Below are 70,936 nucleotides of genomic sequence, written 5' to 3'. Positions count from 1 at the left end.
TCACCAGCTAAAAGTCTTTTAGTACTGACAAAGACACTCCAACCAGTTGTCAAAAGATGCCTCTTCGGTTGACCTGCATGTTCATGTACAATAGAGTGATAAGTACAGAAAGCTTCTGATTGATCAGATACCAACACAGCATGTCAGTATAGAAAGTTTCATGAAAAAAAGTTGGAACGGTAATAGCTGCAAAGTGCTGAATATAAGCAATGGATCCATAAATAAATTCTGGCACTGAACCACAGCTGCATGACAGTTTATATTCATATGCAGTACCAAGTTCATGTACATGTACTTTTTGTGCTTAGCAATTTGCAGACCTCGATAGATATGTCGAAATTTCCAAGAAATATCGTGCAGATCCTTGGCAGTGAGTTCTCGCGCTGGTGGTTGCATCGCAAAGTCCTATCGAACATGTTACCCTGGTAAGGCAGGTATTTATTGCATCTGATAAATTCATAGCTCCATCAAAATTATTCCAATGTTATGATGAAACTGTGCATACTAGTGGTGGAAATATCTTCTCCGCTGCACGGCGTGGCACTGAGAATCCACCATGTGTACTTGTGTCACTTGCTGTCAGCGTCTTGCAAAAGAATTCCGTTGGTTGCTTATTTTGTTTCAGGCCCAGTTCAGATGCCAGCATTGCGTCTCGATCATACTACAAGCATTAAGAAAAAATGTTTCATTTTCAGGAAATATAAATGACAATAGGAACACGAATTCCGCTCACATACTTTGTTCACAGGCTGAAGCGTCATCTGGGCATAAACATCATCGGTTTCAGAATCCGCCTGAATAACGAGCATATTTTTGTACGCCCGTTAGTAAAACAGAAAAGGAAGAATGGATACAACAACAACTAGACTCAAGAGGGGAAAAGTAGCACCGACATACATGTAAGGTGAGACTTAGAAGCTTGCAGATCAACTTAGAAGGCAGAGATGGGTAATTGGGGATGGTGTCCAGTTCCTTATGCATTGAAGCAGCAACCTAGCAAAAATTAACCAGAGCAAGAAAGTTTTCAGAAACTACTCCGTGAATCAGCTCATTCCTGCAGTGAACTGATAAATCCTGCACCTGTTCGCTATGGCCCTGCGGAAAGTACACGACGAGGCTGCCCACGGGCGGCATGGACACCAGAGGCCCGGCGCAAGCATGCCACAGTTCCGAGTTGGTGGGTTTCTTTTCCCCTGCTTTGCAAATACACACACAAGAAAACCCCCAATCATTTCACTGTATCACACCACACGTCATGCGAAGAACATTCATTGGGGAGCCATGAACTAAATTTCGCTACAATTAGCTGCGACAAACCACTGGAACTAACTGCGAAAGCAAGACACGTCAACGCTAATGGCCATGAATCATGCCAAGTTGCTGATTTCAGCAATGCTTAAGCTGAAGGACCTGAATCCACGAGAAATTGGACTGTAAGCAAACATGGGCAAGGAAAATCCCACCTTCTGCCGGGCAGGGCGTGACGCCGCCCGATCCCTGGTCCTTCATCCCGCCGAGATCCCGATCCAGATCCCGCGTCCGGATACGGGAATATCCACCTCACCTTCTCTTCCCACCACCACCTTTTATGAACTTAGCTAGTTGCTACGAAGGCGACCCCCTTTCCGATTAAAGTGAGCGGCACGAGGCGAGCACCCGCGTAAAGCCGGCGAATGAATCTTCGCTGCCCACCACCACACCGTCTCCGCCGTGCCGAAGCGCCAGCTCATCCGCAGCACCTCCAAATCATCACACGAGCACCCAAGACCACGAGGCCTCCGCTTTGAGCACGGGCTCGTCCCGGCAGTTCCTCCGGGCTCCGCTCGCCGCGGGCTGAGGCGCGGAGGTGGTGGAACGCGGGTGGGACGGGGGGAGCTGCGGCGTTGGGAATGGGAAGCGAGGGGAGGGGAGGGGAGGGGGAGAGGAGGCGGAGGAGGGAGACAAGGGGGGTTTAAAAAATGGAGGCGGGGCCCTCGGGGCGCAGAGCCGGGTGGTGGGGCGGGCTAGCGCTGTGCCGCGCCCGGCGGGGTAAGAAAATGGCCGCACGGATGGCGGGTCTCGCTCGCGAGTGCGGGGCGGGGGACGGGACGGCTCGTGGGCGCTGGCATGCCGCTTGGAGACTGCTTTTTTTTTTTTTTTTTTTTGACCAATCTGAGCAATCCCATCTCATTTTTTTACCAATCTGAGCAATCCCATCTCAATCTAACGATCAACGTACATTTTTGCAATCCCATCACAATTTAACGATCCACATAATTTTTTATCTCTCATCTTCAACATATTATTCTTCTTAGTTGTCCTAATTATTTTTCCATCCTCACCTTTACACCACCCACCTCTTCCCGTCTCCGACGGCATCGACGCTTCCGGATCCGCCATCACCACCGGCCGCTGCACTAACAAATCAATTTTTAAACTCCTCGTCACCAACCTCGCACATCGCCTATAGCTCTAGTGGTGCCACCGCCACCTCACCGTAGCCCACCGTCGATCCGATCATCACCCTAGCCTCTATCTAACCTCTGGAGTCATCAGTAAACCTCGAACCCTAATTCCTCCCTTAAATATATCCGCGTTCACACGAGCCCCTGAAATCGAACGTGTGATTTTAGTGCTGAAGATTAGGAAGCATGTTAAAAAAAACTACCCATGTGCATGATGGTTTCCGCTTCCACCCTCGCAGAAGGAGGCGGGGCCGATGGCGCTTGGGCGAGCGTGGTGTCGGGATGCTGATGGGTTGGTTCGGGGTTGGGGTTGGGTGTTGCTGCGGCCATGCCTGACCCGTGCTGTGCGTCGAGAAGGGTGGATTGCGATGGGTGTTTGTTTTGTTGGTTCGCGCTAGTACGAGAGCGATGTGTGCATCTCGTGGTAACGTGCGGCGTGGCGGATGGTGATGGGGGATGGTTGCGCACGTGACAAACCACACCAGCGCACGGCGAAAGTGTGAAGTGGTTGAGCAGCGTGCTTTGGTGGTGCACGGAATGGACGCGGGTGTCGATCGGTCACAGGCGTCTCTCTTGTGTTCGTTTTCGTTTGTCTGGCTACATCTTTTTTATACGTAGATAATATAATATACAAGTTATTGTGTGAGTTAGTTATAGGTAATTTAAATAATATCTATTATTAAATGACGCGTGGAAAATTAAGACCATAAATAACAGACGGCATCCATACAACGAGAAAATTATTATCTATAAAATGATTATCTAACGTTTTAGATCATCTATTAATTAATAGAGAATATCTTTTTTTTCTTATTTTTTCATCACGTCATATAACATCTTAAATGAATTTTTTTTATACAGCTGATATCACTTTACATACTTAGACATGCAGCTGCCGAGCTGTTGGCAGGGTCAAGAAGGTGGACACCGGCACGTGGTAGGTGGTACCCGCGTGGCACATGAGGCCGTCATCTGACATCTGTGTATGGTCCATTTCTCTGTGCTCCATGCTTTGACCAACTGGTGGAGATCACAACTTATGTTGTTGCAAACTTGCAGTGGACGTACAACCTGCCGCTTAATTTAACCATACAGCTTATTACGGGGTGCTTCCTATTGTACAATGTCTTATGTATTAATTAAATAGCTAAGTATGATAAAAAATGATATGACAATGAATTAAATAAAGAAAAAGAATATGCTATTATCTTTTATCCGATATTAGCTTGGCTAAAAATCAAATATAAATATGCACTGGGATAGCTTATGTTTTATACGATGTACGGTGAGAGAAGAAAATGTGTATTATGTGAAACTATTTTAAATATAATGTATTGGGTAGTTTATGTCTGTTTTATGTGAAAACCTTTAGATATTAGCTGATGATGTCGTATTAGGAGTGGCCTAATCTGACTTGTTTGATGATTGATTCTTCCGTGACAGGCGCAGTAAAACTGGTGGAAACTTCAGGTACACCGTACACACGTGGTACAATAAAAGAGATCTCTTTCGGATCTGCCCCGCAAGATCAGGGCCACATGATGCAAATTAATCGATCTAAAAATATTCACCGACTCTCTTTACTTTAATTAATAATATTATTTTTTAAATTGGATATTTTTAAAACTAGTATTATTAATTAAACTAAATAATATCGGTGAATACACTTAGTTAATTAATAGGAAAGCTTGTATATCATTATTGGTGAAGTAGTTTGCAAACATACCAATCCCCCACACCGGATTACTATTTTACCACTTTCTAGTTCTTAGGTTTGCTTTGTTCTAACACTGCTCCGTCAGATTCAACACAGCCGGCTCATATCACATGTTGATCTCTTCTACCGTTAATTATTGTTACCATGTATTCTCTTCCAATCTCTCTTTTTCCCAGCGTGGACTCCGACGTCACCTCTCTAACACCGTTGCTCCTCCCCACCATCTCATCTCGAACCCACCAGATCATCAATCAACTTAATCTTCTCAGTTCATCGAAAGAAAACTTGCCCCAAGTTGTTCCCCCGCCGCGCCGTCCCACATCGGCTGGCGGTGACGACATCACTCCTAGGAGCATCGGCTTCCACCGGACTGATGCTCGTCGGATGGCTGCAGACCCCGCGAGAGTCCGTCAGGTTCATCGTCAAGCCCTGGCCCTCGTCCTCTGTTGTCGTACTTGTTGAAAGAAGTTGCTGCTCCCAGGAGTGACGTTGTTGCCGCCAGCCGACGTGGGACGACGCGGCGAGCTGGTTCGGTGGCACGGCGAGGGAGCAGCCAGGTGACATCCAAATCTATGGTCGGCTGCCGTAGTTGGTGGAAGGATACCGTGATGGTTGAGTTTGGGGTGACGGCATTGATAGGAGGAGCCATAAGTGATAGCTTGCTCCCTCGGCTACCTGCTGCTCCTTTCTCGCTAGGCTTGCTCACCTACCATTGCTTCTCCCGCCAGGCTCGCTTGTCTGTCCGCTCATGCTGGAGACAAAGAGAAGGGGAGGAAACAGGAGACGATGGAGTGGTAGACCGTAAAAAACAGAGTAGTAAGTAGCGGTAAAGTAGTAATCTAGATGGACTGAATGATATGTATGCAAAACACTTTATCAATAATAATATAAAGATAATTCTCTCTTAATTAATTTGCATCGCTCATCTCCCTCCCCGTACGGAGTGACAGCGTCGGAAACCCGGCCGCGCCGCTCCTCGTGGAGCCCTCCCCTCCTCCGTGGCTCTCGCCGCCCAAGTCAACGTACAGCGAGCGCCTACACGCCACACGCCACGCCACGCCACGTGAAACAGACAGCCAGCCCCCACCTGCCGGCTGCCGTCCCGTGCGCACCGGCGTTGCGTGGCGCTGCTGCCGCTGCGCCCGTGGTTGCGGGCGGCTCCCGCCTGGGCCGCGCGCGCGAGGTGGGACGGACCGTGTTGGGTCCTGGGGAGTTGGGAGCATCGGCTCCGGCGCGCCCGCCTCGGCTTGACGCGCTTCCCCCTCGTGCACGCGCGGGGCCGCGTGTAAGGCCAGGCAATTTTTGTTAGGCAAAATTTGCCAAAAAGACACATTAGAAGTGTGGATTTTGTAATATGATATGATTTTTTAATATATGCTGTCGGATACTAATAAAATATGTTTATTTACTGAAAAACATCTTAGCTAATAAAATAGTCATTTTCTACTTGTGAGGAGAGAGAAAATGTGTGAAAAGTCTACTTTACCCTTAGTTAAAGTAGGGCCCACAAGTTAGGTTTTCTTCCTCTCCTTTGCCGATGTAGGCCCACATGGCAGTGTTAGGAAGGGGGTGCCAAAAGATAAGGTCGGTGGCTTAGGTTCCTGTGGCTCACAGAGAAAGGAGAGAGAGACAAGAGAGAGAAGGTCGGAGGGGAGAAAGAGAGAGGGAGGGGAGGACGCGCTTGGGAGAGAGAGGAGCTGCTGGAGAGGCGTGAGCGAGTGGTACGGCACCAGCCGAGTGGGACCTAGCCCGACGACGGAGGAGGCGGGTCATGGCGGGGAGGTCGGGACGGTGCGGGTGAAGGGACACTCGGGTGTCGCTCAGCCCCGGCTAATGCCGCTCCTCATGCATGTGTGTTGCGGTCCACTCATCGCTTGGCTCAACCTCCATTGCACCCCGCCCGCTACAGCCCGGCCATCGCCCTCTTGCGCCTCCCTTGAGGCCCTCCTGAGCAGCAACAGAAGCCGCTACCCTCCCGCGCCTCCTCCGCGGCGTGGAGGGTCTCACCCAGGAGGACGACACTAGGGCACGATGGGGAGTCCATTTGGAGTGGAGGAGACGACGGGAGCATGGCCGACAACGGCCATGGCATATGGTGGTCGTTGAGCTCCGGTGGCGACGTGCTACGATAAGGGGAGGAGGGAAAGAAGGGGCGCTGGAGGCTCATCGTCTCGCGGGCGGCCTCGTGGCAGGGTTAGCCTGTACGGCACTGGAAGTTGCTAATGTTACTTTCAACTCTCTTGTCATTGCTGGTAGCTACTATTCCTCATCTGAAACAAAACTATATTTTTTTAGGGAAAAAAGATGTGCCAAATGCATTCTACTCGCCCTTCTCCGTTGAGACCTTCTTATATTCTGGTCGTCGTGCTCCTTGTCATCTTCGGAGTCAGGGATGATGAGGAGGACCTTCTTGTCCTCGTCGGTGTCACAAAGCTTTTTTATGGAGCTGTTTATGGTGTTGTTGAGCTTCCATAGTGTGAGAGATCATGCAAATAGAGAGAGTGATGTGGTAAACGCAGTGAAAGATGGCATGCTGCAAGTTACTGGAGGAAGTAAAACTTGAACAGCCATCGCTGCGCATGCATATGCACATGTGCACTCCTTAATTGTATGTATGCATTGAAAAGAAAAGAGAGGTATTATTATAGTAATGGGATGGACAATAGAGTCTAAAATATGTTAAAAAGTCTAAATCGTCAGTGTTTTAACATCTATCGAAGTGAAACCTAAACGTTAAGTTTTTAAGGCTGGAGGGAGTATATATACTTCTGTTCAATCTCAAAGCTGGGACGGTATCATGGTATTTTTAATTAATTTTCGCCTATTGATCTTACTACATAATTGAAGTCGTGATACTCTGCCCTAAAAAATCATGGTACTCGTTGACTTGATTTTCTTTCTCTCTTTTTTTTTTTCCCATTTTGACTTCGTTCTTGTTAACCTGAGGAGGAAGTATTGATTCATGAGAGCACCATGTTGGAGAAGATTAACCGGCAATAATTAAAATCTGTAAATCTTCAACAAGTTATGTTTTTGTGTTAAACTCCAAGCAACCATGAAGCATGTTACAAAGATCAATCATTGACCCCATAATTCGGCCATACATCATAGCTTAAAAATAGTAATATAATACTAGAATTAGCATCAAAAGATCATAAACCTATAGCTAGCTCCTTCCTCCAAGTTTCTTCTCACATGCGCAACTCAAGCAGTCTCAGCTAGCCTAGCTGGCCAACAAAAGAAGTAGAGTAGTAGTACACAACGTCGTCACATGTTTTGCTCCAATCATCATCGATCTACTCACTCAATGGAAGACCAATTCCGGGGTCTTCGGTGCCTCCTGACTCGTAACCCCTGTTCTTGGGGCAAAACCATGCACAATGCTGATAATGCACGCCAAATTAAGAGCAAACCCGACACATGATCATATTTATATCCACTTTTGTACTACACTTGTAGTGGAATCTGCGTACACACCCACAAAAGGGCCTTGTCCAAGGCCAGCTCGATAGTATAGTTCAGCCCCATCCAAAATTGCTAAAATTCAGCACAGTCCCAAGTCAATAGTCTAGGATTCCTGCCAACGTGCACGTCCGAGGATTTCGTACGTGTTTGCCAACGGCCATGCATGCGAATATACTACAGTAGTAGCACCGTGTCCGCGATGAACCCGAAGAAACGGGAGGCCATGTTCCGTTTCGGTGCAAATCATTGCCACCAGAACCGGAGGTGTTTCTACGAGCCGAGCTCTAGCGAGTCTGGATTGGTAAGCTAGAGTTTGATAAAAACTCAAGTTGAACTTGAACGAGGCTGAGTTGCTGATCAAACCTAGAGACAGACTCGAGCTCGGTTCAATTAAAGTTCAACTCAGCTCGAGCTTAGCTTAAGTAGGTTTGTTAATAGTTATAATTTATAATTTTTTTATTTCTAATCAAACATATAAATTACTAAATTATTGAATAGAATAAGAAGCTCACCAAGCTTGAGCTTGTTTAGACTCACGAGCTTTGAATCAGGCTTGAGCTCGGCTCAAATTTTAAATGAGTAGATCTCAAATCGAGTTTTTAACTAGTCGAATTCAAATAGCTCATAAGCCTCAAGCTTTATATATATTGTAGGGATCGATGACGTTCTAAGAGGTGAGAGTGAATTAAGACACTTAAAACTATTTTAGCTCTAAAAATAACACAATATAAATTTATATAAATTTTTATCTAAATATGCTCTAGGTTTATCTAGTATGTTTACTCTACCGATCAAAACGCTTGCAACCTATCTAAGAAGGTAAATTGCAAGTAAGCAAATGCGGAAACATAAATAAGTTGAAGAGAGTAAACTCGGCACAAGGGTTTTTTTTTTCCGTGGTATCGATGGTATGAATGTCATCCCTAGTCCACATTAGAGCTCCACAAAGAATATGTTTCCGGTCGGCACCCGATCATGGCTCTTGAGCCACCAAGTCACAGAGATAAGACCTCCACTCGGATGAGCCACCAAGCCACCAAGGCAAGGTCTCACCATTAGCCTCTCTTCCGGTTTTTCATCGTCGTGATCACTTCGGAGCTTGAGCCACCAAGGCAAGGGTTTCTACATCCCCGTACACGCTTCTCGTCGCTGCTTCACACCAAGTTAGAGGGGTCAACAAGCTTGAGCAACTCCGGCTCAAGTTGCCGGTGAGTCACCAAGACTTTAAGGCGTCGACGTACCAAGAGGTACAAGCTCGGATCACTCCTTAATCCACTTTCTAGGCAGTAATCAACTAGCAACACTCTCTAGGCCTATAAACACTAATCACTCTCTAAACTTGTACTTAATTGCCTTGGATGATCACTTTAAGCACTTTGGTGGCTTGGATGTATATATGAACTTCTCTAAATTCCAACAGCATGTCACACCATTAAATGACTGAGTGGAAGGGTATTTATAGCCTCAAACCCGCGCACTAGCCGTTAACCCAACGGCTCTGAAAAGCTGTTAACACCGGATGATCCGGTAAGAAAAATAGTACTAACACTGGATCATCCAGTGAGTACACTCTCACAAACTAGCCGTTTGAACCCCACTCGAGCCACTGTAAACACCGGATACTCCGGTGTATACTGCAACAACATCACTGGACATTACAGTAAGTATATCTTAGCCATCTGAGCCAATATCTTCTCTGTGTAAATTACTCTGGTGCCTTCTCCGGTGCTTATCAATCTATCACCGGATTATCCAGTGAGCAATCCTCAGCCATCCGAGCCAAATGTAACTCTCTCTAGAAAATGCTCCAGTGTACACATGATTTTATCATTGGACCATCCGATGGCTTGAGCTTCGTCCATCTCTTTGTATTGTTCATTGTCCGATGTATTTATCCGCTATACTCTTGCTTTATCACCGAACTATCCGATGCCTTCAAAATCTTCTGCCCAGAATCAAATACTCCAGTGTGTATTGCTTGTTGAACACCTGATCATTCGATCAGTTGATTTTCAACTTCAACTCTTGAAACTGCCTCTGCTGAAATTGCTTCGATTCTTCTATCAATTTGACACCGGACCATCCGCTGAGATAAAATTGCCTCTGTCTGTATGCACTGTTCATTATCCGATGTGTACAACACATTCAATACCGGACCATCCGATGAGAACAAAACTCCTAGACTTCTCCATTTCAACCAAATTTTGTCCCTACTTCGGTAACTTCTTCATTTATTGTATCTATGATATCTATTAACATATATTTTTGATAAATATATTATTTTTGTTGATTATATTATTATTAATCATTAAAATCATAAATATAAACTAGTAGGACCATTTTCCCTACAGACATCCCTAATTGCAGCATTGTTTCAGGGCAACAACGGCATGCATGGACCGTGCAAGCTGGTTTCGTTGCTAAAGGAAGATCGTGCGTAGAGGACAGGCTGGTCTAGCAGCGCTGGAGCAAGGACCCGGCAAGGCATGTGCGGCGGTGTCAGAGAGATCGCTGCTCGCCAATGGCGCGCCATGTGCTGTCCCTGTGCGTACAAATCGGCGAGTAGCCGCCGGCTGCTTTGGTTGGTCGCTCGGCTGCATGCTACTCACTTCCACGACCTTGTGCCGCCGGCCGGCCGGTGCAGCATCTGCATGCAAAAGCTAGCTAGCTCCAAGTAGCTTTGTAGTTAGGATTAGTTGCCATCCTGTGATGATCTGATCAATCTCGCGCATCTGGGATCTGTTTTCTCCGTATGAAGTAGCTTGTACGGATGTACGTGCGGGCATGTGCCGATCTACGTAAGTACGCCTTTTTGCCCTTCATGTTTGTGCTGACAAGGGCTGATACTTTGATGATTCAGCAGTGTTTTAGCTGCAGACCTGCAGATCTAGATGCACGGGTGCTCGGTTCAGCGTGCCAAAATTTCTTTTTTGAGAGGAACATGGTATTTCATTAAGAGGGAAATAGTTTACACTGCCACCGAGCCGTTGCAAGACTTCTCTTCAGACGGCTATACGGCAAAAAAAAAAAAAAAAAAAAAACTGACGACCACACTGACTGCAAGGGTGATCTACACTGACGACACGGAGCACACACCCATGCCGTTGTTGACCTTGATCGGATCGATCGACATGCACGATTCGATCGTCTGACAAGGTGAACAGTGCCACGTCATGTGAGAGCAATGTACGTGGGTCCGTGCGCGTCTCTAGCTACTCTCTACGGCATACACCACGAGCTGCTGGGCCTCGCGGCGCCATATCGAACGGTCGGATCGACACAACGGCACACACGATATGCAAGTTAGGTCTTATTTGTATTGTAACTATATTTACCACACTTAAATTTAGCTAAGTATAGTTTATCATAAAAAGTATAGTTAATAAATTCTTAGATACATGTGTGCAAAGTTAGTAAAAAAATTAAATATATGACATATGAGTTAGAGAGTTAATAAAGTATGACTTGTTACTGTTGTGATAGTCAATCAAACAATAATCTAATAATTTATGTCACGGCTTAAGTTTAAACGTGACAAAGTTAAGTTTAAACCAAATATGCCGTACATCTGCCGACCTATCTTGTCCTAAGCTTGATGCGGGGATCTTTTGTGCTAATGCTTTGGTTGGCATCTAGTAGCTACTACCTCTCTACCTCGGTTGGTCTTAAGCTAGGCCCTAGGCTTTTTGAGCGCGTCTTTGCTCAGGTTCTTCCAACTCATGCAGATTCGTTCACTATATACCTCTTCTAACTCATGCAGATTCGTGCATGCATGCATGCATGGGCTGTCGAGGAGAGCTGTGTATGCTCACATCACATGTCACATGCATCATGCACGCGCTAGCGTTTGTCGTAAGAACGCTGCTATGTATACGACGAAATCGTCCGACTGTGTTACGACTACAGTGCAAACGTACACTAGGATCGTACAGGAGTCGGACAGATACGTCGGATGTGAAACATTTTCCTTGTCGTAAAGGCTAAACTTAGCTAGCGAGCTAACTGCATTCGTCTGCTGAATCTGAACTCTGAAGTGTCTCAGCACGCAGAAGGAGCTCGGTGGCGTTGATTTCCTAGCTAGGGGGCGAGGTGCACCGAACTGACATGATCGTGAAAGCTCAAGGCTGTTTTTTAAGAAAAAAGATTTTTCTGAGTTTACATTGAAAACTAAACTAGACATCACAAAGTTTTTAATATTTGGTTGGACTATCAGCTTACCATGATCAACGATTTAAAAGAAGTTTATCTAGCTATAACTTTTTATAAGCTCAGACATACAAATCCATTTGAAAGACGAAGTACCAAGATACTCAGACCGACAAAAAAAAAACCTACAACTTAATGATGCCAATGAGTCTCTTGAGTAGGTAAAGCTCAAGTTGTTACTAGCCCCGGCCGGAGATCCAAAGTCTTGAGTTCCATGTAGCTTTCAGTACCAACCTGTAGCCTTTCGAGTTGGCATTGAGAGTTTCCAACTCAAATCGTGAGGTTTCAAAATAAAATCAAAGAAACTTTTTTAAACTGAAACTTCTTGGCAGCTTTCAAAGTAAAATTGATGTTTCTTTTACTCAAAACCTGGGGTTTTCAACTGATCAAGTTGAGAGCTTTAAATTCAAATATCAAAAAGAATATTCAACTACCCCCCCCCACCTAAAAAAACATTACTTCATAATCTCAAGCTGAAACTATAACTTTCAAAATGAAAAATTAAGCTTCCAATTGGAGATTATGAGGTTTTTTGCTTGCTGGTTCATGCCATTGTCACCCTATTAAAAGCATTTACTAACCATTTAGTGATACATATAGCTCGGAGAAAGACATCACAGTAGACATGACAGTGACACCCAACAATAGGGTAATGGTCCATGACCCATTTGAGAAAATTTCGTGTTTCTATCAAGTTTTATCTTGATTTAATCCATCCAAAAACCTTGCTAGAATATCTATAGTTTGATTTGAGAAAATTTTAAGTGATTTTGGTTTCATTTAGAGTAGCTTTTTGTCAACTCGACTAGGTTTTGCTCGATTTTGGTTGGTAAAGTCTGCTTTTTTTTAGGCATAATTTTTTATCCACATATCCGATTTACTCAATTCTTATTTGGTTAGTTTCGTATTTGAATCTAGTTTTAGTTATCCAAATTTGAGGGCAATTGGAACTACATATCTTTATTTACATTGTTTTTACTATAGGATGTACAATCTGTTTCGAGTGGAATACCATGTTTAAATCGATTTTCAATTTGGGTCAATTAATTCTTGAATTTGGTTTTCACAAACATTCACCCTCCCGAATTCCTAATTAGAGTGTAATCGATCATACAATTGGTATCAGAATCTTAATTCTTTTCTAATTAATCTTAATCGGCAATTAGAAATATAACCTTAGATAGGTATTCCATAAAACCTTGTGTTTTTGATGGAATTGATTTTTAGTTCTGGAATACGAAGATGGAGACCTACATTTAAGCACAGGGCTTTGCAATTTGAGAAAAAGTCTACAAGCCATACATGGCTCCAGAGAACAATGAGGTGACGATGTAGAACATGCGGCCGTCGAGGCTAACAACAAGGCAATGAACCAGATCATCCAAGGATGAGGAAGGAGTGACTTTGATCGAGTTGTACATCTCAAATCTGCGCATGAGGTATGGAAAATACTTTGTGATTACTATGAGGTCTCAACTACTATAAAAGAGGTACGCCCAAATTTATTTCAGAAAGATCGTATGCATTTTAAGATGAAGTCTGGTGAGTCATTAGATTATTTTTTTGCTCAGTTTAATAATTTTTTAGCAATTTGCGTGTTTTAATGTTACATATACTTATGCTGAGAATGCACGTCAATTACTAGGATCTTTAGATATGTTAGTGTAAGAGATAAAAGTTACATCTATTAGAGAATCTACTGTTATGAATACACTTACATTAGATGTTCTTTATTCTAAATTAAAAACTCATGAGCTAGATGTCTTTGCTGGGGAGAATGTTAACAAATCAATTGCTTTGGTCTCTCAACCCAGTATGTCTCATATTGAATCTTCCTTATCAAGCTTTTCATTATCTTCTATATCTTCACTAATCGATGATCAGCTTGAGTTAATTCCTGAAGAAGATTTAACACTATTCTCTCCTCGTTTATCTAAAGCATTGCAAAATGTGTGTATGAGAAAGAGAGGAAGTTGAGGTCCTCAAAGATGCTATGAATGTGGTGATCTCAACCATATTCATTCCAATTATCCTAAGATTGCAGAAAAAATATCAAAAGATGAGAAGGAGAAAAAGAAGCGCTCATTCAATGACAAGAAGAAAAAGAGCTTTCTCGACCGTAAGGTTGTGCATCGAGTTCTTTCAGCACTCGAACAGGTTAACTTGAGTGATGTTGATTCGGAGAGCAGCGAGGATGCACAACATTCAAGAGCAAGACATTGCATGATTTGACTAGGTTGTGTCTCATGGTAATCAACAAAGAAAGCTTAATCGAGAATGAACCTGACAGCGACAACAACGAGGTATCGCCTACTTATGATGATCTATCTAATGCTATTGTTTGTCTTGGTACACTCTTAGAGAAACGCTATAAGAAAATTAAGAAACATGATGTTTTAATTGAATAACTGAATTCCGAAATAGCAAGACTTCAGATTTTAAAACCTAATAATTATGCTTCCAAGTCATGTGACTTAATTTATACTGAGCTCACTTCTCTTAGAGATGTTTATGCTTCTACTCTTCAGAAACTCAGAGAAGACATTGGGAAGAATGAGAAACTTGTTGTGTTAAATTGCAGGCAAGTTAAAAATACTAGTTGTTCAATGTCTGATTTGCTTGATTCAACTTTCTATTCTAATTGCTCAATTCTAGAATTGAAGTTATATGATGCTAATGCTAGAGTTTCTCATATAGCTAATAACATGATTACTCATGAGGTTCTTTCATGCTCTAATTGTTGTAAATAAAATAAACCCATGAATGTTGTTTGTAATAAGTGTTCGGCTCTTTCTAAACAAGTTGATTACTTGAAAGTGACTTTAGAACATTTTTCTAAGAGAAAGAAAAATCTGAACCCAATTTTAGATTCATCTAAGTCAAGCACATGCAGACAAGGTTTAGGTTTTGATCCCTATACTCAAAACCCTATACTCATTCTAAGATAAATGCACCCACTGTTGTTAGAGCTTTTGGTAGTGGTATATTGAAACACTTGCTAAATTGAACATAATAAGGTTGTTTTTAAGTCTGCTAGTTTTTTATCTTTTACAATGAATGCAAATGTAGCTTCTTCTTCTAAATCCACAATTCTAGTTAAGTATATTTGCACTCATTACGGTAGAGATGAACATTTAGTAGAGTTTTACTTTAGACTAGCTAAACAATAAAGGGAAAAAAAGTTTAAGGCTAGGTCTAATTTCCAAAAGGTTGTGGCACCTCATTTTATACCTCAGGCGAAACAGTCATCACCTTTTGCTGCTCGTGTTACTCGTCAAGAGCCTACTTGGGTTTCTAGAGTTGAAACTACTCGTGTTGTTAGTGCTTCTCGAGTTGAATCTACTCGAGCTTCTCGAGTTGAGTCTACTCGGGTTACTTGTATTTTGCCTACTTGTATTTCTAGTCGAGTGACTCAGTACTGGATCCCTAAATGCTTTAAAACTGATTTTCAATTCGTATCTCTTATAGGTATTCAATTGATATCCTTTGGAATTTTAATTGATTTCCATGTCATTTGATATATTTTTTTAATTGATATCTTTTGAAATCTCATTTGACATATCTTTAAACACCTTTTGTTCCATTGTATAGCATGATCTCTTCACATAGTTCATATTGGATAAGTGCATTTGAGTTAACTCAATTATGAGAAATTCATACATCATGGAAGCTCATACTATATATGATCATGCATTAGCTTTTGATGATTGCTTTTATAGGATATGACTAATGTGCTTTGGAGATAATTTATTTTAACTAATCGAAAGATTTTCTGCAGATAATTCGTACCCTTTTAGCAAATCCTCCAAAATTCTTACCATGTTGACATCTATTGCGGGAGAATTTGTTTCCATGATTCTATTTTGGCATACATGTTACATTTGTGATTGGGGATAATTTTCTTAAATTGGGGGAGAATTTGAATGATATGCCTTTGAGAAATGAGGTGAAGGTTTTTGCATGCATGAGTTGCATATTTTTGTTTTGTATGAGCATATTCATTTTGATATATACTCTGTTATACTTGCTTCATATGTATAAAGAAAACGCTTTCCAAAATTTGAGAGACAATATATGCAATGATATTCAATATTCATTCACACATGTATAAATTGTGGGGAGTTTGCTATATACACATGTTTAGTTCTACTAATATCAAAATCTTGGTGGTATTTGATGCTAGTAAAACTAGTTTTGGTAACCTCAAATGTCTTTATGATGTTTGATATTTCCAAAACTTGTTTTTTGCATACATTCATCTTCGAATTAAATGTATACTTAGAACTTTAAATTTTTCAAATATAACCATATAGTGAGATTGTTATCAATTACCAAAATAGGAGAGATTGAAAGTGCATCTAGCCCCTTAGTGTGGCTTAGTAATTAATGACAATACCTATGGACTAAAAAGTGTGATGAGAATTGTTATTAGGGTGTTCCATAGGTGATGCATAGAGGAGAAATATGCATCAAGATGAATGAGCTCTAAGTGATGCTCGGGTAAGTTAATGACAATACCTATGGACTCACAAGTGTGTTGAGAATTATTAGTAGGGTGTTCCATAGGTGATGTATGGAGGATAAATATGCATCAAGATGAATGAGCTCTAAGTGATGCTTAGGTAAGTTAATAACAATACATATGGACTAACAATGTTGTTAAGAATTATTAGTAAATTATTCCATAGGAAGATGCATAAATGATAAAATATGGATTTGTTGAAGAATTCTATAAGATCAATAAATGCATTGATGTCTTCGATCTCTTAGTGATGCTCATAAGGAGAACGAGAAGCTCAAGAAGTTTGACAATAAGCGCAAAGACAAAGTTATTTGTGGAAGATCAAGTAACTAAATATATGATATTGTCAATAGAATTTTATGGACTAACCCATGTGCTATGTGCTTGAGAGTGAGTAGGGTTATGTTCCATATGAAGATTGACAATAAGCGTGAAGCCTAAATTACTTGTGGAGATCAATTAACTTAAGGTATAATGTTGTCAATTAAGTTTTATAGACTAACTCATATGCTTCGTGCTTGAGAGTGAGTTGGGGTTAGGATCCATAAGAAGGTATAAGTTGAATTGAAATCATATATGCCAAGAGTGAAGAACAAGATTGTACTCCATATATGATAAAGTGAATTTATTAAAGATGTTGAATATAAAATGGTTTTGTATAGCAAGACGGTGAAGGGTAAGCAATACTCGGGTGTGATAGATCATCCGGTGGCGAAGGGCAAGCAAATGGCTTGGCGCTGAAGGACCAATGTGATGGTGAAGGACGAGTGAAGACTTTGCACCAATAGACCATACAAGGCCATGAGAAGCTATTGGTGATTCACACCAATCACATAAAAATAAAGAAGGGAAGTAAGGATGAACATCATCATCAAGCTTGAGTGAAGAGTTGATGATGAGCCTTGAAGAGCTACGAGAAGCATCGAAACTAGGATGATGTGTTCGTCAAGTCTGATGGGATTGCTCAAGCCAAAGATATAATGCCAGTCTCAAGGAGTTTCGTGATAGACCAGATTATAAGATTGATAGCCATACTATCAAGAGGGACTGCCGAAAGCGTTGCTCGATTATTATGTTGAGTGCTCAAACCATGTGCTTAGTGCGGGATGAGTTTGTCTTTGAGAGTTCGCTTTTAGGAGTCCGATGCCAAAAGTGTGGAAGTGTCCGAATAAGATTTTGTAGTGTTCCTAGTTTGATACTATGTGATGGATATCATAATTTTAGTAGGGATGTGTAGCCCTCTGACAAAGCTTTCCGTAGAATCCAAAATTGATGAAATAGGACATTGGGATCAAGAGTTCTCGCTGTTTTTTAAGGGTCAGTTGTGCTGAACTCAGAAGTTCCGGGTGAAGTTCGGAAGTTCCGGGTATCCAGAACCTCCGAATGAAGCTCCGAGAACGTGTGCTCGGTTTGGGCCTTTTGGTTATACCTGAAAGTTTCGGGTTGGTTCGGAACACCAAATTCTGGTGAGCTTAGCCAGAACCTAAGGATGGAGTTCGGGTTGGACTTTTTGGTTACTGAGGTTTTGCTACCCCCAAAGTTCCAGGTTATATCCTGAAGTTCCGAGTTAGGCCAGCAAGCTGTGTAATGGCTAGTTTTTGACCGTTCGGATTCTTGGAACCCGAAAGTTCTAGGTTGTACCCAGAAGTCACTGGGCTATGCAGAATCTGCCTAATGTCTAGTTTTTGAAAGTGGGTATAAATACCCCTTGGCCTCCTTGCGTGCATAAGGTTGCTTGGCTGGCTTTGTGCTGGTGGTGTGAGGTGTTTTGAACTTGGTGTTCCACCTTTGAGTGCTCCCTCTTCCTCCCTAACAAGATTTGGAGAGAATTAAGCCTTGGTGGCTTAGTGAGTAGAGAGAAAGGGGTGAGAGGTTGTGGTGCTTTGGTAGCCCATGGATTGCTGCATAGGTTGCATGTGTTTGGGCACTCGGTATGGATCGTGCATGAGTTCGGGAGTTTGTTACTCTTGGAGACTACCGTCTCCTAGACAGCTCAGTGGAGTGATTGCCAGTTATCTCCTCAAGTGACGCTTGTGAGGAGACCCAGAAGTGTTTGCGAAACACACAATCTCCGAAGTGGAGAAAGAGTTGGCCCTAGTGGAAACACAAGCTCAAATGTGATTGAGCTTGGTGAGGAAAATGGTTGAAATAGATCCGGCTCAAGTGCAATCGAGCTTTCTCAACAGAGACGTAGGATATCAATGGATATTCGAACTTCAGTAACAAATCAAGTGTCTTCATGCCTCATTTACATTTGTTTGTATATGCTATAGGCTTGCTTGCAATTCGTTCTAACTCGTTTTGTGTTTCTTGTATAGAATTGAATTACATGCTTGTATCTTTATTTGTGATATCAATTCCTGAGCTCTCTTGCATATCTTGCTTATAATTGTTGTGTTTGTCTATCACCCTAGGATTTCATTCCATCACACTTTGTTTAGGGTGTTAGTGCACTAGTTGAACCTAGCATTTTAGGATCTACGCTGAACCTGGAAGTTCCGAGTTAAACCTGGAACTTCTAGATTTTGTATAATCTGCTGCATAGTTTTAAATTTGGGGAGAGAACGCCTATTCACCCCCTTCTAGGCAACATCATTATCCTTTTAGGAGGGCTTCGGATGGCTCTGCCTCCATCGAGCTTCGACGCGTCTACCACTAAGAGGGTAGCGGACTGCCTCCCTTAGCATTGTTGTCAACTCCGCTTTCAGTTACCACTGCGGGGGGCTCTGGACGACTCTATCTCCGTCGAGCCTTGCCACGTCTACCATTAAGGGGGTAGTGGACTGCCCCCCTCAGCCTCGCCGTTGACTCCGCCTCCGACGACCATGGGGGGCTCCAAATGGCTCTACCACCATCGAGCCTCACCGCATTTACCCCTGAGTCTCATCATCAACTCCACCTTTGGCTACCGCAGGGGGCTATGGATGGATCTACTTCCGTCGATCCTTGCTGCGTCTACTACTAAGGGGGTAGCGGATTGCCTCCCTTAGCATCGCTGTCGACTCTGCTTTTGGCTACCATAGCTGGGGGCTCCGGATGGCTCTGCCTCCATCGAGCCTCATCACGTCTATTGTTGAGGGGGTAGCGGACTACCTACCTCAGCATCACCATCTACTCCGCTTCCGACTACTGTCGCGTGGGGCTCCAGATGGCTCTGCCTCCGTCGAGCCTCGTCGTGTCTATCACTGAGGGGGTAGTGGACTTCCTCCCTCAGCATCACCATCGAATCTACCTCTGGCTACCACCGCGAGGCTCCAGAGAAGCATCGTCTCTGTCGAGCCTCGCTGTCTCCCGACTTCGACATTGACTACACCCTTATCCATCGTCGTGGGGCTCCATACGGCCCTGCTTCCATTGAGCCTCGATGTGGCTACCCGCTGAAGGAGTCATGACTGCCTCCCTCTACCTTGTCATTATCTTTGCTTCCGGCCCTCGCAGCTGTTATAGATAGCCCTGCCTCCGTCGAGTCCCACCGCATTGTCGTTTCGAGTGATACAACTATGTCGGCTACGCTACTGCTACCCCCGGTGTGTGACCATGGTGAGCTTTACGGCCCTCACTCCTTGCCAAAGCCGTCCATGTTACAACAACAAAGAACGATTCGGGATAGCCTGACTTCAAAAGGGATGGAGCTAGTTCTCTGTACATCCGCTCGCCCCTCAGAACCTCAAAACTGGTGGATGAGGGGGTGCTATTGGGAAAACACCCCAGCCTTAAGATATTTAGATGATGTACTGTAGCATTACTATAGTGATCAAAATATCTAAGTCATCCCATCATATGTAAAGGAGTGAAATGCCCAAAATACCTCTATATGCACATGATTGCAAAATAATATCTTAGGGGCAGACTGGTAATATCCCTTGCCCCTTCTGTCTATAAAATAAGCCCTCTAAGGAAAGGGGAGCGGGGATCCAGTATATTTCCCCAGTACACCAACTTTGCTCTCTCCTTTCGGCTCACTAATAGAGTTCGAACAACTTGGCTGCCAAGACAACTGTGAATGTCTGATTCACAACAAGTGAACATCAATCCCCACAGCTTCTGACAAGATGAATTATCATGACACCGAGTCGGTGTAATCGGATAAAACATCCGCTATGGATCTGGACACCTCCTTTAGTGGAGGTTATTCCTAAGAAGTTTTCACTATCGGAGATGGAGGTGACGATCTGGGTAATCATGACGATAATCCTACAAACAGACAAGATCCTTCATATCCAAGCGCAGGCAATGGTTAGCTCCAGACGAGCACACAACACCTGGTCCTTAACAGAGCCCCGATCTTACCATCTTCCGACCACCAATAGGGAGCTAGCTGCTTTAAATCTGCAACTGCTAAGAGGATCTTTCTTCTACAAGAGATCCTCATGCACCCTTCGACGACAGATCTGGCTACCTCAGCAGATAAGGATTGGATGAACTTGGCAATCAATATAACAAAGGAGATCATCATCCAGGCCAAGAACTCTTATTTGGTCCTAGCCGGAAGCAGTGCTAATTGGGGAACACTAGGCAATCCCCCATCGTGAGACACATTGGACTCGAAGAGACGTAACCCCCGGAACGAAGCTTCCTAAAATGGCAATCGGATGAACAACCGTCACCGAACCTCGCTAGTTAAAGGTCATTTGATCAATGACGTGCGAGCTTATCAATGACTAACAAAGGTGCCGGGGGCGCTTCTGGAGAGGCTTCGTCTACCCTCATCGATCTAATCGGGGAACGTCCTGACATCGATCTAATCGGGACTGATCTTCGATCTCCATGGGAAAAACTCTCGAGGCTGCTATAACCAAGCAAGGCACCAGCAACAGATGTCTAGCCTTCTCTCTAGATCTACGAAACATAAGCAGGCTGGTAAGGTTCCACCTTGGAATGATCGAGAAATACAATGGAAGTACAAATTTGTTGAGTTTCTCTATATCTAAACCACGGCCATCCAAACAGCTAGTGGGGTCAAGAAGGTAATGGCGAATTACCTCCCTAGTGCCCTTGAAGGGGCAACCATGATATTATTGATCAACCTATCACTAGGAACAATTTACTTATGGGAGAAACTTTGGATGTATTATGAGCCAGCTTCTAGGGTACATACGTTCACCCTAGCACGAAAAACGATCTCTACCATTGTGAACAGATGGGAAGAAAAACATTACACAAGTTCGTACGTTGCTTTAGCAATATCCAGAATAACATCCCTAAGGCCAGCGACTATAACGTCATACAAGCATTCGCCCGAGGGGTCAAGAGCCGAAGATGCGTTGAAGATATCATCATCCAAGAGACCGAGGCAATTAAGGAGCTCATAAAGATCGTCGATGAGTTCGCTAAGGCTGAAGACACACTTCTTTTCATCAAGGAGAAGACTCAGGGCATCAAGCACTCTCAACCCAGGCTTGAGGGCGACAAGGCAAAGACCAAGCGTAAAAAGAATGCCAAGAGAGGTAAGGGCAAGAAAAATAATTCTAAAGAAGTTTTTGTAGATCTACCTGACACCCGTCCCACAAGCGTCACGGCTCCTCCCGGGACAAGAGCTCTACACCAGGCTCCAACATACGCGACAATAAGCCTTGGTACGACTTCCACCAGACCGACTACCATAGCCTGCACAAGTGCCACATTTGAAATGGGATGGTCAAAGTGGAGGCCAAGAAAGCAGCCAAAGGAAAGAAGACCCAGGTCATGGCCCAAAGCAGAGACTCCGGCTCGGATGGTAGTGAGGATGATATGAACCCGATGCCTTTTTAGGCAGACAAGAGAACGATCGACTATATGTTCGGTGGTTCTACATCCTATGAGTCCAAAAGGCAGTACAAGATAGTGGCCCGAGAAGTCTTAGCTGTCATCCCCAAGGGTCACTAGGATGTTAAGTGGTCAAACACTAAAATCTCCTTTGGCCAAGAAAATTTTCCTGATAATTTCGTACTGACAGGATGCTTCCTGATAGTGGTTGAGCCTATGATAAATAACTGCAGGGTTACCCGAGTTCTTATAGATGAAGGTTGTTTCCTAAACATCCTCTTCATAAATGCACTCGAATGGATGCAGACTTTTAGTCTGCTATCAAGCCGGTTACCCAAGCCTTCAATGATATAGTACTTGAAACTTCGGCTCCTTCCATTGACCAGATATCGCTAACCGTTACCTTCAGGAAGCATGACAACTTCTAGATAGAAAAAATTATGTTCGATGTGGTCAACTTCGTGACGTTATACAATGCCATCTTGGGAAGACCAACTCTTGCCAAATTCATGGTAGCCACGCATTACGTTTATCAGTGCGTGAAGATCTCGAGACCCGAGTGGATCATCACCATCAGGGGTTGTCCCAAGGCAGGTCTCCGTTACGACAAGCGAAGTCTCGATATGGCAGTTCAACACCAACCAAGCGAGGAACCCAAGAGCTCAATGATCAAGGTGGATAAAAAGCCTCAGTCGTGACCACGATCACAGCGTCTCGAGACGCAAACCTTGAAACCCTAGGGCTTGGCTCCACGACTAGCCCAGAGTTCATGAAACAGCACCTACGCTACCCTGGAGGCAATAAGGATCACTACTTATCGGCTTAATCTAATATGTGTTATTTAGGTTTAAGATAATAGGTCTACAATAGCTTGTGGGTCGTCAGGACTTTCTATAAGTTCTAAGTGTAAGTCCTAGGAGTACTTTCTCATAATAATAAAGATCATATTACCTAGGAAGTCGATTGATTTTATTTTTCTGTCTTACTTGTCTTTCTATGCATTCTTAAGTCTGATAAACGGGGTAAGTCGTTTCTCGGGTCCTTCATCCCAAACGCGCACCCGGGACAGCGAAAAGCTTGTCTCGACCCAAGGGCAATATGAGTTTCCTTTACCTTATTATGTTTTTACTATTTTAACTACCTACCTGGAACCCCTATTCTAAGTAGACAATCAAAGGCTTAATAAGTACTAGGCACTGAAAACCTAAAACAGCATATTGTGTACACTCTAAAAACATATTCTAGAGAGAATGGAAGGATCATTGTGTTGTGAACTCAGAGTGACTGGGGGCTACGACACCTCCCACTCAAGCAGATCGAAATCTAGTCATAATAAGCGCTCTAACTAGTATTCAATGTGTCCCAGACTAATTAAAGGAAAATGCCAAAAAGAAAAACTAGGATATGCTATCAAAAGAGTCTAGCATGAAGTGCTCCCACCAAACGTGAAAAATGTTTAAGTTCTCAACTAAACTGACAAAATCTACCAAGTGTTTTATCACGAAATGCAGGGAAAAGAAAAGAGAGAAACTACAATGAGGGAAACAAGTCCATCTCATCCATGGAGGCCTTGTCTATCCCAGTAACATTCTCAACCTTCTCTACCCAGGACTCTTTTGGCTAATTCCCAAAACCTTATAGGAGGACGCTTGTGTTAAGCTCTGGTTTGTGGGTCTTCAGGACAACGAGCGCAAAGGTGAGTGCCAGCTCTGCGCTCCATCAGGACTGACTCGAAAGGTATTCGATGACCTTCCTTCGGAACCCACCAAACACCTTGGCAAGATTGGTGGCCCGGGAAGCGAGCCTTGGAGCATCCTCGCCTCCGAAAACCTCTGTTTGGATCCCAACACCTGCAAGCGCTTACTGGAAGATGTTGAGCACTACGACGAGTTATTAGCGGGTGACTGAGATCTAGGCCCCTTCTTGGGCAATAGCTTCTCGGGTTGTGAAGAGTTCTGCAGGGTGAAATGTTACAAAGACAATGAATGAGCAGCCTGTCTGGGTACTAGAAGCTTACCCTTCATCCGGTTCTCTAGCATGGCGTTCACCTTCTGCTTCTCGGCCACCGATATCGAGGGCTTGCTAGGCTTGCTTCCATCTAATTTAGAGGAGATAGGGTTTGGAGGTTGGGAAGGTCGGGGCTTGGGAGCTGTCATCGGCATTTCGGTTAACCTACGGGAAAGACTTCAAACTGCATATTCCAAATAGCATAGCAAATAATTCTCAGCATACCTAAGTCATTTCTTGGTCAGTGAAGGCTTCACTTGGATAAGGAGGGGTGTTTCTCTCTTGAATGTCCTCTCGGGGGTGTCTCCTTTGCTCCCTGACGCTATTGGGGCTAAGGGAGCATCGCCTAATGAACTCACTAGGATGACAAACTTCCCGTGGTCTAAAGCCGAAGGCTAAAACTTGCCCAAAAAATTAAGAACAGACATGACCACAGGGAATATGGGTAAAAGTTTAACTTACCAGAGTTAGGGCCGTTGTTGAAGTCAGCATAGGGTTGGTGGAAGCAGAGGAAGTGGGAGCAGTTGGTGTCTGACCTAACGCCACGTATCGCCAAATCTACTCCCATGAAGTCGTCACCCTCTAGCGCCATGCTGCTATCGAAGGATGCGAGTTGTAGCACGATGCCACCGCTCCTGCTCGGACCCATGCTTCCTGTGATGATTACTTTATTCTGATCTACAATAGGGGCTCTTGTATTCTTAACCTCCAGATCGGGCCCTCCGTTTCTGGGAAGCTGTTCAAGCCTGCGATAGCCGTCACCACAGGTACGACTACTTGAAAAGAAAACAAGAATAAAGAATGTCTCAAGCACTTACCGACATGATTCTCGCCCAAGCTTCGGAGTTCATCTCCATGATGGGAACTAGGACATTCTTACGGCTAGGAGAGGGGATAGCCTCGAAAAGAACTTTGACCCTCTTGTCGGCAGCGTCTAGTGGAAACACTGTGAGAAGAAGCAACAGGCCATGAAAATTGATCTTGCAGATCCCTTAAAAATGCTACTCGGGATCGGAAAGCACCTATCTCACTTTCTCAGGCTGGATCCAATCCGGCTCGCAATTGTCAAGCACCGGTAATCCTCGACTTCAGAGAACTAAGGCAGCGCCTGATGAAGTCCCTAGAAACGTCATACACCATCAAATTCCTCTCCTTCAGGTGTCGTATCTCTCCGATAAGGTTCCGACGAAGGGCTATCATCAGCGGCTCTTTCGTCCAGATGGGCCTCGACACCGGTAGCAAGCCTCGATAAGGAAGCCCCTACAGGCCGGGTTAGTAGTAGAACCACTTCTTGTGCCAACCCGACTAGGAGGACTTGGTTATGAAGTTGATGTACTCCGCCGACTTGCCTTCCTGGAGCCAAAACCCGATGTTGCAGGCAACCTTGTTCTGAAGCCTCTTCAAGACATAGAAATACATGAAGAGGTCAAGGAATGGGCAGAAACCAAAAAAGGCCTCGTACAAATGTATAAAGACACCTAGAATGATAATGGGGTTGGGATTGAGGTGAGTGAGTTCTAGGCCATAGAAGGCAAGCACCTCAAGGAAGAAACTGGAAGGAGGGAAGTCGAAGCCACAATGAAATAAGTCAAGAAAGACCACCGTGCTATGGGTGTCCAGGCTCGGTATCGTCTGCCCCACCACCGAAGTGCAGAGGATTAGAACCCGAGTAGGAATCACCTCTTCGATCTTGGCCTTCTCTAGAGCCTCCTCCATGATCTCGGATTCTTGCCACTCTGGGATTGTGCTCGCCATCTTGTCGGCGAAGGAGCTCTCTTTCTCAATCCGCATGATAGTGGAGAGATTGAAGGAAGAGGGTTTTCTGGGGGTAAGAGAGCAAAGAGAATGACGAGTGTGATGGAAAGCAATCGATGACAGAAGAATAGACGTGGAGTTGGGCTCCCCCTTTTTGCAGAGTGAAGGCTCCCGGAAACGACGTTCCATCTAACGATGTGACATGACTTGAGGCCACAATCTCATGTTTTATTGTCATATCGCATTTAATGCATGTTGCATGTGAGGCAGTTGGCACCGTACCCCGAGAATTTCGGCTCCTCGCGCTGCTACCATAATCATGATCCTCTGATGGGAAAAGATTCTCACCACTACCCAAAATCTCCTCTGTGACATTTCAACTTTCAAAATCAACCAGTGACAAACATTTTTCCTTCCAAAAGGTGAAGCAAACAAAAAACCGACTTAGATGGAGCACCTTCTCAAAAACTCTCTTGAAGACTCGAAGGCGTTCAAAATCTTTAGTAGTAGACCAGAAAACCCAGATGCTTCACCTTAACCGGGACCCGAGTCCTACTCGATGATGTTGTCGGACAAAAAATTTATCTTTACTGGCCATGTACTTGACCCGTAGAAGCATTATTTCACATATTGATGGGGGGCTTGACGATGAATAATGGATAGCTATCATATTCGAACACCCAGGGTTTCCCACAGTTTCTGGTGCATATCTCTATCTCCAGAAAGGGGGTCTTTAGATAAAAGAAAACTACATGTAGGTACCCAAGACATCCTGTAACAGAAAAGATTTATCTCCAAAACCAGGAAGTAGGACTTCAAAGGACGCACAACACCCCTATAAATATACGAAGCCATAGGGTCCTGTGGAGGACAAGCCAAAACAAGTTGAACACAAGCCAAAACAAATTGAAGAAAGCCAAAACAAGTCAAACACAAGCCAACATAAGCCAAGCAAGGAAGTCGCCGACTAGATTTAGATCCATCTAGGTTAGCCACATACCCACTTATAACAGGCTCATATCAATACAAGACAAATAGGACGTAGGGTTATTATCCTCATAGAGGTTTGAACCTGTATAAACCCCTCGTGTGTTCTCCTGTAATTCGTCTACTTAAAGCATCATCTATTTTTTCAACAAGTTTGTTAGATCAGCGGTTCACAAATCGTCAACAATATAAAATGAAAGTCATGAGTCCCCCCGCCCCTCCCCTGGAGCATTCCTCATGTGGGAATCCTGTAAAGAAGGCTAAGTGTCGAGACTCATATCGTGTGGGTAATATTGTACACACTACATGGTGTTAATCTATTTGAATAGACGTGTTTGCGGTCATGGACATGCAAAACCTGGTCATGCTTTGGTTAGATTTGGGACATGAGCAATCGTGCGTTTTGGTAATTGTGGCTATGAGTCATAGTATTGTTGGTACTGTGTGTTCATTAGCCTAAAAGATAGGAATTGTGGAGAACAAAATAACTTCTCACAGGGTCAAAACCCTTATTTATGACTTAAAGGTTGGGTGAATAGTTACACACTTTAATTGAATAACACTTAATCATCTGCATCAAAACCTGCTTTATGCTCAAAGCCATGCCTTATAGCCTCTAAACTTATTAATCTCTTAACATCTATCAAATTCTTGAGTAGTATTAGGCCTTGTTAAGTACCTTTCGTACTCATTCTTGCTCGCTGATCAGATGATAAGTAGTAGACCGAGGTGACGTCCGCACCAGACCACTATTTTAGTTTTAGTTGTTCGCTTGGCTGGTCAGCCAAGGATATAATGAATCATATTGATTAAGACTTTGTATCGACAAACATTTATGCTATAGTCTTAATCGAAGTATGATTATGATGTTATTCTATTGTACTTTATGTGTACTAGCTACTGATCTAGAGACTATTACATGAAGCATAAGTGAACCTAAGATCAACGTGTGATAGATCAACATACTAGAGATGACATGGGGACAAAGATTATTATGGCGACACCGAGAGTGGAAGTTGCATCTAGCCAGGGGCAGTGTCATTGGGGTCATTGAAATGTTCATGACCAGGAGTGAAGAGGGGTTTGTTGTGCTGAGAGTGAGAGGACTCTTGCGTGGGATAAGTTTCTCGCGGACGTTTACTAAGGATCGGTTTAGCAAATAGGAATTTTATAGGAATTCGTAGTTCGATTCCCACATGAAAAAGAAAAAAGTTCCCCACATGTTGAACGTGGCTTGAATATGAGTTTTGGTGCTATATCACATAGAGAACTACTGAAGTGTTATGTGGTACATATGCCTCTTTAGCTCATGTGTGGGGTATTCACAAAAAGAAAAGATCATGTGTGGAGTACGTACGTAAATGGCTATACGACCTTGAAACCAAGCCACGAAAAAAGAAAAATGCTTGAAGAGTTTTTCAGCCTGCCAGAGATGAATCCACCAAGGCACAAAGACAGGCCTTGCCCTCATATTGCATAATTTGGGCCTCCGTTCCCCTGCGAAATAGGCCCATAGGATTAAAATAGTCCGTCGTTTGCACATCTGCACCCCATAATTCCATTGCGTTTTTAACCGGTCCAGGTGAGCTAAAAAGCTTGTGGTGCAACTCACGTGCAAATGGGTACTTTTTGAAAATTGTACAAATTTGCTAAAAAAGCATACATAGAAGTTTCCGAAAATTCTGAAAAATTCCACACCTATAGGTGAGGTCATCTCTTACATTCATGCAAATTTTCAGTTGTAAATTCAATTCTGTTTGTGAGATAAAAAATATAGATTTCAGATGCATTGTAAAAAAAAGAGACAAAGGTCACACCTATTTTCACCGTTTTTTTATCTCACAAACGTGATCGAGTTTGCACTTGAAATTATAGAAGAATGTATAACAATATAACCTAAGCTGGGCATAATTTCAATCTTTCTGAAAGTTTCTAGGTATGTTTTTTATGAATTTAAAATTTTTGAATATTTCTGGTGGTGCAATGGTGCATCTCTAGTGGAAACACCACAAATGTTGAAAATATTGCTTGCCTGAGCCGTACTGGCTGAAGCATAGTCCCCACTTCAAAATAAGTGTCATTTTAGATTGCATGCAGTTAACTATTTTAAACTTTAGCTATAAATTACTTTTTATGTATTAAGTTTAGATACTTAAAAATAACATAGGTATATTTGTCTCGAAAAGTACTTTCATAAGAATATACTTTTACTATATTTTAGATTGCGTGCAGTTAACTGTTTACATCCTTTGATCGCTCAACCATTCAATTAAGAGACCAAGATCACTCAACAACAATGTGAACTAATTTTTTAATTGTCCTTCAAAACAAACTTATTAGTCACAATAATATAGTTGTCAGTAATCACCAAAATATTTACCACTTACCTAGAGGCATAGATGTTAGAAAGCATCAGCACCTCCATCTTCAAGCTCTATAAGTGCACACACGTCAGCAAGCACCAGCTATAAAAGATCAAAATCCACTACTTCCAAAGTTTGGCAAGAGTCCGAATTGATCTACAGAGAGGAAGACGGTGTAAGTGTCAGGTATGCTAAGTGTTATATTTGCAAACAAGAATTATCTGCAAAGTCTTCAAGTGGAATGGAACACTTAAAGAGGCACGATGCAACTTTCAAGTGAAAGATTGGAGCAGCCATGAAGTAGACGGCCTTGCATAACAAAATCGATAGATCTATTCGTCATTAGGAGTATGACTCCACCAATGCTCGAAAAGAGCTATACTGCTTCATTGCAAGAGCGGATCTACCACTCAGCATCAATGACTCTATTGCATTTGAATACTACATTAAGCAAGCTCATAATCCTAGGTTAATGTACGTTTCTAGACATATAACTAATAGAGATATGATAAAATACTATAATGTGTGTTGTAGCAAGTTTAAAGAATTGTTAGAACCATTTATATTTTCAGTTGCTTTGACCTCGGACATATGAATAGGTAGGATTAGAGAAGATTATCTTAGTGTGGTTGCTCATTTTGTTAATAATGATTAGGAATTAGAAAAGAGAATAATAGGTTTTCGGTTGATTGACAACGCACGTACCGGTGAAAATATTACTAAAAACATCTCAAGTAGTTGAAAACTTTGGACTCACAAATAAAATATTTTCTATCACTTTAGATAATGCCAGTGCAAACTCTAGAGCAATAGATATTTTTACTCCGTTGTTTAGTACATATGCTGAATCTTTCTTGTTACATCAATGTTGTGCTTGTCATATTATAAATCTTATAGTAAAATCCGGTTTAAAGAGATCTGCATAATATCTAGATGATTTTCGTACTGCAATATCTTTTATAAACTCTTCTAACCAATGAATTGCAGCATATAAATAGTATTGTGTTGCAATGGGTGTACATTCACATAAGTTTGTTGTGGACATACCGGTAAGATGGAACTCTACTTTCTTGATGCTAAAAAATATTGCACTATATAAGACCGTATTTTGTGTGTTTATTCGTACACACTATTATTAACATGGGGTCAAACTTTACTCACGGAAGTGTATTGGTATATTTCCGAAAGGATAGTAGAGTTTTTAGAATTTTTTTACGATTCAACTGTGAGTTTATTAGGAGTTTATTATCCAACATGTTGTTTAGTAGTGCATAATATTGTTGAAATTTTTATTCATGTAAATAGCTATGAAAACGACAATATCCTAAGACTATGTAGTTCCTATGAAATCTAAAATTTTAAAATATTGAAAAGAAATTCCTTTGTTGTATGCATTTGTCTTTATTTTAGATCTTAGAACTAAAATCACGTGATTTTGTAGAGTTCTCATAATTTTAGATGATGCTTTTGGTCAGGATTATTCTACTTATTATATTAATATCCGTTCTAACTTATTTGATGTTTATAGTAAATATGAAACAAAATAGACCGAAGTTCACCTACAACGACTTCCACTAGCACCCACAACAAGTAAGAAGACGACAACATGTTGAAAAATATTCGGTAGATGTTCTTCATCAAGAAGTTCATACTCTTCGTTACGATCATCTATGAGCATCGAAATTCCAATATCAGAAGGGGAGCTAACATCATTCATTAACAATGATGTTATTAGCCATGAATAAGAAAATTTTAAAATACTGCAATGGTAACATGAGCACAAGATGAATTATCCAATGCTTTCACTGTTAGCACGCAATTTATTAAAGGTTTCTGTATCTAATCGAAGAGAGAAGAACAAACCTTACAAGTGATATGGAGAAAATACTCACCATAGTAAAAGACTGAGAACATACTGAAGTGTGAATGCAACAAACTGCACAGAACACTGAGTTTGAAGCTTCATTCAAAAATTTGTATCTAGATATTGATGAGAATATGTAATTATCAATTTCTAAGTTAGGTTGTACTCTTGTTTTCTTTGCTATAAATGTTTTTAATAAGGCAAACTATCAATAAAGCTCATTTTTAATTAATTATGTGTCCATATTATTTCTATTTTTAATTTTTTTACTAACTTTTGAATTTTTTAAATGACTTGCCACTGTTGGAGTAGTGAGTAAGAAGACATTCTAGCTAATGGACCCCACGAGGTATATGACGACCGGCGAGGAATTTTTCTTGAAACCTAGCCTATTGAGCGACTAGCCCTTGGATCGCACGACCAGTGCAAGGCTTGCGCGACCAGCCTCCTTGCAATATAATATGGTCATGCGACCAATTCTTGCTGATCGCGGGATGCCCAAACCTAAGATGTCTAATCGTATTTATTGGTCTACTCAAGTATTTTCCATCCCAAAACACCTCCTCTAGCGAATAAAGTCGTGGTCGGCGCAGATGGGTAATGCCCAGTCATGTAGCATTAATTGCTACAGAGTGGGGTATTGCGGACTGGCTTGCGCCACGTGACGGATGGGACATGATTTAAAAATCGACCAGGCAAGTGGATGATTTTGCAGGTAAACTCACGGAGCATAGGGACAGAACGGCTTGGTAGACGAACTTGCGGCGCATGATGATGGGACAAGCCGGGTGACCAGGGGAGGCATGTGCGGCGGTGTTCCACATATGGGATGGATAGACGAAGCTCTCAGGATAAGTTTGGTTCACTCGGTTCTCCATGATAATGATCTAAGAGTAGAATATCTAGCCAGATGTGAGTCTACTAAACATGATCCACTTGTAAGTTCTCATTCTTTCCCGTATATAAAGAGAGGAAAAGACAGGAATCAAAAGGGCTCATCTATAACCAGTTCACAAATATTAATAACAAAATACATAAGATGTATGACTGTTATCCTTAGGGAGGCCTAAGCTTGATAATCCTTATATCCTTTAGTTCATCACAAACACACGCACATTGCAAGCATCGTTCACGCACCCATCAATCGGTACACCTCAGAATCATTATTAGGAATTAACCCTTAACAGCCACTCACCCACTTCGCCTATAAATAGCCACCACCAGCACCATTCATAAAATCACTCATGGGCTCACAACATCTAATTCTCTATCTTGCTATCTCTCTTTTTCTACTTGTTACTTTGCTAACCACTTCAACAAATCAAATTCATATTTTCATTCATGGATCAAGACATAGAGAACACGCATGCATGGTCATCAATATAGCAATATTTTGAAAAGATCTAAAAAAATAAACAGGGAACATATAAGATTTGCTAAGTGTAATATATATATTAATATATTATGTGCAAGGCCTATAAGTGGAACGAGATACTTGAGAAAGCATATTACATGTTGAAAGAAAAAAATCTAGAGTTCCTAATGAAATCGTATAATTTTTAGAGCATAGTACAGGATGTACTTTTTTTTCTCCTAGCAAAAAGGTTTTAACGAGGCAACCAATCAATAAAACTTAGTTTTATCTATTTTCTATATTTTTTAGCTATTATTTTTAAATTTTTCTATTTTTCGAGTATTTTTTATAGTCGAGCCAGCCGTGCCGCGCCATCGTGCTGCAAGCATGCCCGGGCCAGCTCAGCATGACACGGTCAGTCACTGGCTGTGTCATAGGCCACGCCTCCGACACGCAGACCGGTACAGCACATTCCGAATAGGTCGTGCCTAGCTGGGCCCATACTGGGCCAGCCCCTTACCCATTTAGACAGATCTAGCCAAATGTTATGGCGTCGTGCAAAAGAGTCTATTTTTAGAAATTATTTTTGTATGAGTCTATTTGTAGAATATGTTTTTAAAAAGGGTTAAAATGTCAAAATTCCACTATCTGTAATGGAGTAATAAAAATGAGGTGTACGTGAAGTATTTCCTACAAATTTTTTTTTTTTAGAACATACATGGCATGCTTTTCATTAAGAGAGAAGCATTGCGACCGTTACAAAATACACAAAATGACCTGCATAAATTTGACTGCCTGTTTGTTTCTTAGATCTGGAGTGGGTAACAGGTTTGAAAAATCATTGAAAACCCCTTGGTACTCATGAATATTGGCTAATTTGGTATGCACCGCATTTAGAAATTAACCGGTTTTTGAATTTTAATTCAAAAAAAAAAAAAAAAAAATCAAAAAATACTAGAGACAATTCTAAGACCTTCTGTGAAAAAAAAATAATGTCGTTTACATCATATTTCATGGAGAGATTTTTTTTTAAAAAAAATATTGAAATGAGCCGTGTGAACATGATGATTTGCCCATCACATTAAGAAAAAGCTTAACCTGCAAACACATATTTTTTATGTGGCATATCTTAACAGAATCTTTAAAATTGATTTCACTACATTTAGAGTTATATTAATTTCTTCATGATTTTTACAAAGTTCCTAAGCATAAAGTGAACATGTTAAGAAACAACACTGTAATTTAATTTTTTCATATCTACCGTTATTTTTCCTATATAAAGCATAGTATAAGTAAACTAATAAAAAAGGTTTCACTAATTTTGGAGATGTGATGGGTTAGTTATGAATTAATCTACTTACAACACATTTACACAACGATGCATGTTACAATAACTATTTCATGAGTTCATGTATTTTTAAAATACATAAGATCATGTAAAAAGACAAAAAAAAAATTGTTTTCATGATTTTGGATTAGCAAAGAATTAACTATATATTTAACTATGTTTAGCAAATATATTTTCTGTATATAACTTTTTTATGAGTATAAATACTTTTATCATGTAGATCATGCTACAAGGAAACTATAAAAAAATTCACTTAATTTGAAGCTCACATGAATTAGTTATCGATTTTACAAGATTAAACTATTTTTGGTTTTTCTTGAACTTGAGCGATTTTTGATAAAATCGTGTAGTTTTCGATCACAAACGACATACGGGAAATACGGTTGGTTTTCGGTACAATTTGATCGGTTTTTAGTTCAAATCGAGTGGTTACCAAAACGTCAGTTCGGTCAGTTTTTACCGTCGATTTACAAATTTGAGCAAATTCTCACTAAATTTGAAAAAATTGCGATTCGGAAAAACGCCGCTGAGCGATTTCTGAACTTCAAATAGTTTTGTGAAGACTGGTGGGTAGCCTGGCCCGTCGAGACGAACAGTGTGCATCAGTGATGATCTGATACTGGCTGGTCCACACAGCATAATCAAAAGCCGCAAAATCTTGGTGGTTTGCTTTATGTGGCCGTATCGCTCGCACTGCCATTTGCGCTCGTGCGTTGCAGCTGCCCACAGAGTCGAAGAAGAATTCCATGGATCCGATGGTACGTGTCAGTTGTTGACGGCGTACTTAAGACAGAGAGAAAAGAGAGAAACTACTAGTCCAAAGTGCATAGCATGGTTCGAAGAGTTTTAATTTCTAGATCTATATAAAATTTAAAATTTATATTATAAAATAAAGTGATTTAAATATTTATTTTAAATTTAAAATAAGAATAGGATTGGTCCAAATATTTCGGTGGCCATAGGACAAAACAAAAAATTAGAGGCTCTCTTAAAAAATTAAATATCTGGGATATTTAGAAGTTCACACAGACAATGTTCTTTAGTGACAATGATAATATATTAAGAAGTAAATATTATATAATGTGATTACTAAAAACAACATTTTTTAGAGAATTGTAGCAGCCAAAGCATGAGAGGAACTCATCATTTATTCATTTATTGCTAAAAACAAAGAAACCATTTGTGAGTTCTAGTGCACGGTGATAATTTAAAACAATTACTTCTAGTATTTTTAGATGCAAAGTCGTTAATGATGGTATCAACATCGACCTGATCCATCAAATTCTTCTTAATGCATAATATAGCCAAATTATTTAATCTTTTTGTGTGATATTACTGACCTCAAATAGTTTTTTTTAATAATTTCAGGTGATGCTACAATCGCAAGCACAATAAAAAGGATCTGATAAGCAATAGAAATATTAGTCTAACAAACTCAAATATCTCCATACCTATCGGGGGATGATTCCTGACAATGAATCCAAGGTGTACTAGACGACGAACGTGTTGATCGGTGTTTCTTTGTGTTGGGATCAAATGGGCACAAGAACACAAGGATTTATCTAGTTTAAGACCTCCCGTGTGATAATAGTTATATGTCTTGTGTATTTTCTTAAGGATTGGATGAACTTGTTACAGAATATCTCTCTCTTAAAAAAGCCAACTACTCCTAGCTCATCATGATGGGGGTAGGCACGCCCGATCTGCTCTGGTCATCCTGCATGCCCTGTCCCATCCACTGAATGCTGTCACGCTCACTTGCGAAGTCATCCTATAAAATTAAATGCTATGGGACGGATCACTGCATCACCACGCCCGTCCACGACCTGGCTCACCGAAAGGGAGTGCCTAGAGAAGAAAAACACTTAAGTGAACAACATTAAATATGATTTGACTGATTAGTTGAGTACTTGCCCTGTGACCAATATGGACTGGTCGTGAGGTCTTATCCTTCAACAAGGGGGCTGGTCAACTGAGTCATGCCCTGGTCGCGAGGTGAGTTCGTGGTCTTAAAATATCTACTGTCGGCTGATATTTGTTAGCAAGACGCCCGCTTGTGAGGTACCCCTTACTTATTACACCAATAATAGCCCCTAAGCTCCATCGCAAATGTAGTGGACTGAGTGGTTCACCATAGTGGTATGTGGTCACTATGCGACTGGTGGTTGTGGTCGGGTCCGGTCGCGCCTCTTAGACCCCAGGTGAGTGCATGTTCACCTTGGGAGTGGTCGTTGATGCGGCCCGCTTTCGTGGTTGACTCAGGAAAACGCATCTTGATGGGAGGTTAAACATCCAAAGAGAGATTGAGAGAGTGTGGGAGGGAGAAACGAAGCAACGCCGGATCCAAGGGAATTTCAATTCCTCAAGCGTGGCCTCTCAAAATTCGAAAGGACCAGACCCCGCGGTGGTTGAGATACCACGACAGCCCTTAAAATTGGAGCGCCAAGGTCCCTCATGAATATTTCTGTCGTCTCCCTTAGCCTCCAAGCTTCCGCGCACAGAGACCTTCATCTCTACCCCGATTCTTACCATCAAAGCATCTTCCTCCGAAGTCCGATGGTGCGCATCGGCAAATGCATGACGCCAACCTACCCACTCACCTTCTATCCTCTGGGTACCATCCTAGGGAGAGCACACCCGCTCCTTGCTTGGGGGAGATTGTGATGTTTGTCTATTTCTTCTTGGTCGGCCTCGTGCCACCCTTCTCCGAGTTTTTCTCCACCGTCATCTCCTTCTACGACATCTGCCACCTCCATCTCAACCCCAATTCTATTCTCATGCTAAGCATATTTGCTCATCTATGTGAGAATTTCGTCAGGGTCATACCATGCCTAGACCTCTTCCGGTTCTTCTACACATACCGGTTAGTGACCGGACCGGCCCTCGGAAGCTGCGGGTTCCGTCTCTGCGATGGCGCCGTAGACTCCTACATCGAGGTAGGCCTCAAGTCGTCATGATTGGACTGAGGGAGGAGTGGTTCTACCTCACAGCAGACAACTCCTTGGACAACCTCTGTGTGCTGAGCATGCCAGCGTAAGTCATCGACAACTGGGGAGCACGACATCTTCGGATTTGCTAACCCTCGCCAAACGGATCGTTCGGCTCCGAGAGGTTGGGTTGACATAGTCAGACGTCGTTTGTGACTTCATCAAGTGCCGATTGTGTCCCTTGTGGACGCGAGCACATCCAGCATTCCAATACATCGGGCCAGACGAATTCACTCGAGAAAGCTCCTTAGGTACTACCGTAGCCGTTTCCCTGGTATTTTTTTGTTAGGTATGCGACCTGTCATCTCCCCTTTTATCCAAATCTTATTGATAAGGTTGTCAACTCGCGGGTCCAAAACCTAATATCGGCTGCCCTGAGGAAAGACAGTCCTCCGACCGGTGCCCCTCTGCTATGCAATATTCCTTCTTCAGAAAGAGCGCGACTCAGGAGGGTAAGTCTAACATTTCCAAAATTTCCACCCTAAGTCATTTCTTGGGTTAGGGTTTCATGGTTTGCGCTGAAGCAAGATCTTTCTAAGGTCGATGTCCTACGCCCTATAATCAATGAGGTCATGGAGGTTGTCCGAGACATCCATCTAGGTGCCCAAATGATCTAGGCCTCACATAGTACTGACCCATCTGGTTGTGGCGATGACCAGGTTGTTCGGGGTCGATCATCGACCACGTGTGGAGATCCTACGAGCGGTGCCGGCCAGCAGAGGGGTGACCTGCCACACCAAACCAGCCAGGGACAATCAGGCTGCTTGGAGTCGATCATTGACCACGGGTGGAGGTTCTGCGAGCAGTGCCGGCCAGCAGAGGAGCGACTGGCATCGCACCGAAGCAGCTAAGGGCGCCCAGGCTGCTTCTCGTCAAGCCTCTGGGCAAGGGGGAAAGAGATCGGCGACGGACCCGACTTCCCGTGAAATTTCCAAACGCGCATGTGAGTCATCGACTATTGGCGGCTCTCTGGAAGCCACAACCTCCTCTTCACCTGCTCTTAGTGGCTTCATGAGGATGAGAGTTGTGCTCACCGTTCTGACCATGTGACAAGTTCTCTGGCTAGGATATTTTGAGTTCTTTCCTTGAATCCACAATTCACTTGTCGTTGCAGGTCCTTGACCCCTACAACAACTTTGGATGCCACTCCTCCTCTGCTACCCCAGCAGGATACTCTAACCCTCGGGACAACTGCAACCTCGACACCGAGATCACTTGTCATGGCCTCCACAGATAATTTCAGCTGATGCTATAATCACAAGCATAATACATATGATTCGATAAACAATAGAAATATTAGATTAACATTCTAATTCTTTAACAAACTTAAATATCTCCATACCTTTCTTGTGACAAACAAAGAGCACCAGCAAGGGTATCAAGTACATGTCTATACATGTTCAGAGCTATGTACTACATACATATCTAAGTCGGTGCCTTTAAATTTCAGAGCCCTAGACCATCACCTTGTTGTCCTTGTCTAGAGTCGGCTCTAAATATAAATAAGATATTTAAATCAAAGATCTCAATCTACTATAACTTTAGCTAAAAACTTTTACGTTAAAACTCTAAACAGACCCTAAATACTCCTGTACCAGAAGGGCAGTGAAATGTGTACTTTTCTAGTCGTTTCACTGACAAATTCCTGCCAAGACCGCACAAACCCACCGAACATTTCCTGCTCGTCATGAGGCGCCCCGGGCCAGGCCCAATTGAATGCTGCCCAGGCGCGCATCACCGACGCAGGCAGCATCGCCGATAGGCACGACCTGCTCTGCTCGCGTAAGAAATCATGTGTCGCCAGCCGCATGCGCCCCAACCGCGGAGAAACCAAGGAAACCGACGGGGTCACAACGTCTCTTTCCTTCCAGTGAGGTCCCAGCTTTGCTGTTGCTGTGTTGTGTCGAGCATCTCCATGGATTTTGGAGCTACGTGCAGCTAGGCCGGACTGGGTGTAGAGATCAATGACACAGCACCCCGGAGCATGTTGGCAAGTTCGTCTCCGGTGTGCTCTTGAGCAGCCTGGGTAGCAAGTAGCTCACATTTGTAATTTAGGATACGGAAACAACCGTACTTTTACAGTTTAGGATGCGGTTCCTAGCTCAGTTTTCTTTTTTTAAAAGGTAAGAGAGATAATTCTCCGGTGACAGTGGATATGAGATAGAAACGAGTCAAGATCTATCCAAATGCTATAATCTGATCTTATTTTTTTTCTCAATGTAAAACCAGAGATAAACTCTAACCAGTTCGACTCACATCTGAAGCTTACCACGAGCTAGAGCACAAACGGTCGGACGCTGGGATGAGTGTGGCAGCCAAGCATCGAATGCCCGACGCGCACGGTCGCACCCAACAATCCAACCGCTGAGCTGACCACTCTTTCTTAGCTCAGTTTTCAAAAGGATTTTGTCCTAGAATGTGTATAAAATTATGCAGACGAGTCAAATGTCCATGATATTAATAGACTTATCGCAAACAATACTTTCACACCCTGCAATTTTGAAATAAGTAGAAAATTGATGTTGAGATTAGATCGCGTCAGCATTCTATCATCTTTGCTGCATTAGTTACATATTCGATGTACGCTGAGCTAAAATAGCAAATGAAATCGATTGGCTATTCCATGTCTCCTCATCGCTCGTACCTCACTTGATGGCTTGTTTCAAAATTCATCGCCCACCCCATTGGCGATCGGATCCTGTCGACCACCTCACCAGTCGCACTGAACCTTGAGGTTGGGAACTTCACGTGGTATCAGCAGCAACGCACCATCGTCGAGTATCGAATCGAGACCACGCGAAGTTGATGGTGCTAGGAGGCGCTGTCCGACTTGGATCTGGTCGGAGGCACTGGATCCCGTCCTAGATTTGGTTGAGGCACTTGAATCCTGTCTTGGATCTGGTTGATGGCGCTTTCGTCTGGTGTAACAGCCAGAGCCATCGAGATTCACACGCAAGGAGCTCGATTCCGCGGGGAGAAGTTTGATCCCACCGACAGCCGAATCTAGCGGCAAGGAGTTCAATCCTCCAAGATCTTCACCAAGGCAGTGGCGGCTCCTCACTGCGCGATCCAGAGAGAGCGACGGTGAGTGAAGGCGTAGGTAAGCAGAGCAGAGGTCCCCGCGTCCTTACACGACTTGTTTTCTTCGAGCCTTGCTTCTCCCTTCCTCATGCGTAGGCGAGCGTAGGCAGAGGTGAAGCCAAGAATTAGATATAGGAGAGGCTAATTAAATATAGAGGGGTCAACTAGAACAAAAATTAGACTGAACTGTCGTTACCACGTGCTGATCAATACTTTATTAGCTAAAGACAACATTCTTAGGGGGTGCCAGGCCCCCTCTATCTATACCGTGACTTCGCCACTGAGCGGAGGTCAAAGGTGAAGGCGAGAGGAGTGAAGAGCGTCTGGGTGTTCGTGAGAGGATTGCGATGTGATTACAGCGAGAAAGGGCTGGGACCGGTTTTGAATAACACGGTATTAGATTACATGGTAATCATTTACGAGTAAAATTGAACCAAACAGCAGTAACATTATCTCTTAACTCTCTGTAATCTATTTGCATTACATATCCCGAACTAAACAACACCTTAGATGCCACCGTCTAGCTTGATCCAACCGCTATTCTTCATCCCTATGCTAATCCAACTGTTTATACGGGCGCCATGTATGTCATGACATCTCGTACATTAGTTTTATTCAATTATGCCTTGGATCATATCAAAATTTGATCAAATAACTACCGTAACAACATTTGTAAAAGCATCCGCAAGAAAATTTTAGTACTTATGCCCTTTTCCAAGGAAGGAAAGTATCAACTTTGTTATACTAATTTTTACTGTGTAAAATATAAATTGATTATAATGTCATATCTTTTTCCTACTCTGTTCACATCTAATAAAATCTCTAAATTTTAAATAATTTACCTATTTTTACTATTTATCCTCGTTGTCTAACCTCCCATCTTGTTACTAGCTATAGATATGAGATCCGTTTTACTAATAAAAAATAAAAAATTAGGAGTAAAGCTAGGAGATAATCTTATTCTTGTTTTAATATCCTATCTAAAATCAAACTGCGATATTACTTCCGACATATTCGTTTAATAACATTCTTATATCTTATCCGTATCTTTATATTAAAACTATACTTGAAATTATCATATCTCATATTTATATATTTTCATTACTACCTGCTAAGCAAACAAGAGTTCCTTTGTGTAGCGTCACGCTGGAGAAATCGGAGAAATCCGAAATAAATCAGATCCTCCTGTGCTCGTCGTCTTTGGGATTTTCGTTGGGTCCTGGTGATCTTTGGATGAACGTTTCCTTCAAGTTGTGTGTAGTTGTAGGGTTAGCATGTGCGTGCTTTAGGTATGTGTGGAGTGAGTGCGTGTGTGTGGAGTGAGTGCGCGCGTTCATATTCAGATACTACAGCTGTATTCAGTGGTGAAGAGTAAAAAAAAAAAGTCCCTTTGCAAAGTAAGTCCTGTTCCGTTGAAATAGAGGGAGAACCACCGTCCCATCTCCGGCGCCTCCAAAGCCCCAGAAACCCAAATCCGCCGTGTGGGCCCCACGACCCCACCCTCCATACATACACGCACGCCAGCACCGCTCCACTTCGCTCGAACCCCTCTTCCTCCTCTCCCCCCCTACCCACACCACTCCGCCTCGTTTCCATCGCCACCACCCTCTCCTCAACCCCACCTGGCCGCCGCCGCCGTCATGCAGAGCCTCCTCCTCCCGACCGCCTCCGCTGCCGCGGCCCCGGCGGCGGCGACGCGGCGGGGCCGTTTCCCCGGGCGCGTCTCCGTCCGCGCCTCCGCGACGGCGGCGGCCCCGCGGCGGGAGACGGATCCCAAGAAGCGGGTGGTGATCACGGGCATGGGGCTGGTCTCCGTCTTCGGGAACGACGTCGACGCCTACTACGACCGCCTGCTCGCCGGGGAGAGCGGCATCGGCCTCATCGACCGCTTCGATGCGTCCAAGTTCCCCACCCGATTCGCCGGCCAGATCCGGGGCTTCTCCTCCGAGGGCTACATCGACGGCAAGAATGATCGCCGCCTCGACGACTGCCTCCGCTACTGCATCGTCAGCGGCAAGAAGGCTCTCGAGGCCGCCGGACTCCCGCAGGGCTCCAGGCCCATGGAAAAGGTAAAACTGACAACGCAGCTCGGATTATTCAGAATGCTGCATCTTTACTGAATCAGATATAGTGAGTGATCCTTTAACTTGTCAATTATTAGCCAGTAAAGTTGTGAGCTTTTGCTCAGGCAAAGTGTCATGGGGTTTTATGCTTTGGATAGATCAGGGGACGTTTGCTGATTGATTGTGCGATGCTGATCTCTTTTTCCTTGTTATTGGTTTGAGATTGATGACCTCTTTGCCACAGGTAGATCTCGAGCAGTAATAAAATAAAATGTGGCATCCTGGGCCATCAGTTGTAGTGGGAGTGGATGTTGTTGCCCTAGTTCTACTCTTCGATGCCAAACAGAGGATCAAGCTTTCTTGTTTTGAAACTGAAGCTGCTGAATGCTAGTATTGGTTCGTGCAGTTTTAGCTGATCCTACTGGGATCATAGGGAGTGAAGGGTAATAATTTTGTTTCGGTTAGTAAAATGGTAGTTGAATTCAATCTTGCATGCAGGTGGAACTCTTTGAAGAAGGTTGTTGGGAGCGGTGTCTAATATAGAAAGTGTGAAGGCCACGTGGTCCCACCATTGAATGCTAGTATTGGTTCGTGCACTTTACATTTTTGGGTTGATAGGTGCAACACTACAGTTCCTTTTGTATTGGCTAAAGCGATACACTGAGTTGTATTACAACTGCATGGATTGGAGACCAATTCACTCTTTAGTAAGAATGACATTCATCTGCTTTGCTTCTTTGTGTATCGTTGTCCGTGTCTAATTTAGAGCTGGTTGGGTGTTGAATGACATATATAATGAAGGTGTTGCTTTGATTTGAGTGAAAACAATTTGTGTTGGGAGGTTTCTTGTGCGAGTACCTTGCCTTGGGAGCTGGTTCCATAAGTGCAAAATCATGTGTCTTACGAATCCTGGTCTACAGCAATACTATTTTCGAAGTACATCTAGTCGGGCTCATAATGATATGTGTGTGTAATTGGTTTTAAATTGGTATCAACGGAGTACTTTTTATTGTAAAAAAGATTGGTTGGGCACAATAAGTTTAATCCATAACAAAACATGAGCTATGCAGCAATCTGTTTTTGCATTTGATGATACCCTTGGATTGTTGCGATTTTATAGTGAAATAGAATCTTTGGACTAAGTCACATTCATGTTTAGCATATCAAACTTCTTTGGTTTGCTGTCTTGATAGTAGCTTTGTTAACTCCATTTAATATTTTTTGCTAATCCTGCAATATTTGCTTTCGCCATTGGTACTTTCTTTGGAGAAAGATATTTGGTGCTAATTGATGAAAATTCCCTCTGTCAGATTGACAAGGCCCGGGCTGGCGTGCTTGTGGGTACCGGTATGGGTGGCCTCACAGTGTTTTCTGATGGTGTTCAGAATCTTATTGAGAAGGGGCACAGAAAAATAACTCCTTTCTTCATCCCGTATGCTATAACAAACATGGGATCTGCTCTGCTTGGAATGGACATTGGTTTCATGGGTCCAAACTACTCCATCTCAACTGCCTGTGCTACCTCGAACTACTGTTTCTATGCTGCAGCGAATCATATTCGCAGAGGCGAAGCTGATATAATGGTTGCTGGTGGCACTGAAGCCGCGATCATTCCAATTGGTGTTGGTGGGTTTGTTGCATGTAGAGCACTGTCACAGAGGAATGATGATCCTAAGACAGCATCCAGGCCTTGGGACAAGGACCGTGATGGTTTTGTCATGGGTGAAGGAGCTGGAGTACTGGTATGATCTAGTGACATTATTCTGCTTTTTTTTTTTCTGCAGCCTGTAAAGTGTAAAGTGGTTTTTATTCTTTCTCATTGATCTGTTGGAATAATTTTCACTTAATTTCGGTATGCTCAGGAGCCAATTCTAGCTACTCCAATCTTTTGAAGTGATAGTTATTTTTCAAACATATTCTATTTATCACAATTTAACTCTGTCAGACATTATCTGCCATTTTCCTGTCAATATAACATTGTGATAAGGTGTTTCATATGCTTGTCATTTTTTATCATGGAATTGTGAATTTAAGAATCATAAATCTTCTAATTCCTCGTTCTGTCAATTTGAAAAAGGTCATGGAGAGCCTAGAGCATGCAATGAAACGTGATGCTCCGATTATTGCGGAGTATTTAGGAGGTGCTGTGAACTGTGATGCTTACCATATGACTGACCCAAGATCTGATGGTCTTGGTGTTTCATCATGCATTAAGCAAAGTCTTGAAGATGCTGGTGTGGCGCCAGAGGAGGTAATAGAATTTTTTTACTCTTACAAAACTCTCATATTCATATATGTCCTGTTATTCATAATCTTTTCTGTTTAAATGTAGTGTGGCAGTTATTTGTGATCCTTAAATAATAGTTGTGCGATTTGGTTATTTTGTAATGGGATTGTCACCTTTTTATTGCAATTAATTTTCACTCACCACAGCTGGTGCTTAACTACATTGTTAATGCCAATTCCTGACATCTTGTCCCAGTTTACTCTTTTACTTGATAAGGTTTTCTTTTGATGTTATAGGATTATGTGATAGAATTAGTCTTTTAATAGTAAGCTCAGATTGCATTTTTAATTTGATACAAGTACAATTCTGGCTTGTAAGTGCTGGTTTTGACTTCGCAAATGCGTTGAAGAGTTCCAAATGAATGAAAAAATCACACTATTTGCAGGTCAATTACATCAATGCTCATGCCACATCCACCCTTGCTGGTGATCTGGCAGAGGTGAATGCTATCAAGCAAGTCTTTAAGGACCCATCTGGGATAAAAATAAATGCAACCAAGGTACTTTATCCTAACTTTTTTACTTAAGAGAGATTGATTCGTGGCCCTTCCTAATATGATAATCCATTTGCAGTCCATGATAGGACATTGCCTTGGCGCAGCAGGCGGTTTGGAAGCCATTGCTACTATTAAAGCGATAAATACTGGATGGGTGCATCCAAGCATAAACCAATTTGTAAGTATTGGTTTACAGTTGCGGAGTAAATGTAGCTAGAGAACTAGTAGAATCTGAGAGGTACATTGTCACTAGAAAAACTGAGCTACATTATCTGTTAATTGCAGAACCCAGAGGAAGCTGTTGAATTTGACACAGTACCTAATGTAAAAAAGCAGCATGAAGTGAACGTTGGTGGGTGGCAATTTCTATTCAGCATTCGACCACACTCCCCTTCTTTCCCCTTCCCCGTCACCACTTCTCTCTGGCCTTATATTTGTTTGCTATTACTCTGCAGGTATCTCTAATTCATTTGGATTTGGAGGACACAATTCGGTGGTAGTATTTGCACCATTTAAGCCATAATGTGTTACTTGCTTCACAAATCTTGGTCAGAACAGCGAAGGTCTTTCTAGGAATTTCTTTGGGAGAAGCAACTTCTGATTTGATAGCCGGCGAGTTACAAATGAACTGAGAACTGAAATCCATTGCATTTTAGATAAGTCCATGTTCAGTTAGATTGAGAGCGGCTGTATAACGTTGTTTTGCATCATTTGTAATTGGTTGTACTTTTTTTTTCATGTAATGGAAGAAGAGGAAATTTCTAGAATTGTTCTGTAGAAGCACATTTGGACCTTCTAGTTCAATACCATACAAATGTATTGGAGGCCAGGAATTGTATCTTGTCTGTACTACTGGATCTTGACAGTTCTATACAATCGCATTTTTTTTTTGTTGCTTCAAAAAAAGAAAAATCTTAGTATCTTAGTTTCACCGATGCGTAAAGACAATATTCAGATGATATGAGATGTACATTAATTCAGACATTACGTGCGATTTGAGATAAGTTTAATATTTCGGAAAAGTCACGCTTAAATACGTACGTTTGTACGTGGACTACTTATCTGGTGTAACCTTCAGTAGCCAACTGTGCTCAAGACAATATGCGCTGCAGACACAACTTTCCTTGGATTGTTTAGGTAGTGATGGATGGATGAGATCAATGGTTACAGTAAGCACTACAGTGACTATATAGTACGTTAAAAATATTGTTTCGATAGTAATTGGTGATTAATTAGTGTAGAGAAGTATAGCAGTAGTCTTATTTCACTGTGCAAACAGGGATCCTTCTACGTTAATAGTCATTAATGCAGATGATCTGCTCTCGGCCAACATGCGATTTTTATAAAAATCACCTCTTTGTTGGACGATATTTGTAAAAATCACGAAACTACTATGTTCCTTTGCACTCAACCTTCAAAATGTCGTTCAAACAGCCACTATACATTCTGAAAAAATTGTGTGGCTTGTAATTCACAATCTGCAAATAATGGCTTGTACCATTAGAAACAAAAAGAAAAACAATTTTGTTTCCCTGGAATTTTTTGCTTCTGATTGTACAATTCACAAATTGGGATGAAATTTTGTGAAGCACTTGAAGGTAGCATACTCTACACTCCCCAAAAAATTCAGAATTGTATGTGACTATTTGAATGGTGTTTTGAATGTCTAAGCAAATGAACGCGATTTTTTTCTCTGATTTTACTCCATGTTAGGCCACATGGGTCTATATATGTAAATTTTGCAAATGAGACCTAATTTTGTAATATAATAAAAAATAAGTATTTTTTAGAAAAAATCTGGCTTCTACTGTCACTGGTGGTCCCCTGTTAGGCTAACTCCAGAGATGACTATATCAATTGATACAATAGCCGATATGGTGACGGTGCAGCTGCAAACGAGCTCCAGTAACGACAGCTTTGAGTGCTACAATGATGCAATAGGGATACGGAGAGAGAAGAGTGTACCTTAAATTTGCTGATCCTCTCTCCTTTATTATTATTTATAGAGAATAATTGTGGGTTCGAAAGGAGGATAAGAGTAATGAAAAGTTAGGAAATAAATTAGTTGCTGGAGATAGAAAAAATAGATGATGCTGTAATAGTATTATAAAAGATAAATTTTAGAGTATCTGTTGAAAATAACTTTATTGCAACTTTTTTTTCATACGGGATTTCGCTAGATACAATCCTCCCATGTAACTAAACCTTACTAAAAATATGCCCAAAAATTACCCAAGGAACAACCTAATCTGTATGACCCAGGCTATTTCTCCCCTCTCCAGCCGGAACCATCGTGAACAGCGGATATAGATGCAAATGAGTATCTAATAGTTACTTCTAGTTTCATAATTACTTCATTTTTTAATTTAATTGAATTAGGATAAATCTTTAATTTATTTTTTAGTTTTGAATCGATCTAATATAAAAAAATACAAAACATTTCTATCAGCGCTCCACATGCCGACCCAAAACGCACTCGTCGTGTTTCGCCCGGCCACGGCCGCTCGCGCCCGTGCCGCCCGCGACCGCGTCCAGCTCCAAGTAGAAAAAACGCAACGCACCAAGCCCGAATGCCCCCGTCACGTCGCACGTAGCCGCGCGAGCGCGCGCGCCTCGCCTCGCCTCGCATCCCCCAGCTATCGACGCGAGCGAAGCAAACGCGTACGAGGCGAAGGCCGGCGACGACCATGTCGTCGCGGGCGCCAGCGCCAGCCAGCACCATGCTGCGCGCGGCAGGGAGCACGGGGGACCTGTGGGCGAAGGGGGCCGAGCTGGAGCGGGACTTCGCCGGGTACAAGCGGCGGCTCGCCGAGAGGAGGGCGCATGCCGCCGCCGATCGCGCCGGCGGCGCCGAGGACGAGCGGGAGGCGGAGGAGCGCGGCGATGGGGACGTGGCCGGCCACGTGAGGGGGAGGAGGTACGAGGAGTACGTGAGGAGGAGGGACGAGAGGCTGCGCCAGGAGTGGCGCGCGCGCATGGAGCGTAAGGAGGCCGAGATGAAGGCGCTCTGGGCGCGCCTCGACCGTGCCGGCTCCCGCGGCCGACGCAGCGGCGACGGCGACCTCACGGCCGTCGGCCACGCCGCAGAGGTAAACTCTCGGCAATGCTTCCCGACGCCATCCCTTTTCTTTACCATTTTCCTTCCTTGCAGCCGACATAGTAACATCTTACTGTACGTACGATTGCCACACACGTTTTTCCCTGTTCTTGAAATTTTTCTGTCCATTTTGTGCTCATCTTTTTCAAATGAACACATCTTTTTCGCTGTTCATGTTCCGGTGTAAAAGTTAAAACCATTACCGATTGCCACACTTGTTTTGTGCACTTTTTGGAAGCTTCAACAACTATCACGTTTTCTGCTTCTTCTTGATCCTTGCGCTGTAGGCATACTTTTGTGCCTTTCTTGTGATCCGTTATTTAGATCTTTTAGTAAAAGATTTGTTATTTAGTTGAGCTATCGTATTACACCAGGCTTTTAGGTGAGGCACGCCATGTTCCACGCCTTCATACTTCTTTTTCTTGATGTATGATTATCCAGTGAAAACTTAGCAAACAGTTAATAGGTATATAAGTCAATTTGTTTGACAGAGTTTCAGCTCTAAAATTTTCTAAGTTGAATATTTCCGTCTTTAAGAATTCGTTGAGTTAGAGCTGAGCGACATCAGGTGTTTGAATGAGACATCATATTTACATTTCAGGCTAAAAGTATAACTTAAATTACTTTAATTTAATTTACAAACTCCAAATCGAGCTGAGATGTGGAACCTACATGACCTTAATCCTAGAAATTACGACGATTTGGTGACCAAGTGCTAAAACTATGACGAGTCTGCAGCAAAAGCCCTGGAAGTTGGAGGTGAAAGTGAAACCAATCGCCCCTGTTACGCCAAGATGCAGTCCAGCCACGAAGCTCGCGCGTCCCCGGACAAGCATGCCACCGTCACCGGCGGCAGCCAGCCCGAGGCTGTCCACCCCCAGGCGGCGATCGTCGCACCTGCACCGGGGCATGCCGCAGGCGGAGCCACCCACCACCCCACGGAAGGAGAACAGGTTGCCACCGCCGTCCACCGCGGCGGCGGCGTCAGCCGCGACGCCGAGGCCAAGAATGGCATTGTCACGAAGCAGGAGCCTGCTCAAGGACCGCGGCTGCTCCTCCGTCAGGGAGAGCCCGAGGACGCCGCAGTTCCAGCCGCCGCGGTCGAGCTGCGATAGCGTCAGTAACGTGAAAGAACCGCCTCCGCCGCCGGACGCCGATGCCATTGCCGTGATGCAGAGCGGTCCCTGTTTCAGTGAGCATGCCGTTCTCGCCGACCTCAAGAAGGCTTCTGCCGTTGCTCCCGAGCCGTTTCGTCTTAGGAGATCAGGCAATGGCTCCGAGGCCACATCACCGCCTTTGGTGATTCCCAGAGACGAACCTGACTGCAGCGAGATTGCTCGGGCCGGTGGTGGCAATGCCGATGACAAAAGCAACGATGAGGGTGTCGTTCAATCTTCTGACAAGTTTGGGAGTGTAGAGATCACCGGCGACTCCGACACCGAGCCAAGTTACGTGTACATCAAGAAGGACAGCGATGATCAGGCACTGAATATTCCTGCAACAGCTTCAGACGCTGAGCCAACGTCTGAGGACAGGGACAGCGGCAATGTCGAAGACGCCATGGAATCATCAGACGCCAACGCCATCGCCATCGCCAGAGAAAGCCCGGTGGCTGACACAGAAGAAGCGTCCCGGAGGGCGAGCTCCGAATCACTGTACTCAAACGTGCAGTCCTCTTTCTCCCAAAGATCAGTGCTGAACACCTCGGCCACGGATTCCCCGCTCCAGAGCCTGGCGTCATGCAGCACTCCACCCACCGTGCCATCGCCGGAATCCGACGCCGCACGGATAAGAAAGAACCCTGAAGAGGAGGATCCCGAGAAGAGCCTACCGATCCCGACCACTCCGAGATGCAGCGTTACCGTTTCCATCACCGTGCAGTCACCGATGGATGCGATGACCGGACTCAAGCGGTTCCTGACCTTTGGCAAGAAACACGGTAATGGAGGCGAGGCTGCGGTCGTCGTCGAGCGCGCGCCGCATTCCCTGGCCTCTAGACCTCCGGTTGGTGATGGCAGCATGAGTGGACGGCCATCGGGTGATTCCATCAAGGCGAGATTGGGCTCCTACGATGCTGCTGCTGCTGCTACAGATGATCTGGACAACAGTTATGTCATCTCTCCACACGGTAATTCTTCTGGCCTTTCTGGTAGTCACATAAGCATTGTACATATCAGAATATCTGATTCAGATGCTATTTGTCTGAATAAGTGAACATCTTTGCACCGTAACTGGATAATTTCTGTGTTTAAACATCAGAGAGTAACTGAATAATTTAGCTCCATCAAATAAAAATGACAAGATTTTAGAGAATTTCTATTCTGTCTGTCAATAAACATCCTTATCACCATTGCACATAACACCAGCCTGCCAATATTTATTTTCCATTTTTCAACCTTCCGCGATAAGAAACAAGGAATGCGGGTATTTGTTCAAAACTAGGAACATAGGACATTTTCATGCTCCCGTTTGTCAGCTTTGTGATTACCAACATGCTTATGAATTGTGATGTGTGCAGTTCGATCCTTGCAAAGCTTTGTGCCATCTTACCCAGCAAATGCAGAACTGAAGGAAGCAGTTCCGCACGTCAAATCACCAAGAGGTTCTGCCAACACGAATTTGACATGCATCCATCCTATGTTCATGAACAGAGCCTGCATCTTGGTTCTTTTCACCAGCACTCTAATTACGCGCTCTTGTTTTTGTGATTGCAGTACATCGATCGTTCTTCTCGTTTTCATCGTTCAAGTCTAGAGCAAACTGATGCCGCGCACAGACTACGCAGTTGCTGTGCATTTCAGATTTGAGGGTTCGTTGCTGTACATGGCATTCTAAGATTCTTGGTTCACCTGATACGGCAATCAGTGATGTTTGGATTCTGTAGGATTACAGCGCTGCGGATGACTGAATTGTTGGTCATATGAGTCCTGAATATGGTGCCAAGTCTAAATTTTTCTTACATAAAACTTCTTGCAGTAAAAGAAGATAAGTAATATTTTTTATCCATGCAGTCAAGCATTTAAAAAAATATCAATATCTTTTATGGATATTTATAGCGAACATATATGAAAGTAATATGTGCAGACACTGCAAAAGGAACAATATGTTTAGGTTTGCTTCAAAAACATATCGATATAATTTTATTTGGTTTTATGAACATATTTCAATAATCAATATAAATTACTACCTCTGTTTTCAAATGATTGACACTGTTGATGGTACTGTTGCAACTTTGACCAATAATATTTTTTTAAATATTTAAGCAGGTAATGTGAAAATATTATTGTTAGATTTGCAATCAAAAGTAGTTTAAGGATGTTATACCCTTAGAATGATTTTTGTGTGTATTTGTGAAAAATCAATAATCAAACATTGATGCTTAAAGTCAACAGCAACAGATATTTTAAACTAGAGGGAGTAGTTTAAACTAGTCCATCAACCCATGCACGATAGCAGTTTTAGAAGACACGTGAATATTAGAAGTTCATCAATAGTTTATTATATTTTCAAGATTTAAATCACGCTTTTTATCTGACTTCCTCAGTTCCTTTTCTTCCAACACAATACAATTGAATATGCTTCCAAATATGCATCCAGCCATGTTAGATTTAGCTTTATTTACCTATTGCTGATTTTTTAGTAGTTAACGAGAGTGGAAACACAAGGGTTACAAAACAGTAACAAGTTAAGAACGGCTGCAAAATTCTCTGCCGTGTCTCATGAGACGAACAGGCGCAAACCACATCGCTACCAGCGAAGCCAGCAGCACGAACTTCGCATGGCAGACATCGCTAGGTTGACGAGGCAACAAAACGCATTTTGGGGTAAAAAAAAAGATGCAGCAGCGATTCTGTAATTACGATAGCCAAACAGGAAGCTCCAGTGAAAGCGTTGCAGCATCTTAAAATTCACCATTGCATTTCAAACGCCAATTGAAATCTGACAGGAATTCCACGGTAACCGCAAAAAGGTGCTAAACGGTCTTCGGTATGAGAATGCCTTAGTACAATCAGAACAAAATTAACACCTCTGCTAATTAAACCATATGCCAAATGTAGAATACTTCAATACTAGTATAAGCTAGCAAAACTGTCTCGAGAGGACGAAGGGACATGAGACTCCAGAGTTCATATATCGGAGTAGTGTATCATCGAAGAAATCATGCCATTTGGACATTGAAGCCTTGCTTTCTGTAATTGTCTGCACCAAGATTGCAGCAGATCTGTATTTCCTGCAACGCGGGCACAGGGAAAACTCAATATCAGCATGAAACAGTAGCATAGAGAAATAAATGTGAATCGCAAAAATAACCCACCAGTTCCAGTGATGCAATGCAGCTGGACGCTGATTTGCTTATCGCCTGCTTGTCTTCCCAATAGAGCGTTTCCCAGAGAATAGATGCTTTGGTTTCAAGGTGGGAATAACACGGTCAGCCTCTCCACGACGAGCCTCCTTGTTCCTATTCCTTGTAGAGGCCTTTGCTTTCTTGATTGCCTTCTTCTTCTGCTCGGAGTCCCTGAACCCTTCTCCTGGTGTGACCTCCTCGGGTGCTCGTGATTTCGACCTAGATGTTGATCTTGTCCGCAGTTTCTTATTGGATTGCTGGCCATCTATCTCCATATCATCACCAGCAGCTGTGCTCAGTGACCTCTCACGCTTGCGACCTCTTGACCGGCTGCGTGCTCTATCCATGGCTGCACTAGGATCCACACCCATAGAGGAAAGTTGCCGCCCCATTCTATCAGTTGTGAATTTCCTATCTTTGTCAAACTTCCTAGGAACAATAGGACGACTTTCTGCAGTTCTCTTCTTCATTCTATGCTCTTGGATGAGTAATGCCTTCTTCTTCCTAATCTGACCCAAAATCTCCTTCTGTTCCTCAGTTAATTCATGGCCATCAATCTGGAAAGCATCTTGTGCAACTTGCTCTTCAAGACGAAGCCCCTCCTCTCTTTCCAACTCTTCACACCTTTCCAGGATATCCGGATCCAGAAAATCGGCAACATTATGCCCATCCAATATCTCAGGGAGAATATCTTCCTTCCATTCATCATTGGCCAACATATAATGCTTCTTGAGACTTGCAGAATAGACCCCAGCACCTCCATTCTCCATCTCAAGGTCTTTCTCAAGTTTCCTATTTTCCTTTGCAGCAGCATATACCCGAGCTTCCAAAACAGCAGGAGGAATGCAAACAGGCCTCTCCTTGTTGTCACGAGGCTTTGGCACAGCAACATGAAACCTATTCAAGCAATCAACCATCTTCTTTGATCTCATCTTTATATCCACCCTCTGTTCAAGAAGCCTCTCGCATGCAGCATTTTTAACAGCCATCACACCATCATCTGTTAAAGTGCTCATAGTCAACAAAACACCCTCTTCATTAGGATCTCCAGCTTGAGCTATAGTCTTCATAGCCTCTGCCTTCATCTCCATCACTAGTTTCATGTCCTCCTCAGAAAGCCCTTCAAGGGGTAGCAAGTCAGTCTTGTTGCACACAATGACCAGAGGCTTATTCATGAACAGAGACTTTATACTGTGGAAGAGTGCAGCTTGCTGAGCAATGCTGTACCCACAAGATCCAGAAATGTCCAGAAAGAACAGCACTGCAGCCCTCAAGTGTGCCAGAGCAGTGATGCTGCACATTTCTATGATGTTCCTATCCTCAAAAGGCCGATCAAGGATCCCTGGAGTGTCGATCACTTGGTAGCGCAGGTACTTGTAATCTGTATGACCAACAAACAGGGATTTTGTTGTAAAAGCATAAGGCTGGACATCAACATCTGCCCTTGTAATCTTGTTCATGAAAGAGCTCTTTCCTACATTTGGATAGCCACAAATCAGCACAGTACGGGTGTTTGGGTCTATGGATGGAAGTCTGGCCATGTGCTGCCTGATCTGCTCCAAGTATGCCAAACTAGGACCGATCCTCTTTACAACAGTACACATGCGACCTAGTGCAGCTACCTTCAGGCACTTGCACCGGTACAAGGAGTCTCCATACTTGAGCAGCCTCAAGTAATCCTTGGAGATCTTTGCAATGATGTTCCTAGCTGTGTTGATCTGGCCCAAGGCAAGTTTGTAGTGATCCTTGTTATAGAGCACATGGAGAAGATCACCATAGAAAGGGTGGATGTCATCCAGTCGAGGGAACTCATCAATGATGGTGGACAGCTTTTCGTAAAAGTTCTGCTGGGAATACCTAACCTTGCGCATATAAAACTGGCGGATGCGGGAGATAGCATATCCCTTGTGGACAACAGTTGGTGTCTGCCTCTGAGTGCGGGACAAGATTATGTCAATGAAGTCCTTCCCAGGAGGGACAACAGTGATCTTCTTGAAATTGTATTGCACCATCTTGTTGATACAAGGCTCAGTCTACCTATTCCTGTAATATGAAACAAGATTGCATGTGAAACCGATACAGCATAACAACAAGGAATAATATAAGTTCCTGCTATAATATGACCAAGAAACAATCTAGCAATCATTCACTTGAAATGATAATCACAAAGCATCAATCTGCACTTTCATAAGACAGTATTGATTAACATGACCATATGAAATCAGATCAAAGGAAACAGACCAGTTTACATAATAAAACTAGAACATGCTTTTAGGACAAGTGACAACATGCTTGGTTAGTGACCACAAGTTGCCACACTTCGCCACAATTCAAGTTAGGCAAGGTTGACCATGTTAGGCGTCTGTTTGGTTCACAGCCACAATTGTGGCAACATTCCTCTCCTGCCACCTAGGTCCCACATGTCAAAGACTAAAAAATGTGACAAGATGCCCTTTGGCTAGGCAAAAGTGTGGCACCAAGGGCCTGTTTGGTTCGCACCTAAGTTTGCCACGCCTGAGTGTGGCACTAAGGGCTAGGGGCTAACAAAGTGTGGCTTGCCACAGTTGTGGCAGTCAACCAAACAAGCCCTAAAAATCTATGGCGTGACTAACCTTAGGCGTGGCAAACTTGGGCGCGAACCAAACAGGCTCCAAATTTGTTTGGAATTTTTTTTGGCAAATATTGGCAACCTTAGGACAACAACCAAACAGCTCTAGAACACTCCCTGGAAATGAATTGATATAACGTAGTACTTCAGCACTTTCCCATGACACACAGCAAAAATACATTCAGAAAGTAAAAGAGAACGAAACTAGGCATCAGCAGCTGCCTCTCATAGGCAAGTACAAAACCTATTGCATGACCTATTGAAAGCATTCGAGAACAATTCAGTAGGCAAGCTTGATTTTCGTTTAAAGTTAAGATAAGAAACGCAACATGACAACAAGAGATTACTAGCATCCTTTGCATCGTTAAGAACATACCAATCTTGATTGGTTCTATAAAATCTACACAGAAACAGCATCACAACAGCAATAGAAGCACGATTGCAAATTCCGTGGCATACTACACCCAATATCATTGTTAATGTTCGCATGTCACATCTACCAGCATCTAATCGGTCGCTAAAACATTCATCGATCGAAGCCTTATCAAGCTCTCTACGGATCACACGAAATAGGAGACAACAATCATGGAGCAGGAAAAGCACCGGCTTTCTCGACAAAATTCCGGCCAGCTTCGTTCTAGACCACCATAGACGACCACGCGCACAAGCAGAGAGCAAAGGAAAACGGATGCCAGTGCTACTCACCTCGCGAGGCGGCCGAAGAAGTAGTGCTCGCGGAGGCAGCGGTGGTTGCAACCGGAGAGGGCGAATCCTCGCCGGGAGGCTGGTGGTGATAGGGTGAAGGCGGCGCGGGCGGGCGTCCCCCTCTGGCGGCGACGGGAAGGAGGGAGGGTTAGGGCGGGTTTCTCCGAGGCTCTTATAGCCTGGGTGATGACGGGCTGGAATTTATTGGGCCCATTTAAATGGGCCACACGGCCCACTTTTTGTGGCGGCGGTGGTGGGTGTCTCCAGAGTCCACCGTACGGCGGCTCAGGGCCTCACTGCACTCGTCGTCTTCCCCACTTCCCGCCGTCGTGGAGAGGAGGCCTGCGGCTTCCGCCGCTTCCGGAAGGCTCGGCCCCTCGTTAGCCGTGAGTTTCATCCCAGCGCCCAGCCGAGCCCCTCGCTTCTCCGCGCTGATTGCTCGCCCGGCGCGTTGGTTGTTGCGCTGATTCGTGGTTTTCGTGGGCTGTTCTAGGGTTCGGAGGGAGCAGGCTCGGCTGTGCCGCGATGTTCTCCAGGATCTCCCGGCTCGGGGCGCGGCTCCTGCGCGAGACTAGAGCCGAGACGAGAGCTGGTTGGTAGCTTCACTTTGTCTCGTGTTCCTTTCCGCCCCCTATTGTTGGTTATTGCTCAAGATGAGGTGAAAAATTGTCAATTTCACGCAGCCAGGGTTTGGCAGAATGTTAAGCCTCACGCTGAGTTGAGAGTCATGTTTCTTGAGTTCTGCCTTTGGAATACTCCTGAGTTTATGCATTGCTAGCGTAGTAAAGTACAGAATCAGCGCGTCCTTTGTTACTGATTGCTGTTACTTTTATCTGCAGGAAATTTGCCTAGCAGTCGAGGCAGTTTCTATCAAGGTCATGACAGCCGGCATTTGACCCCAGTGGTTAGTCCTACTGTACTACCGTTGGTAAGAACTAAGAACTGAAGATTGCTAGTGAAAAAATTGTTTGGATGAAACAAGTCCCCCTGTTACCCTCTGTTTCTGCTATCACTAGAGATATAACTAGTATTCAGTTATGTAATCTATCAACACTGTTTTGGACTATATCTACCTGTTTCTGGATTTAGTTCTCTATTTTATTGATCTATCTATGCATTCGCCATTCTGAAATGGCTATTGCAAAAAGGATCAATTTTTCGCTACGCAGACATTCCTTTTGTGCAGATAGTACACTCTTTTTTGAGAACTGCAAACAAATATCTCTTTGAACCTGCAGAAGTGATGATTTATCTCTCAATTTTATTTTTATTCATTGAATTGAATACTTGTTTTTTTTTTTTTGAGAGGAACATCCTCTTTTCAACTGCAACAAGTAGTGGTGATCATGATGAAAGCAGTCAGGAGAAGGAGAAGTAAGTGCATTTGTCTCTTATATCATCCTTTTATATGCCATGAAATTTGAACACCAAGTTATCTTTGTATCTTGGAACTAAGTAGTAGCTTAGTCCTCATCCTTTTCTAACATGAAATCCTTTTGTTAACGTTATCTCTCCTTTTGAGGGGCTGCTCCTTCCACATCTAAGCAATAGCTTCCCTGAAACAATAGCTTGATTGGTTTTGCTATATGTTAGGATTCAGCTTTCAGCAATTATTTTGAGGAGGAGCAGTCCTCTGACAAGCACATTTTTCTCTGTACTGTACAGAATCTCGGTAACATTTGTAAACAAGGATGGCTCAGAAAAGACGATCAGTGTTCCAGTTGGAATGTCCATGTTAGAGGCCGCTCATGAAAATGACATAGAACTTGAAGGTAAAAGCTCATATTTGGAAATGTGTTGTTTTACTTCCAAATATGTGATTTCTCTTAAGGAATACCTGAATATCTCTTTAGTCAGTACATGCTTGCTGATATTATAGGATTCTTTTAAAAAAAACTGGTTATGCTCAATCACCTGGCTCCCCATCAACATGTTCATCAGATTCGCCATGATGTTACTGTCTTTCGTGAATGCGGAAGGCATTTTAATCTGTCTTCTTTATGTTCTATCAACCAATTTTCAGTTGTAGTTAATAATTCTTCCATGGTATTTTGGCTACTGCAGGAGCATGTGAAGGTTCACTTGCGTGTTCTACTTGTCATGTCATAGTTATGGTATGCTCCAGATATAGTTATGCAAATTTAATGATATTGGAGATATTGAAGTACCACTGCTGACTAGAACATCTAATATTATCCAGGATGTAAAATATTACAACAAGTTAGAAGATCCAGCAGATGAAGAAAATGATATGCTTGACCTTGCATTCGGGCTCACAGAAACGTAAGTGAAGATCCCCTAACAGATTGGTTTTTTTTTTTGTTTTCTCTTATTTATAATGCCTTGAATCTAGCTACCTCTTTATTGTGCAAACAAGCATTTAAATATTTTAGTTCTACCAATGAGTTGTGCCTGTGGGAGGCATCGTCAGAATCTGTCCTGTATTTTATGACCATGGGTGTTGAGTTGAGGTCAAAACACAAAATTGGTGGGCCTCCAAGGAGAGGGGAAATAAGAGAATGGAGACATGATTCAGTAGTTTCCGTAATAGTCTTGAAAGTTTCCAAAACCTATGTGTAGTCTTTATGAACTAGCTGCAGTTACAGTGGCAACTAGGCATGATATTTATGTGCATGAAGGGCTGCAATTAAGCCAACCTAAACTAATTTGATAAAAATTAACTAATTGATCTGTTCTGACACTGTTCATGCAAAATGCTTACCTTTTATTTTACTCATACAACAAAATATTGATTCTTGGTTTAACATGCGAATCACAACAGTTAAGAGATTCATGCAAAAAAAAAAAACCAGTATTATTTAAGGTGGAATGTAGTAGTTTCATGATTATAATCTGACTTCAAATTCTGTAACTGTATTCAGATCGCGACTTGGCTGCCAAGTGATAGCCAAGCCTGAACTTGATGGCATGCGACTGGCATTACCTGCAGCCACACGAAACTTTGCGGTAGATGGCTATGTACCAAAGCCACACTGAAGAGACTTATCATCTATGAGAACACGGATTCTTACAGCAGAGTCAATTTTGTAGCTTACAATGTGTAACTTAACTCTAGCCTTATTACTGAAAGTCCCGATGGTTCCTGATCCTTTGTTCATTGATGAGTTATCACATACGGAGATCGTTGTTTCATTTGGTTGAATAAGCATCCTTCTTCTGTATGCGTGTGGACGCTGAAACGTTTGCAGCATATTATGCCCCCTTTTTTTGGTCGTCTGCTGCATGGGCCATTGTTCGAGTAATAGCAGATACATAAGCTGCAAATTTTATCGAGTATTTTGAGTTGACGTCTCTAGACCCGTAACGACTTGAGATGCTTGAATTTTGAATAGGAGAAGTGATATCAGCCTTTCACGCTACTTGCGCTTTATGTACGATTTGCAGGCACTTTGTCAAGCGAGAGCGAGTTGGGGCGCTTTGCCCCTCCCTGTGCCCGCGGTTGCCCAGCTGCTCGCGCTCGCTGCCGGCCCCCATCCTCCGCGCAGCCACCCGCAAAGGCACCATCCAAGGAAGGTGGCAGCGCCCGTGGTCCATCTCCCGCGGGCACACCGACACCGTCTGGGTCCGCCCGCCGTGCCCGTGCCGAACGTCCAGCTCGCTCGCTCACCACCGGCGCCTACCTACAGATCTGAAAAGTAAATTTATAGGATCCTATTTTATAAAAGATCTTTTTTACGATCACAGGTGTTTGCTTTTTTTTTTAATTTAGCTATTAAATTCTGTGATAGATGGTATAAATAAAATCTTCAGTCATGATGGCACGGATACGTTCAACATTCACACCATCGTTCCTGGTGCGTATCCATATTCGATACTACAACCTATATTCAGTATACCGTGTGTTCTGTGATAGATGGTGTGGATGTTGAACGTATTCGCGCCATCATGACTGAAGATTTTATTTATACCATCTATCACTATTCGGCACACGGTATGCCGAATATGAGCTACAGTGTCATATTCAGCACACGGTGTACCGAATACAGATACTAAAATTGTAAATATATTGACATATTATCTATTTGGTAAATACGACCGTGTATGTTGTCTAGTTTTATATTTTTCCCGGCCGCCTGAGCCACGCGAGATTTGCATATATCCTGGAGCTGGTTTTATGATTTTAAACACTAGAAGGGAGTAGCTGCGCGAGTACTGGCAACTACTCTAGTACTGTTCCTGTCTAGAGCCCACTACTCACCGTCACGGGTCAGGACAGGGTGAGTACGTCAAGCCAGCTCTAGCCGATGTAGCAGACGCCGCCGCTGGCCACACAAAAAGGTCACGTCCTTTCGGTTGCTCGGCATCTCTCGCGCTTGATGCTTCCCTCCTTCCCGGCGGCAGATCTCATCCACATACCGCAGTACTAGGGCCAGAGTGTCTCCGGAATGAGATCTCTGATTTTATCCTCCGGTGAAGTCAGGTTCAACGAGATGTGAACCATTGATTTAAAATAAACGAGTCAGATTTGATATTACAATATTATAAACAGTAAAAAGTTTGCTACAGTGTTTGACATCACGTCCTCTCCCAAAATACTGTTCCTCTATGACTTCGTGCTCCGTTGAAGAGACATAACAGATGACTTAAGGGTGCACAGCACAATTGGACAGATACAAGCCAGAACATTGTGGTCTCGACGATTCGGCCCCATATCATTCACGCTCGAAGCAACAAGTCACATGATTCACATGTTGGGCAGCAGCTTTGCACTTGTACTGTTTGTCAGAGCAAATTGTCACCAACCGCCCAAATTACTGACAGCTCAAGTCTGAAGCGGCTAAACTTATGCGTGTCTCACTATTTTTTTAACCAAACCAGCGTAAAAACTGTCTATTATATTAATAAAAAAGAAAATAAGATGGATTAACATACTCGGTTAATTAAAAAAATCAAACAAAAATCACAAAACACAATAAACTAACTACAAGGCTAAACTAACTTGAGCACCACCACACAGACGACTCAAACTTTTGACCAATTACCTAGATAGATTAGGTCTAAAATTATCCACAACGCCGCAATGCGGAAAAGCGCCGGACCGAAGCCAGCAGGCACCGACACTCGGCTAAACTTATGCGTCTCACAGGTGTACCAAGCTCAGGGATTCTTCGACAAATGTCAGAGACACTCGGACTCTACATGGTGCCGGCAGACACGACATGCTGCCGTGCCTAGTGATGGGCTACTAGCTAGATTACTCTAGCTATTACGGTAACAGTGGAGTGAGTGACAGAAAGGGGCCTTCTGGAAGCCTGCAAAGAAAGGTGAAGAACATTGGGATTGAGTAGAGCACTAGAACTTGCGTGCGAAAGCCAGTTCTGCACGAACTTGCTTGTGGTCATCACTCATCACCAACAGAGATTAGAAGAAGCCTTTCACCAACCTAGCTAGTAACTAGTGGCAACATTTTGCAGTAAACCGTGAGATTAATATCATAGGATGTCAATTTCTGCAGCCCGAAATGTCAAAAGAAGAAATTTTCTAACTGCTGAAAGTTGAAACTACGTTTCGTTTAAAAAAAGAAAGTTGAATTTACGCAATGGCACAATGGAGGGATGGAATTTTAGGCGAATGCGAAATGTATTTACATACTGGTACAGGTTTAGAACATGCAGTTGACAGCTCAAAAACCGCCAAAAATGCAATTTTTATTGCTCTTTTGGGTGTTCAGAAGGTCGAGATGGGGCCGATTAGGCGATTACTCTGCACCTCCGTCGCGGGCTCGCCACCGCCGTCACGCCCCCGTCGACGGCCTGATCCCACAGCCGCACGACGCTGCCGCTGAGCGCCGTCGGGCTCCGGTATTGATCCATGGCCGGTGCCGTCGGACTGAGAGTGAGAGGCAACGACCTCACCACCCCCCATCCGAAAGGGTCCGTCGTCGTCGTCGTCTTGTTCCTCCTCCTCGTCGTCTACGTCGCAGCACCCGACGCGGGCACTGTCGTGGTAGTAGGCAGTGTACCTCTCCTTCGGCGAGGGCGCCGGCGGCCTATCCGTCGCCTCCGACGAGGCCGATTCCGGCGACCTGTCCGACGGGCTCGCCGGCTCCAGTGACATCTTCTCCGCGGGGGACGCCTCCAACTCCAATGGCTTTGGGGCGCCGGTAACAGAAGTGGGCGTGGAGGAGCGGAGGCGCCAGAGGCCCGCGGCCGCCGCAGCGGCGAGGACGGCTGCAAGGCAGGTCCAGGCGGCTGCCCCAGTAGCGATGGAGGCCTCCGGGAGGGAGTAGAGGCGGAAGGCTACGGCCTCGAGGGGGTGCTCGATGAGGTCCATCGATCTCGCCGGCGAGGTGTGCTGTTCTTGGCCTCGCGCACGGTTGCTCTGTTTTCTCTGGTTGAATGGAGTGGGAGGAGAATGGTGAAGGGGTATTTAGGGTGCGTTTATCCGAAGATTACTATGCAGTTTTTATGTTATTTAGTTCGTTAAATAGGTTGGATGGAGCGGTTAGGATGGAGAAATATTTTTTAATGCGCTGGATGAGCCCGATTCGACCGAAATCGAGTGGATAGAGCCACTGCTGTGTTCGTTAGTGAGTGTGTTCGTTTATATTTTTTTAACGTTTGATTTTATTAGAAAGTATAAAAATAGTCTAAAAATTATAAATGTTTTTATGAGTAAACTAGAGCTCACTAGCAAACTATTTTAATTGGTTTGATCAAAAAAGCATGAGTCAATATTTAATCAAAATTTTCTAAAGAAACCTACTTTTATAACTTCTAGAAATTTTTAATGCCTCAAATAAATTCTTAAAAATATAGAAAAAATCATTAATATTATTCTCATATGATGAACTAATTTATAAAAATATTTTTAACACTAGGTTATTTGTTGAAAAAATAAGTTCCTTTATAATACTCATTTATATGTATTTTTATCTTTTTATGTGATATTCTTTTTTAATTAAATTTGAATTCAAACATGCACAAATTCACCTAAATACTTATGGAATGCATATAAATATGAATGAATCATCCTATCCACTCTAATCCTACCAACCAAACAGAAAACTAGCTCATTCTATTCATTTTAAATCCCACAAACCAAATAAAAAACTGGCTCATGCCATTCATCCCAACCAAATAGAAAATTAGATCATCCCATGCTAAAAAATATGAATGACCTTATTATATCCAACATCACCCTCTAACCAAACACAACCTTAATGATCGAAGGAGGGGAGGAGGCGCCGATTGAATTCGGGACGTTGGATGCTGAGATCGAGGGGCTCCAAAGGGGAAGATGCTATGATGGCTGCTGCGGGATTTTGCATTTTGTTTCCCAATTTTATGGTCTCACACGGGAAATATGCTACATGCACCTGGAGCACATAAGTGACAACAGGGATTAAAATTTTGCTAAAATTTTAGTAAAATTTTGTGAGGGTAATTGTCGGAGGATTAACTCCTGTCGCAGGGATCCCAAGAGACCCTTTTTTAGAGATTCGACCGGGGGATGATCCTGAATAAGTTCGTCGGAGAAATAAATGGGAACGAATGCAACAGCCGGTGGTGGGGGTGTTGACCTAGTGCAAGAAGAAGTAAACACATCGGAATTTAGACAGGTTCGGGCCGCACGGGTGCGTAATACCCTACTCCTGTATGAATGCTATAACTGTCCTGAGGAAGTCCCTCAAGGATGTTGCTGGTTACAAGAATATGGGCCTAAGAGCTTGGAGCTCCTTGTTCTTCGGCTGTAACTGGGCTCAGCCTTCCTCACAGTGTTTCTCTTGCGCTGTGTTCTTTGTGTATGCTCTTGGTCTCTGTTGTGCTATTCTTTGTCTCTTGTTCTCTCGCTATTTTTCGTCGTCGGTCGGTCCGTCAGTCCTGTGCCGCCGGCTGCTTTAAGTACTCGCCGACCGCGACATGCCCCGAACGGAAGGAGGGGGCTCGAGTTCCGAGACGCCATAAATGGAGAGGGCGTCATCATTTCTTCTGGGCGAGGTGACCGGTGGTGGAAAATGCGTCGCACGTCCGGTCGCCTGTCACCATAAATGCCCTGGCAACGGACGCCGTGGAGAGGGCCCACCGGGCAGCCGCAGAGCAACCCGGCGTGCTCGCCCTGTCTTGTTCCCCTGCCACGGCAGCGCGGCAGACGGAACGCCTTGGTCCTTACGACGTTATCCCGAGATAAGATGGATGGCACGGGACGGGACTCGTGCAATTAATGACCCCACGCGTCTCTGCCAAAGCAGGGCAGGAACTGACGCTGAGCGCGGCGGGAGCAGTTGGAGGTGTCAGGCCACGCACGCTCATTAAATACGGCATCGGGCCTCTGACTGGTTGACACCTCATCGGAAGGCCCCTCGGGGGTCTTTCTGGGTCGTTGGGGAACCGAGTGCTCGGGGGCACTGTTCACATCCCCGAGCACTCTCTCCCGAGAATGCCTATCCTTGTTCTCGGGGTGCCGGGTGCTCGGGGATACTGTTCACCTCCCCGAGCACTCTCTCCCGAGCACTCTTGCACGGACCCTCGGGGAACCGAGTGCTCGGGGGCTGCCGCGTGCAGCCCCGAGCACTCTTGTACGGATCCTCGGGGAACCGAGTGCTCGGGGGCCACCGCACGCCGCCCCGAGCACTCTCTCCCGGAACTTAGCTCTTCTGATCGTCGGGGGACTAGGGTGCTCGGGGGTGACCGTACACCTCCCCGAGCACTTTCTTCCCGGTACTTGGATTCTGTGGATCATCAGGGAACTAGGGTACTCGGGGGCCTCTGACCGTGGCCCCGAGCACCTTCTCCCGGGACTTGACATTTTCTCATCCTACAGGAGAGACCTCGCGGGATGGCGCCATGTGGCGGATGGCTGGCCTGGCCTCAGGATTCGGGGACCCCTGCTTCCTGATACACCGATAGTAATAAAATATCTAATTCTAACATAACAATTTTTTTTCACTGACGTGTGAGCCCACACGTTGGATGGCCATCATTACCTCAACCTCACTCCTGAACTGTTCCAACTGTTACTTACCTGTTTACTGTCTTCCTCCTTAGAGCTCCTCTATGGCGAGCGATGACCATGCCATCACCCCCCTATTCCCCTATTTGAAAAAAGGTTGATTGTCAGCGGGAAACCTAGCTTGAAAACCATCAATTGAAAATTTTGAAAGTTTTCATATTGTATTGGGAAAATTTGAGTAGGACTTTATATCTTTATTTTGCAAATATACAACTCCCAATCTGTCATACTTAAAAAAGGAACAATGACTTTTTCGTTCCGTCATTCCCGTTTCACTTCGTTCGATTCTCGTTTCGCTCCCACCCAACCCCGACCTTGCGATTCCCATTCCTGAGCATCCACACGTGGCCCTCTTCCAGCTGGCTCTTTTTGCTGCCCCGCCCCTCCCTCCACCGCCAACCAGCCCATTTCTGTCGCACCCCTCGCATCTGACTCACCGAGCCCTCGCGGCATCTGCCGTGGCGAGTCCTCATGCAGGGGCGCCATCCTCGGTAGCAAAATGAGCGTCGCCCCCTCCCCCCAAAGACCAAGCCGTTCGTCCAATCCCCTCACCTACGCCCTCTGCCTTCTTGCGCTCTGCCGGCACCGCTCCTCCATCTCATGCCGCCAAGACCGCCACCACCATGTCCGCACAAGCTTGAGGAGGGGCCACAGGCGACTGACAATAGCCATCGTGCCACCACGTTGTGCGCACACCCCATCTCTCACCAGGCATTGAGGCTGCCATGTCACTGTGCTGGACGGGATACAAGAGGCTCCCTACGGCCGACGACGACACGGGGAGCAAGCGGTGGGCGGGAGGAGAGGAGAGGAAGGGAGGTGGAGGAAGCGACGACGGGCTGCACCCAGGAGGAGAGGGAGAAGGGAGGAGAGGAAGGGGCGACACTCGGGGCGGGGCAAGGTGTAAAGTGATGACCTTTGGCAGGGAGCCAACCTCCACACACCGTTGTCTCGCACACCATCTCCATGGATCCGCCTCAGGCCTGTACGACCATCAGCACGCACGCATCGCACAACCGCCTGCATGGACTGAATCGGACGAGGCACGGAGACGACAATGACGGCTTGAGTGGGCGTGGCTGGAGGAGAGGAAGCTACGAGCCCCTGGGGGCGCTTGATCTGGCGGCGGCACACTCTCCTCCTAGGGGATGGTGATGATACTGCTTCACCTCGGCGGCTGACAATTGGGCCTCAACTCGATGGCTGATAATGGGGCCTCCAGCCTCACCTACACAGCTGGTGGTGGGTACCCAGGCAGCTCAATCAGGAGGGAGGACTTGGTCAATAACCTTCATGCCGATGGCACATGTCCAGCTCTAGCGATTGTTACATGGCAACCGTCGAACATGGAGGACCTCGATGTGGTAACCCGCATAAATAAAACTACATAAAGGTTGAAGCTCCCATTCCATTCTCTACTACTGACCTTCCTCTTGCCTCTGCTTCCGTTCTCTACTACTGACCGGGGAAGGAAGGTTGCCTATGAAGAGGTTGAGGAGGGGAGGTCGCCGAGGAGGAGGAGAGAGGTGTCGTTGCTAAGCAGGGAGAGTTCACTTGCGTACTGTGCCGATTAGCTCTTGCTCCTGCTGCTAAAGGTAGGCGACGCCCTTTCTGCTCTTCTTCCATGATTACCTTGCTGTTCTGATGTTCTTTCTTTTAAGCTACAATCCCTCTACTCAATTCCTCTGCTTTGTGCACTTAACTTGATTGGAGCTTTTGTTCTTTGCAATTAATTCTGAATTTCCTTAATTTCAGATCCTCAACATGTGATTGTCGGCCTATGTTTCTGAGTTTTTTAATGGAATTACTTTCTTGAAATAGTTAACCTCAGATTGCTTGTGTAGATGTTTGTGTATATGTTAGCATCAGAACATGGGATCATCAATCTCAGAATGCTTGTGTAGATGTTATATCTACCATAGCTACCGCCTTTAATCTGCATGGAAAACACTTACCGATCTAGATAAACAAGTTGCAGGTGATATATCTTTGTTGTGTCATTTGAAGATGTTTCGTCAGAGGGAAAATTTCCTTTTCTCACGCATTGACCTTTTTTTTTCCAGTGTTTATTGTTATATATGTGAGCTTGCTTAAAAAAAATGACAAACAGAATGGTTTGTTTAATGGCACCCCAAGAGGTATATTACTACATTAGTGCTAATTTGTTTCGTACCTGTGGTTATCATGGGACCAGATGTTCTCTGGAAAAAAAAATAGTTTCCATTTTTTGTTTTTCTGTTATCTCAATGTAGCAGGAACTAGCAGTGACAACCATTTTGCATGCCATCATAATGTCTTCCCTCATCGTTGGATTAGGAGTGATGAGTTCATTCATTTTTGCTGTAGGCAGGAAGCTTTACTTTATTTGCTATTTTTTAGCTACAGGAGCCATAGTTCAGGGTTCTATGACTTAGATACTTTCTGCAACATCGTATGATCCCATCTCTGAAAGCTGTATTCCAGGCACTCTATGAGAGAGATTAATTGAGACTTCCAATACTTATTGAGCTGTGAGTAACTGTGACGTCCTAAGAGATAAAATAAATTAGGGTATTTAAAGATCTAATCAGTTTTGAAAACTTCATAAGATAAACCTATCTCAATTTTTATCTAATATGCTCTAGATTTGTCTAGTATGTCTACTCTAACGCTCAAAAGGATTGCAACCTACTCTAGCAAGGTAAATTGTCAAAATGTAAATACGAAAACGTAAATAAGATAGATAGACAAACTTGGCATAAGGGATTTTTATCCCATGATATCGATGGCATGAATATCACCTATAGTCCATATTGTAGCTCTACAAAGGATATTCTCCCGGTTGGCACCCGGTCATGACTCTTGAGTCACCAAGCCACCAAGGTAATATCTCATCACTAGCTTCTCTTTCGATCACTTGCCACTGCGATCACTTTGGAGTTTGAGTCACCAAGGCAAGGGTCTCCGCATCCCGTATACGTGTCTTGCCGCCACTCCACACCAAGCCAAAGGTTCAACAAGCTTGAGCCACCAAGATACAAGATGTCGGTGAGTCATCAAGACTCTAAGGCATCGGCGTACCTCTTAATACAAGCTCGGATCACTCCTTGATCCACTTTCTAGGCAGCAATCACCTAACAACACTCTCTCTAGGCCTATAAGCACTAATCACTCACTAATTTTATTCTTAATTGATTTGGATCATCACTTTAAACACTTTGGTGGTTTGGATATCTTCTCAAGTGTATATGAGTTTCTCTAGACTCCAGCAATATGCCACATATTAAAATGACTAAGTGAAGGGGTATTTATAGCCTTAAACCCACTAACTAGCCGTTTTCCCAACAGCTTAGAAAAGTTGTTAACACCAGATGATGCGGTGAGAACAGTAGTACTAACACCGGACCATCTGGTAAAAACATCTTCAGAAACTGGCTGTTAGAACTTCACTCAATGCCTCTATAAAGACCGGACACTCCGGTGTACCTTCAAACCTATCATCGAACCTTCCAGTGAGTTATCTTGAGCCATTCGAGCCTTTGCAACCTTTCTGTGTAAAATTCTCTGGTGCATTCATCCTTAGAGCACCGGACCTTCCGGTGAGCACCGGACCTTCCGGTGTGTTGTTCTTCATTCTTCAACACTTGTAGTTGTCTCTGTAAGAAATACTCCAGTGCTATAATCTGATGTGCACAAACCAAGCACCAGATCATCTGGTGGGTTGATCTTTTGTCTTCTACACTTGTATTCTTCTCTGCAGAAAATACTCCGATGTTACCAAGTGCAGATCATCGGACTATCCGGTGAGGTTCTTAGCCTTCTCCCCCTTTGTCAGAAATACTCCGGTGAGTTCAACACATAGAGCACCAGACCATCCTGTGAGAGCAATTCTCCTGTGACTTCTCCAATTTAATCAATGATCCAATGAAATAATACCAATTGAAAAGATATACCAATTATAAGGATATAAGACATTGATATCAATTGAAAACGACAAACAAGGATCATAATTCATGTAACTCACATGATATAATTTAAACACCCTTTTTATGTGTGCATACATATAATGAGATCTACTTGTGAATATCACTTGTATGAATATAGCAATATATGCACATCTAAACAATAAGTAGAGGTAGGAAATTTAAGTCATATTATGCATGGAGGTAGCTTAAATATAGAAATAAATTGACAATAATACCAATTGAAGTCTTTAAGCATTGCATACCTCCGTGGACTTATTGATCACTTTATGAGACTACAAAATATATTACTTGTAACACGTGTTAGTCTTAAAATCACAACCCATATGATATACTCACTCTAAATATGTGCATATAAGTATCGAATACTTGTGAGAGATATATACTTATTTTTTATAATAATAGAGATTTATCCTATAGATTGGATCATGACACATAAAAGATACCAATTGTAAAACTAGTAACATGAAAGAAACCTACAACTAATAAATCATGTAGATTGCTCGTAAAAGAGAGAGGAACAAACGCAACCTACCATAAGAAAAACTTGCACTAGGCATTGCAATAAATTGAAATATGCACATACAATCCTAGACAAATAAAATGAGCTACAACAATTGAAAGATTTTGCATCTAGCTTCATTACCTTTTTTACCTTTGGATAAGGATTTGAGTATATGGTGATCATAATCTTCATTGAAGTGTCCAATCTTGGATACTTGACTTCTTTGCTTGAACTTTCACTTCATCTTGTGAGCTAAGTCTCCAAATCCATATAACCGCCTCAGGTTTCAAGTCTTCTTTAGAACCAAAACTGATTAAGGCCCCTTCATATTGGTGATGACTTCCTTGGACACCCAAATAGGTTGGTTCCACCCCTGGTTCTTTTTCCCAACCATATGTGCAATTATCTTGCCATTGTTCTTCTTCTTGAGCTTACAGTGGTTGCTTTTGATCTTGATCTTGTAGTTAGGCTTTGTGTAGAAGTTGGAGGTCTTGTTGTAGAGGTGCATGGTCTTCTTCTTCTCCTTGACCTCCTTCTTGACTTTCTTGCATTGGAAGGACTTATGTCATTCTTGATGATATTTGAAGTATGTCATGGTGGACACCTTTGAAGGTTCTTAACCATGGTTATCTTTAGGAGGTTGGATATGGCTCTTGTCCTTTAATCTTGTCAATCATTCTTGAGCTTTTTCACTTCTTACTTGAGCTCATCATTTTCTTATGCAATGAGTTCCTTAGATGATTCTACAAGACTATTCTTGACACATATCTCGTTGCAAAGGGGTGAGCTAGATAAATCAATTAAATCATCACAAGAAGTGCAAGCATCTACCTTAGAATTGAAATTAAATAGAGAGGTAGATTGCATCAAAGGGATCTTAGGTTGAGATTCAATGCACTCAAATTTTGCCTTAAGCTCTTCATGCTCCATGTTTAGCACATTAAATTTACTCAATAATTGCTCGTAATTAGAAACAAAGGTAGCATGAATGTCATTAAGAGCATTGAATTTTTTAAGTTCTTTAGATTATTTTTTAAAGGTCCTTTATTGCTCATTGATCAAATGAAGGAGTTCATTATAGGAGGAAAAATCATCATCAGATTTATTATTACTTACATCGTGTCACGTCCCAAAATACTAATTAGATAATTAGGCATGCATAATCGTTATCGCATGTGCTTGCACGTGTTTGTCTATAAAAGACCAGTTACACATGTCTCAAACACTTTAGATATGGTTTAGAGCAGTTTGGAGAATCCCTACATACCTTGGAGAAGAAAAAGAATAGAAGGAGGGTGATGAGGGGAGACTTAGGAAAATTTCAGCAAAAGAATCCCCTCGTAGTCTGACCTTTAGGTGCGCTGCCACATGGGCTGCCACGTGGATTTCCCGTGTTCTGATCGCCTGAGCTCGCAGTCTGACCGTCAGCGCACAGAGGCTCGGGTTAAGTGGATTAATCACTTTCTTTTGCTCTCTCCCTCTCACTTTTCCCTCACTCTCCCTCTCTCCACTCGACCCTAGAGAGAGAAAGAGAGCTCTACTCGTTGCGTTTGAAGGCTGGAGATTGGAGGTGGGAACTCCCACGAGCTTCCCGGAGGACTTCCCCAAGTCTAAAATTGATAAATTATGCTTTATGTAAGTTTGCATGTTCAATGAGTTGATGCCAGGCTTATATGGGTAGAACCTATGTGATGCATTGTCCTACCTTGGTTATTTGATGATCCATATCCTTGTAGCCTTGATAATATTGTTGATGTCTAACTTGAAAGTTATTCGAAATGCTTAGCAATGCATTGGTCTTCGGTAAAAGTTGAGCGATGGTGCAACCATTGTTCGCGAGTTTAGGGTTTACTTATTGTTCATGAATATTGATCATGATATCGATGGTGGGATGAGATGTGAGGATGAGACGAGATGTGAGCGGGGTTAGGGGTGTCTTCTGCCTCGGAGGAATTCCTCAAGGTAATCCCAGAGAGGAGCCCGGGCACCATATACCGCTTTGCATCGGTTAGGCACTGTCCGTCGGTGTAGTTAACTTTAGCACTTTACA

At 43.5% G+C, this 70,936-nt stretch overlaps 5 protein-coding genes and 1 pseudogene across 7 annotated transcripts in view; 3 read left to right on the top strand and 3 right to left on the bottom strand.

Moving 5' to 3' along the window:
* Positions 1 to 2,021, bottom strand: part of LOC133926423 (auxin response factor 16-like) — a 6,600-nt gene extending 4,579 nt beyond the window's left edge. Inside the window, exons 1-7 of one of the 2 annotated variants that reach the window (XM_062372358.1) lie at positions 1,464 to 2,021; positions 1,081 to 1,193; positions 898 to 993; positions 738 to 794; positions 506 to 661; positions 321 to 405; positions 1 to 73 (exon numbers count right to left, since the gene is read on the bottom strand). The exon at positions 1 to 73 is cut by the window's left edge and continues 18 nt beyond it. In XM_062372358.1, the coding sequence (XP_062228342.1) occupies positions 1 to 73; positions 321 to 405; positions 506 to 661; positions 738 to 794; positions 898 to 993; positions 1,081 to 1,193; positions 1,464 to 1,509 (626 nt within the window). In that variant the 5' untranslated portion in view covers positions 1,510 to 2,021. Of the gene's footprint in view, positions 74 to 320; positions 423 to 505; positions 662 to 737; positions 795 to 897; positions 994 to 1,080; positions 1,194 to 1,463 lie in introns of those variants that run through there. The other variant, XM_062372359.1, reaches the window with a different exon arrangement.
* A 39,281-nt stretch (positions 2,022 to 41,302) lies between these two features.
* On the top strand, positions 41,303 to 45,581 carry LOC133926422 (3-oxoacyl-[acyl-carrier-protein] synthase I, chloroplastic-like). The gene is made up of 7 exons (XM_062372357.1): positions 41,303 to 41,914; positions 43,219 to 43,650; positions 43,986 to 44,159; positions 44,581 to 44,694; positions 44,768 to 44,869; positions 44,977 to 45,043; positions 45,147 to 45,581. The coding sequence occupies exons 1-7, from the start codon at positions 41,486 to 41,488 to the stop codon at positions 45,212 to 45,214; spliced, it is 1,386 nt and encodes a 461-aa protein (XP_062228341.1). The 5' UTR covers positions 41,303 to 41,485; the 3' UTR covers positions 45,215 to 45,581.
* A 1,590-nt stretch (positions 45,582 to 47,171) lies between these two features.
* LOC133926421 (flocculation protein FLO11-like) lies at positions 47,172 to 50,932 on the top strand. The gene is made up of 4 exons (XM_062372356.1): positions 47,172 to 47,780; positions 48,527 to 49,916; positions 50,307 to 50,390; positions 50,503 to 50,932. The coding sequence occupies exons 1-4, from the start codon at positions 47,379 to 47,381 to the stop codon at positions 50,550 to 50,552; spliced, it is 1,926 nt and encodes a 641-aa protein (XP_062228340.1). The 5' UTR covers positions 47,172 to 47,378; the 3' UTR covers positions 50,553 to 50,932.
* Positions 50,933 to 51,666: 734 nt separating this feature from the next.
* Positions 51,667 to 55,586, bottom strand: LOC133926420 (nucleolar GTP-binding protein 1-like). Its single transcript, XM_062372355.1, has 3 exons — positions 55,447 to 55,586; positions 52,104 to 54,176; positions 51,667 to 52,019 (listed from the first exon to the last, which is right to left on the bottom strand). The coding sequence occupies exon 2, from the start codon at positions 54,143 to 54,145 to the stop codon at positions 52,142 to 52,144; it is 2,004 nt and encodes a 667-aa protein (XP_062228339.1). The 5' UTR covers positions 54,146 to 54,176; positions 55,447 to 55,586; the 3' UTR covers positions 51,667 to 52,019; positions 52,104 to 52,141.
* A 91-nt stretch (positions 55,587 to 55,677) lies between these two features.
* LOC133926419 (uncharacterized) lies at positions 55,678 to 58,628 on the top strand. 2 transcript variants are annotated; one of them, XM_062372354.1, is made up of 8 exons: positions 55,678 to 55,832; positions 55,940 to 56,038; positions 56,286 to 56,350; positions 56,753 to 56,820; positions 57,112 to 57,218; positions 57,511 to 57,560; positions 57,647 to 57,729; positions 58,329 to 58,628. In XM_062372354.1, the coding sequence occupies exons 2-8, from the start codon at positions 55,972 to 55,974 to the stop codon at positions 58,441 to 58,443; spliced, it is 555 nt and encodes a 184-aa protein (XP_062228338.1). In that variant the 5' UTR covers positions 55,678 to 55,832; positions 55,940 to 55,971; the 3' UTR covers positions 58,444 to 58,628. The 2 variants fall into 2 exon arrangements, with proteins under 2 accessions (XP_062228338.1, XP_062228337.1); XM_062372353.1 differs by having other exon boundaries at positions 55,679 to 55,832; positions 56,286 to 56,374.
* Positions 58,629 to 61,066: 2,438 nt separating this feature from the next.
* On the bottom strand, positions 61,067 to 61,932 carry LOC133925797 (uncharacterized; annotated as a pseudogene).
* Positions 61,933 to 70,936: the final 9,004 nt, after the last annotated feature.

The sequence above is a fragment of the Phragmites australis genome, chromosome 8 (assembly GCF_958298935.1).
Source record: "Phragmites australis chromosome 8, lpPhrAust1.1, whole genome shotgun sequence".
Lineage (NCBI taxonomy): Eukaryota > Viridiplantae > Streptophyta > Magnoliopsida > Poales > Poaceae > Phragmites > Phragmites australis.
This window is presented reverse-complemented; position numbering and strand designations above follow the sequence as displayed.

Bases quoted from the DNA above. Each gene is read 5' to 3' on its own strand.
- LOC133926422 (XM_062372357.1), top strand. From the start codon at position 41,486: ATGCAGAGCCTCCTCCTCCCGACCGCCTCCGCTGCCGCGGCCCCGGCG. The intron at 43,651-43,985 runs GTATGATCTAGT...AATTTGAAAAAG, and splicing joins GTGAAGGAGCTGGAGTACTG to GTCATGGAGAGCCTAGAGCA. The intron at 44,870-44,976 runs GTAAGTATTGGT...TGTTAATTGCAG, and splicing joins ATCCAAGCATAAACCAATTT to AACCCAGAGGAAGCTGTTGA.
- LOC133926421 (XM_062372356.1), top strand. From the start codon at position 47,379: ATGTCGTCGCGGGCGCCAGCGCCAGCCAGCACCATGCTGCGCGCGGCA. The intron at 47,781-48,526 runs GTAAACTCTCGG...ACGAGTCTGCAG, and splicing joins CCGTCGGCCACGCCGCAGAG to CAAAAGCCCTGGAAGTTGGA. The intron at 49,917-50,306 runs GTAATTCTTCTG...TGATGTGTGCAG, and splicing joins TTATGTCATCTCTCCACACG to TTCGATCCTTGCAAAGCTTT.
- LOC133926420 (XM_062372355.1), bottom strand. From the start codon at position 54,145: ATGGTGCAATACAATTTCAAGAAGATCACTGTTGTCCCTCCTGGGAAG.
- LOC133926419 (XM_062372353.1), top strand. From the start codon at position 55,972: ATGTTCTCCAGGATCTCCCGGCTCGGGGCGCGGCTCCTGCGCGAGACT. The intron at 56,375-56,752 runs GTAAGAACTAAG...TTTTTTTTTGAG, and splicing joins GTCCTACTGTACTACCGTTG to AGGAACATCCTCTTTTCAAC. The intron at 57,561-57,646 runs GTATGCTCCAGA...AATATTATCCAG, and splicing joins CTTGTCATGTCATAGTTATG to GATGTAAAATATTACAACAA.